We start from the raw sequence: 71,239 nt of genomic DNA, 5'->3' as shown, positions 1-71,239 counted from the left end.
CCTTCTCTTCTCCAGGCCCCAGCTCCCTCAGCCTGTCTTCATAGGAGAGCTGCTCCAGTACCTTGATCATCCTCATGGCCCAACTCTGGACTCATTCTAACAGGTCCATGTCCTTCTTGTGCTGGGGGCCCCAGAGCTGAACGCAGCGCTCCAGTTGGGGTCTCAGGAGAGCAGAGCAGAGGGGGACAATCACCTCCTCAACCCTGCTGGCCACGCTGCTTTTGGTGCAGTCAGGATACGGTTGGCTTTCTGGGCTGCAAGCACACAGTGCTGGCTCTTGCAGAGCTTCTTGTCAACCAACACCCCCAGGTCCTTCTTCCCAGGGCTGCTCTCAGTCCGTTCTCAGCCCAGTGTCTATTTGTGCTTGGCATTGCACCAGCCCAGATGCAGGACCTTACACCTTACATTGACTCAGTCTACTGGGACTAAAAACGGTTGTTGGGTGAGCATCAGAATGTTTGTGGCAGCACAACCTTTTCCTTTTTGTTAGATAAGTACACTAGTGCTGTCAGGTGAACCCCCTCAATTGGCTGCAGTGCATCTTAGATAAGCAAATATTCAATAATGGAAAAAAAAAAAAAAAAAGTAAAGATTAGTTGGAAATAATTCTGGGTCAGAATGGAAATTCACATGTTCCTCACTAAGACCTCAAATGTCAGGAGACATGCCAAAACATTTGAGGGAGAGTTTTGAGGACTAAATTTCCTGGAACTGAGGTATAAATGCTTGCCTAGCTCTTTCCATGTAGTAGCACAAAAGCTTTCCAAAATGCAGAGACAGATGTACCAAAACAACACAGCCATAAAGTAGAAATGATTCAAGTGGGACCTGTGAAGAAGTTATCACATCTTGTTCTAGAAGGCATAAGCTGAGTAGCTGCAAACACCAGAAACAGGAACAAAATCTTACCTTTAAGAAGAGGTATTTTTTCACTGTCCCTGGAACAGAAGACAATAGCCTTTGCCAGAAGCCAAAGGTTGAACATTGTGAGCAAATCATTCAGAATAAGAATTTCAGTGTTTTGGGGAACAAAAACTATTTCTTTACAGAATCTGATGTGGACTGTAACTGAGGAACACAGGATCGGGAGGGAAGCATGAAGAAGTGAAATATAGAGGAAACTAGAGGGATGAGTAGGCAAGCTCAAAGGCAAGCTGAGGAAGTGTGCGTTAGATGAGTGGACAGTGAGGTGGATTGGGAACTGGCTGGGTGGCAGAGCTCAGGGGGTTGTGAGCAGTGGTGGAGTCTGGTTGGTGACCTGTAGCTAGCGGTGTCCCCCAGAGGGGTACTGGGGTCCAGAGTTGTTCAGCTGTCAGTGACCTGGTTGATGGAATAGAGTGCGCCCTCGGCAAGTTTGCTGATGACACAAAGCTGGGAGGAGTGGCTGATACACCAGAGGTTCATGAGGTTCATGAGGTTCAACAAGGGCAAGTGCAGGGTCCTGCACCTAGGAAGGAATAACCCCAAGCACCGGTACAGGCTGGGGGCTGTCCTGCTGGAGAGCAGCTCTGCCGGCAGGGACCTGGGAGTCCTCGTGACCTGGGAGTCCAGGCTGACCATGAGCCAGCAATGGGCCCTTATGGCCAAGAAGGCCAGTGGGATCCTGGGGTGCATTAGCGAAAGTGTAGCCAACAGGGAGGTGATCCTGCCCCTCTGCTCAGCCCTGGTGAGGCCACACCTGGAGGATTGTGTCCAGTTCTGGGCTCCCCAGTACAAGAGGGACATGGAGCTACTGGAGAGAGTCCATCAGGGGGCTACAGAGATGATGAGGGGGCTGGAGCACCTGTTCTACAAGAGGCTGAGAGAGCTGAGCCTGATAGCCTGGAGAAGAAGAGTGAGAGGGGATCTGCTCAATGTATAAACACCTGAATGGAGGCTGTCAAGAAGATGGGGCCAGACTCTTTTCAGTGGTGCCCAGCAACAGGGTAAGAGGCAATGGGCACAAACTGGAACACAGAAAGTTCTGGATGAATCTGAGAAAACACTTCTTTACTGGACCAGGTTGCCCAGAGAGGCTGTGGAGTCTCCTTCCCTGGAGATATTTAAAACCTGCCTGGATGTGATCCTGTGCACCATGCTTAAGGGGACCCTACTTGGCAGGGGGGTGGACAAAATGGTCTCCAGAGGTCCCTTCCAACCTCGGTCACTCTGTGATTCTGTGATACGCCTGCATGTTTGCTGAAGTGGTCCCTAGTGGTAAAGGACAGCTTTGTAATCAGATTGTTTCTTATTCTTTGTAATCCTGCACCTGGACCCTGAGAGAATCATAACAATGGTAGAAAGGTTCAAGTTGTAGGGCAGCTCTAGAGATCACCCTGTCCAACCTTTTGTGGAAAGCAGTGCCTTAGATCAAGTTATCCAAGCTCAGCCACACTGAGTCTTGAATATTTTCAACAAGTGAAAGTCCACCACTTCTCTGGGACTCCATGTCTAATTGTTGTCATAGCGAATTTTATTTTCATTTTGGTTCCTAATTCAACCTTTCTCCTCTATTGGTAGTTCATTTTTTAATTTTATTTTTATTTTTTTTCATTTTTTCTCAACAAGAGACTTGGGGGCTGGTCTCACCCAGGAGAACTGAGGCAAGGAAGGGACTGAGTACTTCTGTCTTTCCTGCAGGCATCTGGGGAATGGTTTTAAACTAAGACGGGAGATTTAGGTTGGAAATTAGGAGAAAGTTTTTCTCTCAGAGGGTGGTGAGGCACTGGCACAGGTTGCCCAGAGAGGTTGTGGATGTCCCATCCCTGGAGGCATTCAAGGCCAGGCTGGATGCAGCTCTGGGCAGCCTGCTCTAGTGGTTGGCAACCCTGCCTGGAGCAGGGGAGTTGAAATTAGATGATCCTTAAGGTCATTCTGTGATTCTATGGTATGATTCTATGATACTTCTACTTGCTAATGTACCTGAAAGAGCCTTTCTTGCTATGTTTGACATCATTTGCTAGTTTGAGCTCTTTCTGAGCTTTCACTTTCCTGACCACATCTCCATGTGCCAGAGCAGTATCTCTGCATTTCTTTGCAGGAGTCTTGCCTTTTCGATCTCTCTCATACTTCTCTTCCACACTGAAGCTCTCCAAGTAGCTCACTGTGTAGGAGTCTGTTCTCTTGTTATGGCTGTTCTTTTTTTTCTGATGAAGGGTGTGGACCCCTCTTAGGCTTTCAGGAGACCATCTCTGACAATCTTCCAGCACTCCTGAACTCTTTTGCCCTCCAAGAAAATCTGTCTCCCATTGCATCTCCCTTAACCCTTCTGTGAGGAAGCTAAAATCTCCCTTTCTTGATCTCAGGGTCTTTATTCTGCTACTTGTCTTCCTCAAGCCCCTTAGGACATTACACTTCACAATCATATCATTGCTGTAGACCAAGCTGCCAGAAAGTATTCACTATTTGTGAACAGTAGGTCCAGAAGACCAACACTCCCAGATAGCGTATGCAGTATATTGCCTTAAGACGCACTATGTCCTGTACACGGAGGTGTAAATCATTTGTGCAACACTACGTTGCTTTCCCAGCAAATGTCAGGGCAGATGAAGGATTTGTATCTGCTTGCATGTGCCACATGTGTGAACTGCTGATAATGAGATGAAGGATCTTCTGACAAAAGGATGTTTTCCACACAAAGAAACACGGGAACAGAGCCTGCCCTGGATGACTGTGCAGGATTTGCTGCAAGCCTGCATGCAATTTCTTGAGTAAGATGAAATAAAAGGGCGAAGAATTCACCAAGTGTTTTTGAAAGCCTATCATTTGTAGAAAGAGGGACCCAGTCCAAAACTGTAGCTGCAGGTAAGCTCTCAGGACATGGAAACGTGCAGGAAAAAATACTGTTTTCACTTACAATTAAGTTAGGAGAGTACGACTCTGAATGAAAGCTACCAGCTGAAGGAACAGAGAAGGTCTTTTAATTGCCATTTACTTTGTATAGCTGACACTGAAAGAGACAATAAAAGCTGACTGAACCTTGCCTTCTAAGCTTAGTCATAGACAGGCTGCACTGCCTCCATGACAAAGAAAGAAGCTGGGGACATCAGTACAATTTGGCTGCAAGCAAGCCTCACCTCTGTTTGACCCTCCCTACCATTTTGCTGACTTTGATGATGGCAAAGAAAGAGCCTGCAGCTGAAATGTGCTAGCAAACTCATCTTGTTCTGCAGCAGAATTGGCAATCTGGGTATTACAACCCTCCAGCTCGCAGAAACGCGAGCTGTAGGAGATTCATCTGAGTAGGAATTTTGCCAGAACAAAAGGACGCACATTGTTATGTGCACTGCAGCAACAGAGAGCTCAGGTGGAGATGTCTGCCCGTTCTGAGGTGGTTAAACTCCCTGTCCCAAAGAGCTGGCCACCCAGAGCAAGCCAGCAGACTGGAGGAGTGGAGCTGGGAAGGAGCTGCACTTCATGGGGGCCCTGAGAAGGTTTTGGATGGGCTTCTAGCTTCCAGAAGCAAACTACCGAGTCAGTCACACAATTGTTTAGATTGGCAATTTTCAGCACACATTGAATGCTTATCAGGTGGTATTTCCCACTTTTTTTTTTTTTTCCTCTCCACAATTGTTAATTTTATTTACCTCGGTGGTGGACTACCAATAAAATAAATATATTGGTGAAATAAGTAATTAAGAAATTTAAAATCTTTTAGAAGTGTCCTTCAAGAATGAGTATCATTTGTCTTCTTGGAGCGTTACACAAGTATGCAACAATGAAGATATGCATTAAAGGAATATTATTAGCAACTGACATTTTTATTTGTTTACTAAGTATGTGATAAGTTATGCATTCTGCATTTCTGAAAAACCTATGCCATTTTATGGGCATAGGTAAAAAAAAATAATCCATATTTTGAAACAGAATTGTGTTGACACAAGCAAAAATAAAAAAAAGATACTGAATGTTACAGTCAGTATATTCATCCAAAGCATGTTTCCATCTAGGGACAAATTGTTTTCAGGGTTGTCATTTACAGACAAATTCCCTAGAGACTTCCCTAATTAGAAAAGCTCTGAAAGAGTTAGAGTGTGAGAAGAGTATAAAATATAACCTTAAAAAAAAAAAAAGTACTATAGCATGGTACCACTCAGACTGTCATCCTTTGAGGTGAAGTCTTACAGAATCATTCTGTCCAAGGTTGTTTGATCAACATCTTTGGGAACTTTTATCCCTCAGAGAAGCGTCACAAAAAGTCTTTGAAAGAAGAACATTTGAATTTGTGATGCAAATGGAACTGCTTGATCAGCATCCTGTAGGACACATTGCCTAATGTGTCCTGTTCCATTTTTCTTAGTGAAGTTCTTCACTAGTAAAGGTCTGTGGCGGATCACTTGATAACTGGCAGACATAAAAAGGTCTCGCTGGAACAACAAATTAAGTTGAAACTAGCATGTCTCTGCTCATCTGCAAAGCCAGTTGCCTACTTAACAGCAACGTTTGAAAAAAGAGAATTAATTAGCAATTGATCCGATCCGGTAAGAAAATAAAAGGGCAGTGTCCTGAACTATAAGTGGAAAGAAAGTACAGTACAGCCTTCTGTAATTGTGGGAATCATTACATCTCTCTGCATATTTCATAATAACACATGCATCTTACATAATTAAACATAAAGATTATTGAATTCACATAGAGGGATAAGTCGTTCTTCCAGGTAGTATTAAGTTAGCTAAGCACTTACTCTCTAGTTTCACTGGGTAACCATTGAGTCACTTAAATCACTTCTGAAATGACTCCACACTTTTTTAGTCAAAGTTAATCCTTAAGGTGAGATGTTTCCTCAGAAGCAAAAGAACCTTTTTATATTTTGCATGATTATTTTTGAAGTGTAATTTCATTCTCCTTTCCCAGGTGACAGCTGCTTTCCTGCCTTCACTTTGCAGAAGATAAAGCCTGTCCTGAACTTGTAGCAGATGAATCTCTAGGAACAGCTACCCCACCATCCTTGGGATTTATTTTGATTCTCACTGTCCAAGTGGGTGAAATCATTAGTGGAGTTTGCTACTTCATCTCCCTTGCCTCGTGAGCAGGACTCTAACAAGAAAGTTCTGCTGGCTTTAGGAACAAGGTCTAAAAAATTCTGCCAGTCTGTTTGTGTGCCCGAATCACTAATTCCCCAATTGCTGAAGAAAATTTACTATAGCAATCTGACTAATATCTTAGTCACTTGGAAACTATTTGCAATCCATATAAACAGAGAACAAGTAAAAATGACTTATCCACTAGATAGTCATTTCTAGTCAGTCTAGGTCCAGTTTAAGAAATTGGGTAAGAAAGTTAGGCAGACTCCCACTGCCAGAAAATAAAGCTTGCTGCCTGATTTATGGGGACAGTGGATTTTCACCTCTGCTATCTTCTTAATATCGACCCCTGTTAATGTCGAGATGACACAAAAAGATATCTGAGTACCACAAACAGACTTGTTTAAATAGCACAGAAGACTGAAAGTTAAGTTTGACTCAAACCAAAACTGAAGATAAATAAACTGAAGATAACACCTTTCAGTGTTTGGTTGAAACCAAAGAATGAGCCCATTGATGATTTAATTGGTACATAAGGAAACATACTTCAATATCTTTCTACTATAGGACTATTACACATGCATATTGCTGTGTTCAGAAGTAAAATCCTCTATTGAAAATAAGTTCCATGGAACTGAATAAAATTTGACCCCCCCTCACATGTAACTTAATATTCCTTTGGTTAGATGTATTAAAGTAACTCTATTAAAAAGGAGAAAGAAGAAGAAAGACGGAGAAGGAGAAGGAGAAGGAGAAGGAGAAGGAGAAGGAGAAGGAGAAGGAGAAGGAGAAGGAGAAGGAGAAGGAGAAGGAGAAGGAGAAGGAGAAGGAGAAGGAGAAGGAGAAGGAGAAGGAGGAGAAGGAGAAGGAGAAGGAGAAGGAGAAGGAGAAGGAGAAGGAGAAGGAGAAGGAGAAGGAGAAGGAGAAGGAGAAGGAGAAGGAGAAGGAGAAGGAGAAGGAGGAGAAGGAGAAGGAGAAGGAGAAGGAGAAGGAGAAGGAGAAGGAGAAGGAGAAGGAGAAGGAGAAGGAGAAGGAGAAGGAGAAGGAGAAGGAGAAGGAGAAGGAGAAGGAGAAGGAGAAGGAGAAGGAGAAGGAGAAGGAGAAGGAGAAGGAGAAGGAGGAATACTAATTTAGTACTCCTTGTTATCTTGACACCTATTAGAAATGTTTACTTGTCAAGAAACTGCCATAAGAGTCTTTCTGTGAAGATTAGTATCTGCAATACTAGACACAGACAGTCAGCTGTCTTTTAACATCCTGGAAATGAAAGAGCATTAGAATTCAAGTGAAAATTACAATTCCTTTCTCATAACAAAGTATAGGAATTAGAATCAGATAAAATAAACATGTAATGGTGTAAATTCATTTTTTTTTTAAAGCCTACATGATCAAAATAGGCTTTCGTATCACCATTTTTATTATTATTGATGAGTATAAGCAGTAGTTTTGATCTGGGTATTTATAAGTTACTGTATTCTATATATAAACTGGGCCACCACTGGGAAATCTAGTATCAGGAAGCAATATGAGTTAGAAGTTTCAAAACATGTGATGAACAGCTGCTATGTCACCTTGTCAGTATTCATAATAGCTAGAATACTGAATATATTTGGAGTATGGACATTCATTTGACAATGAACTTGAGAAACAAGACTCGAATTGAGGAATAAAACATAACTGCATAAGAAAGCAATATAAGACAAATTCTTCTTAAATTTATTATAAATAGACTGAAGAAGAAATTTAAAATTCCCATTTTGATAGGTTTCAGGAAAAGATCACCAACTTATAAAATCATACAAATACATTACCATCATACGTTTCTAAATTAACAGCAGACTAAAGTCTTCTAAAATAATTCCTTTAGCATCTTTTTTATTGAATATATCAAACAAAAAAAGAATCTGTACAGGATCTGAGAGTATGAAGAAAGATGACCTTTTCTAAAGCTTAGATGCCATCTGCTGGATGGGTAAAAAGAATGCAATGAGCCTGACACTTCTAAGTGATAATTCTGTCACATGGGAATCTGAAGATGGACTGTCCCCAGAACTGCTGGTTCCTAACAAGATAACATCAGAATTAGGAAAAAAAAAATCCTTCTTGGGACTGGGCAGCTTACTAGGGAATGGAAGAAAAATGAATACAAGAAGATGTAAAACTGCAAAGCGACATCTTGCTTCCATTCAGAGAGGGAGCATCCATTTCAGGAAAGAAGAAAATGGGCACCAAATTCAATTCTTTTGAAAAAGAATTTATTCAGCAAGACTCCTTTCAAGACAGTGAATTTTGGGCCCTAAACCTAGCACTTAAGCTTTGCTTTGTGCAAGACAGCTTACTACTTGAAGGTGAGAGACATAAAGAAGAACCTAGAGGAAAACTACAAGGACAGATGATCTAAGATTTGTGTTTTAAAGTATGGGATGATTGACAATTCAATCTTCAGAGATAAAAGATTTTTGAAGGAGTTTATGTCCTTTGAAGACAAAAAAAGTGCATATTTTTTAGTTTATTTAACTGGACTACAGATTTCCACTCTCTGCAAATTTGGACTTTTGCACTGATGAGCTTTTAATACTTCAATCTATGCAAAAGCAATAACCCTTTCATGATTCTCCCTCTTAAAAAAGAAAATGCAGCATCATTTGGGGAAGAAAAATGAAACAGTGCAATAGATGAGCAGTAAAATTTGGGAATTCTCCTCCTAAAGCAACAATCAGATACTTGAGGAAGGTATGTTATGGCATGACCTAGCTATTTTTTCAAACCCAATAAATATTTGCATATTAAAATGGACAAAATCATCACTTACCATATTAAAATTACATTCTTACTGTAGAGGTGACCATCATTGACTTTTACCCTTGTTTTCTGCAGGGAATGCAGACATCATTCTTCCAGCTGATCAAATTCATCTTTATCACAGAATCACAGAATCACGGAATTTCTAGGTTGGAAGAGACCTCAAGGTCATCGAGTCCAACCTCCAACCTAACGCTAACAGCCCTCCACTAAACCATATCCCTAAGCTCTACATCTAAGCGTCTTTTGAAGACTTCCAGGGATGGTGACTCCACCACTTCCCTGGGCAGCCTGTTCCAGTGCCTCACAACCCTTTCAGTGAAGAAGTTCTTCCTAACATCTAACCTAAAACTCCCCTGGCTCAACTTAAACCCATTCCCCCTCGTCCTGTCACCAGGCACGTGGGAGAACAGGCCAACCCCCACCTTGCTACAGCCTCCCTTGAGGTACCTAAAAAGAGCGATAAGGTCACCCCTGAGCCTCCTCTTCTCCAGGCTGAACAAGCCCAGCTCCCTCAGCCGCTCCTCGTAGGACTTGTTCTCCAGGCCCCTCACCAGCTTTGTCGCCCTTCTCTGCACCCGCTCAAGCACCTCCATGTCCTTCTTGTAGCGAGGGGCCCAAAACTGAACACAGTACTCGAGGTGCGGCCTCACCAGAGCTGAGTACAGGGGGACGATCACCTCCCTAGCCCTGCTGGTCACGCTGTTCCTGATACAAGCCAGGATGCCGTTGGCCTTCTTGGCCACCTGAGCACACTGCTGGCTCATATTCAGCCGACTGTCCACCATCACTCCCAGGTCCTTCTCTGCCTGGCAGCTTTCCAACCATTCCTCTCCCAGCCTGTAGCTCTGCTTGGGGTTATTGCGCCCCAGGTGCAGGACCCGGCACTTGGCCTTGTTGAACTTCATGCAGTTGACCTCAGCCCATCGCTGCAGCCTATCCAGATCCTCCTGCAGAGCTTTCCTACCCTCAAGCAGATCGACACACGCACCTAACTTGGTGTCATCTGCGAACTTACTGAGGGTGCACTTGATGCCCTCGTCCAGATCATCGATGAAGATATTAAAGAGGACCGGCCCCAGCACCGAGCCCTGGGGAACGCCACTAGTGACTGGCCTCCAACTGGACTTGGCTCCATTCACCACGACTCTTTGGGCCCGGCTATCCAGCCAGTTTCTAACCCAACGAAGCGTGCGCCAGTCCAAGCCAAGAGCAGCCAGTTTCTTGAGGAGAATGCTGTGGGAGACGGTGTCAAAAGCCTTGCTGAAGTCAAGGTAGACCACATCCACAGCCTTTCCCTCATCCACCCAGCGCGTCACTCTGTCATAGAAGGAGATCAGGTTCGTCAGGCATGACCTGCCTTTCATAAAGCCATGCTGACTGGGCCTGATCGCCTCCTTCCCCTGCAAGTGTTGCGTGATGACTCTCAGGAGGATCTGCTCCATGAGCTTCCCTGGCACTGAGGTCAAACTGACAGGCCTGTAGTTTCCCGGGTCTGCCCTCCGGCCCTTCTTGTAGATGGGCGTCACATTTGCTAGCCGCCAGTCGATTGGGACCTCCCCTGATAGCCAGGACTGTTGATAAATGATGGATAGTGGCTTGGCCAGCTCCTCTGCCAGTTCCCTCAGTACCCTTGGGTGGATCCCATCCGGCCCCATCGACTTGTGCACATCTAAGTGCCGTAGCAGGTCACCAACCAGTTCTTCATGGATAATGAGGGCCACATCCTGCTCCCCATCCCCTTCCACCAGCTCAGGGTACTGGGTATCCAGAGAACATCCGGTATTGCCGCTAAAGACTGAGGCAAAGAAGGCATTGAGCACCTCCGCCTTTTCCTCATCTCTTGTAACTAAGTTTCCCCCCGCATCCAGTAAAGGATGGAGATTCTCCTTAGTCCTCCTTTTTGTGTTGATGTATTTATAGAAACGTTTTTTGTTATCTTTAACGGCAGTAGCCAGATTGAGCTCCAGATGAGCTTTGGCCTTCCTAATTTTGTCCCTGCACAGCCTCGCTACTTCTTTAAAGTCCTCCTTAGTGGCCTGCCCACTTTTCCAAAGCTTATAAACCCTCTTTTTCCTCCTAAGATCAAGCCACAATTCTCTGTTGAGCCAGGCCGGTCTTCTTCCCCGCCAGCTTGTCTTTGGGCACGTGGGGACAGACCGTTCCTGCGCCATTAAGACTTCCCTCTTGAAGAGCGCCCAGCCTTCCTGGACCCCTCTGCCCTTCAGAACCACCTCCCAAGGGACTCCACCAACTAGTGTCCTGAGCAGCTCAAGCTCATCTTTATTTCAGTCCTGGTTGTGGAGATCAGTGGCTCTTTTGGATTATCCTTTGCTCTTTTTTTTTTTTTTTTTTTTTTCCCTAGCTGGAAATGAAGAGTGGCATCTGCCCTGCTGGAAGTCTCTGATGAGACCACAGCATTGCTTGAGCCATGGCAACCAACTGCAGGTATTCTCTGTGGCTGCTGTGCTGAACAGCTACCCCTAAAAATTGTTGTGTCCACGCAGAGGGCACATAGTCTGTCCTGTCTCCTCAGCAGGTCTAGGTAGTTTGCTGCACATGGAGTGCATCAGATAGCCTGTGCACATGCAGAAGAGTGCAATTCACATGTACCGTCCGTGATGCCTCAGGTGGAAACACGTAAGCCCTGTCTCTTGTAAGAAGCACACTGACGAGGGTTATTGCCAGTTTTGTTCTTTTGCTTCTCCATGTAAAGTGCTAATGATCATGCACTGGTATTGCTACACTACCAGCTTCACTCCATTTACCCTTATCCACCCACCATTGCTCCTTTGTATATGTGTGAGTATCTGCGAATCCTCTTCCTCTCTCCTCTCACAGCAGCCATGCAGCAGCAGTGAGCAGACGAAAGAATAATTTGTAACTGCTGCTACCTTCAAAAGTTTCAACTTCTCTCCCTCGTGCAGGCTCACTTGGACAACATGACCTCTCTGCTGCTTCTCACTGAAGCTGGGTTCAGCTCTGCTTGCTCTGCCTGTTTTCAAGTTTGCCTCTTATGCCTAACTTCTAAGAGTTTCTGGTCAGCTTTGTAGCTCTGAAGTCCTTCTCATCATCTTCTCTTTCACTCAGACCAAACCAATTATCCCTTTCGGTCATTTTGCTCCCCCAATTATCTTATTTGTGTGTGACTATTGTAGCAGAAAGCAAGCATTACTGTAACCACCAATATTTGTAACCAGACATGCAAGAAGTGAATACCGCCCTAAGTCCTGGAATGGAATTGCCCCGGTTGTTCTGTCTTCTCCTTGATCTTAGAAAACACCATTTAGCCAAGAAAGTAGAGAGACAAACCCAGCAATACCTATCTGATTTTCCCCTTCATTGAACTTGTCTTCCGACAAACAATTAGTGGATGATTGTTATTTCTTGTTCTCAATGTTGGTGATTTAATTTGCTTCTTCAATTTAATTATTATTATTTTTTTTAAAGTTAATTTTGAAGTCTGCACTTTGAAAATCTATTGAGTTCTCCCCACATAGAGAACAGAACCACACAGAGCTCAAATCAAAATTGGTACATGAGCAGTTATGTTGGGCAGGATGAACAGGCAAGCTCCCTGATTTCCACTCAGATGCCCTACCCACTGGTCTAAACCACCTCTTTTTGCAGTGGAAAGTTTGGGGACACAGTGGTGGAAGAGAAACCGATTGTCTGAGAGTAAACAAGGAAAAACATGCTGTGAAATCCCAATAAACTCTTTTTTAAAAAAAAAAAAACTTTTTTTTTTTCCTTCCGTATTTCATTGTAGCAGCAGTCGTGAAATAGAGCCAAACCTGGCATCCTTGCATGTTCTGTAATCACTCTCTGCAGTACAGACAGAGCTAAAAAGCTGTAATGGGAAGGGGCATATGAATTAAATGTGACATATCCCTACTTTGGTTAGCACTAGAAAAGGCTTTACATGAGGAGTTCAGAAGTGACACAACCCTGAGCATCAGCTGAGCAGGCAATCCACTGGGCGCATTGCTGAACTCAGGTTTGTAGCAGCACCCTAGGGCAGGAACCGATACCTGATGTTGGCACTGGCCCCAGTGAGGCCAGGAATCCTGATGATAAGCTGAATATCAGAAACACAGTACACTAACTAAACGTTTGACACTAAAGTGTTCAATGCTGTCTTCTGTGCAGGACTGCTGTTCATGGCTTCAGGAGGGAGGAAAGGTCCTTTTGAGCTAAGAGAGCTTGCTTTTAACTAGAGGCTGATTTTTCTTTTTTCTTTTCTTTTTTTTTTCTTCCTCTCCAAGGTTGGCAGGGGGAAGGAACAATCTGTCCATCTGTTTCACATTTCAGCCTTTCACAATTCTGTAATTACTCCTTCAGCCCCAGCAGAATTGCTTGCTGAACCTTGAAATTTGGCTGGTAAGTAGTGCTCAACTGGAATGTGTACTACAGCTGGCTAAGAAGCCATACAGATCTCTTCTAAAAAATCAGAGCTGAGCATGCTTCTCAGTCACCTAATGAAGCAAGGCACACTCCCAGTGAGCCTGCTGCCCCATTAGCATTTAGACACTTGCTGTGACAGTTTACATGTGGATCTCTGTGACTGCTTTACTAAAAATGACAATTTACTAGGGACAGTAGAGGAGGGACATGTGTGTGTGCACCCATCTATAGGTGAGGGGTGTGCCTGGACACAACAGTATCATTCAGCCCAAGTCATATGAAGGAATCTAAAATCTGTGCTTCCAATCACAGCCTAGGATATACCACCTTCCATTATACTCGCATAAAAATAGTCCTGTACCAGGAGCTACCACAAGCTAATGGATGTTATGTTGACCCTCTTAGCACTGCAGAAACAGTATTCAAGTGACTTGGTGTCACCTTAGAAATAACTAGTGATTCTGGAGAAAATGGGGAGAAGAGCTGCAGAGAGCTCTGTAATGACAGAGCATCAATTAGCTCAGAAGTAAGTTATGAGAGAAATACTTCAGGGTCTGTTGTTCAGACCTATTTTACTGAAAATTTCCTTTAAGGACTGTGTTGCAAAAACTGGCAACACCATGCAGAAACTTTGTGGCTAGCTCAAAGTTTACAGGCAGTGTCCACATGGGAAAAAAAAACTGACTTCAAGAACTGGAATGAAGTAAATAAATAAGAAATTGTACTGGATTTTTGTGGGAAGAGCTTAGTAGAAGGGGGCTGCAGTGGTGGTCTCTGTGAGCAGAGCCCAGCAGCTGCTCCACGTCAGACCAGAGCCAGCTCCAGCTACTCCAAAAGGGACCTGCTGCTGGCCAGAGATGGGTCAATAAGTGAGGTTAGTTGAGCCTCTGTGAGAGCAGATTTAAGAAAGGGAGAAACTGCTGTGCAACAGCAGCTGGGAGAGAGGAGTGAGAAATGAGAGAGCTATATCCCTGCAGCCGCCAGGTGAGTGCCGCAGGAGGTGCTGCAGGCAGGCAGCAGCAGTTCCCCTGCGGGCTGTGCAGGGAGAGGCCCCTGGTGGAGCAGGCTGTCCCCCTGCAGCCCATGGGTCCCACATGGAGCAGATCTCCACGCTGCAGCCCCCCCATGGGTGGAGGAGCCCCCGGTGGAGCAGGTGGATGTGGCCTGGAGGAGGCTGCGGCCCATGGAGAGCCCCCGCAGGAGCAGGCCCCGGGCCGGAGCTGCAGCCCGTGGAGAGGAGCCCACGCAGGAGCAGGGGGTCTGGGGGGAGCTGCCCCCACCCGTGGGGGACCCGTGCTGGAGCAGTTTGCTCCTGGGGGATGGATGGATGGACCCCGTGGGACGGAGCTGTGTGGGAGCAGTGCTTGAAGAGCTGCTGCCTGTGGGCAGCCCCCGCGGGCTCAGTTGGGGAAGGACGGCATCCATGGGAGGGACCCCACAGGGAGCAGGGGCAGGGAGGGACCCTGAAGGGGCAGAGGAGGCAAAGAGTCAGGGACTGACCACAGCCCCCATTCACCTGCACTGCTTAGAGGGGAGGAGGAAGAAGAGGGTGGGTGGTAGGCAGGTGTTTTTAGTTTGTTTCTAACTTCTCTCGATTGTTAGTAATACATAATGAATTTCTTCCATCTCCCTGTGCTGAGTCTGTTTTGCCCATGACAATAACTGTTGAGTGATCTCTATGTGTCAGAGATCTCTTAGATCTCTGAGTTATCTCAACCCCTGAGTCCTTTTCATTATATTTTCTCCCCTGTTCCCTTTGAGGAGGGGGAGTGAGAGACCAGTTGTGGTGGAGCTCAGCTGCCCGGTGGAAACCACCACAAAAGGCACGAATTGTGAATGAGGTTTTATGTGAGGTACAGTTCAAATCCAAGGAAGATTAAATCAATTTTGAGTAGGTGTGGGAAAGGACAACTAATCAGAGGAGTGAAGGCAAAACTACAAAAGTTCAGCATATTTAGAATCACAAAATGAAAGGCAAGAGAAATGGTACACTTACTTCTCTTTAAGTACTTAGTGTACTTACTGTTCATGTAAGTACATGTACTTACATGACAGTACTGTTCATGTATGAATGCCGAAATGCTGGAAGGCTATGCTAGCCCAACAGCCAGTGGGTTTAAACTGATCAGAATACCTTCATGTGTAAGACAGGAAGAGAGTTTCTGACTGAACGTATTTTATTGCTTGAACAATAATGACAAACAGTACAAACCAAAAACCGACCAATGAACCAAACTTCAGAACACACCACCTTACTTTGTTTTCTGATGTTTTAAGGGAGTATGTTTGACCCCTGTTGACCCCTGAGAAAGGTTCTCCGGGTACTGCCTTATTACATTCCCCGATGCTAAGTTTAAGCTAGAACACCTGTGCTGGACACAGAAGTACAATATTGCTGGCATGACTTGCTCTCCAGTCACTGACATTACTTCTCCTGGCAATCTTCAACCTGCCTGGCATCTGCTGCAACAGAAAGTCTATCAGGGTGATTTCTGGAGAGAGTAGGGGTGACAGATGCTGGATCCACCAACCTGGGGTGATGCCGTCTTGGATCTGTAACTCATGAGCATGGAGGAACTGGTCAGACTTGTGATTGTCAATAGCAGCTTTGACTGTAGTAACCCTGATACAGAGGAATTCAAGATCCTGTAGAGAGTGAGGAAGGTGAGTTGCAAGAGTAGCAAAACACTCCCTGGGCCTCAGGAAGGACAGCTTTGGCTTTTTCAGGTAAGAGGTAGCTCTGGAACAGCTCTAGGGGAGCCAACTCTGAAGGGTAAAGAAGATCAAAAGGACCATCATGATGTATGATCTTCTCCAACAACAAGAACAGCGCATCCTGATGCTCAGGAAAACAAACAAACAAACAGATGTATCAGAGGACTGGCACGGCTAAACTGGGAACTCAAGGTAGAGCGTTTTTTGCTCCAACAGCAAAACTTAAGCCATACAAATCCCTTGGCACTGATGGAATGTGTCTGATGGTGCCGAGTGGGCTGCCTGGTATCACTGTGAGGCCATTCATCTTTGGAAGGTTGTGAAGCGTGGGGCAGGCACCAAAGACTAGAGATGGCCAAGTGTCGCACCCATCTTTAAAGGCTAGTGGATGATCTGTGGAACTATAGGACACTCATCTTCACTTTTGTCCTTGGCAGCCATATACTGATACGGTAATTTTAATGTCTTTGTTTTATTATGTGTCCATCACTTCTAGATTACTAAGGAAAGCCTCCTGGTCCCCTTGGACCAGCTGGTTTCACTAGCTTCTGGAGGACCTTTCTAGTGTAGATGACGTGGCCTCTTGCTGGGTGGTAATGAGGCTCTGATGCTGGTCCTCCTCTTCTGCCTGCGACAGGGCCTCACAGGGGCAGGTTCACTTCACTGGCTGGAAGTGGAGGGGACATGGCTGGGATCCTCAGGAAGGCATTTGAGAAGCTGGTGAGGAGCTCCCGTGTGCTGGACACAGCAAAGCTGCTGGATGGCTCCACTCCAGGGGCAGGATTCCCTTCCAGGGAAGCAGCAGAGCTGCCCTCCTGTCTCCTAGCAGCATGGCTGTGCAGCACATGGTGTGCCTTCTCATTGCGCTGCTCCACAGCAATGGTAATAAGCCGGCGAACAAAACCTGCTGTGTGCCTTTGCAGGCAAGGCTGCAGCAGCTGCATCTGGTGTTCCTCAGCCAGACCAAAGAGGCTCAAGTTAAACACAAGGCTCTCTACCCCAGATGCTTCCTGGTGATTATCCCCAAACATCTGCCCCAGCTCCTGGTGAGGCCAGGGTAGCAGGGGCTGAAATACAGATCGATGCTCCCTGAAGAGGGATGCAAAGATGTGGGACTGGAGGCCACCCACAAGAGCACTGGGCAGCAGGCTTGCAGCCTCTGCTTGTAGTGCTGTAGCTTGATAGTGGATGAAAACACTCTGTCTAAGGTGGGCGCTGACCGGTGCCTCCGCAGGTGGTGGGATGACGAGCTCCTTGAAGCTGTTGTCCGCCCGCACCGAGTGCACGATGGAGCTCACCCTGCACTTGCAGAGGGGGCACTCGGGCTTGCTCTCAGCCCACCGCTGGATGCAGGCGAAGCAGAAGCGGTGGAGGCATGGCAGCACGTAGCTGGGGTTCACCCAGCTGTCCAGACAGATGGGACAGCGGGTGTCCAGCTCCGTGGCCATGCTCTCCACCTGCTGAGGTGAGCTGGGGAGAAGTGGCGATGACGAGCCGCTCCCTCTCACCGGCGCTGCAGCAGCAGGAGTCACGCTGCAAAAGGCAGACAAGAGGCCATGGTCATGGGCTGAGCCGGGGGCGGCTGCAAGAGTTGTGCAGCTCCCTCAAGGACGAAACCCTTCCAGCTGCCCAGGGCCCAGGGCAAGGTGTCCCCACCGCTGCTGCTCTGAGCTCACCTCTGCTGCTCTGAGCGCTCGTCCTGGGTCTCCCGACGGCCCGAACGAGGCAGGGCCGCGGAAGAAGCTCCGATGGCTCTGGGAAGGGCACTGAGAGCTACTGCAGCAACTCCCAGGGCACGACACCAGCACCAAGGCCAACCTCGCTCCTCACTCCAGACCTCACGGAACCGCTCAGCCGGAGTGCGGGCACTAGCCGGCGCGGTGGGACTCTGCGCCCGCATATGAGCAGCGAGGGCCACGCAGTCACAATGCGTCGCTCACGGCTCTCACAGGGCATCGCTCGGAGCCATCACAATGGGCCGTCCTGCCCCGCAGCGCTCGCTCTGGCAGGGCTCTGGCCCCAGTGTTGGGCCCCTGACCACTCCGTCCCCGGCATCATTAATCTTGTGCTCAGCATTGGTTTCCCAGCAGTCACTGCAATCTTGGCTGTATTTTCCCAGAGCACCATCAGATCACCCCAACCATGACACATCTCTAAATCCATTCAGCAAGAGTTCAATAAAACCTCACGCCTGCCTGTGAGGCAGCGTGACAGTCCCACAAGCTCTCCACACACTCTAGCACTGCTGGCCAGCCCTCTGGGCTCCCATGTTTTTTCCCATGCCAGTTCAAAAGCAGCCCTAGGCTTGCTCTCAAGGATTTTCCCCTGTATTTCTCCCTGGGGGCGGCAGGAATGATCTGTCTTTTGCTCAGCACCCATGAGGCCTTAACCCGGCTCTGCAAACCCTATGAGATCCAGCCCTTCTGCAGCAGAGAAGGCTTCGGGGCACCAAACAACATCCCCTTGCCTACGGATGATCGAGGATCAAGTAGATGGGGATGGGCTCTTCCCTGCAGTGCCTGTTAGGAGGGCAAGAGACAGTGACATTGCCTGCAACTAGAGAGGTTCAGCATAGACAGAAAGAAGAAAAAATGACTGTGGGAATAATTAAGCACAGTAGCAGGAGTCAGAGAGGCTGTGGGGTCTCTGTCCTTGGAGGTTTTCAAATCCTGGCTGAACAAAGCTCAGTGCATTAGGGTCTGAATTTGTTCTTGACCGCACTCTGATCAGAAGTTCAGAAGAGAAACCACACATGCCCCTGCAAACAGCAGTGACGGTGTGGTCCCTGTGACCTAGGAGTTAGCATTATTTTACAAATGGCTTGAAATGTACTGAGTAGGTGCACATAAAAGCCATTTCCTGATGAATCCAGAGGGCTCACACCCTCCAGCTGTTAGGTTATGCATATGCCAGGAAAGCAACGTGCTGCAGCAGTTACGTTACACCACAGCAGGTGGCCTGTACGAGCTATGCACACTGTCACGGAAGCCACAGAGCATGGCATACTGTTCTCTTTTATCCTAAAGTAAGGATAGAAGCAAACTGCTGTAAAGTGCATGCTCAAAACCAACAAATGCATAAATCCATAGTCAGATATGTACAAAAAAAGACTATGTTGGTGTCTAATTCTTCACACCATGCTAGAAAAGATTAATCTGTGTGTGAGGCAGGACAATTAAAGCCAAATTTGTTTAAATGAGTTTTAACTGTATTTTGATTAAATTAAAATACTTTCAGATAACCACAGTGATGACTGTAATATGATTAATGACTCATACAAAAATAAACTGTCTAATTTATTCATAGTAGGCCCATTTAGACCTGCATGATTTGATTCACTATTTTTCAGATAAATATTATTCTTGGAATCAACACTCTAGATTAATTGGTGCCAATTTCTGATGTCATTTCCCTAGGAGCTACTACAAAGTGCAAGCCATTCCACAACTGCTTAGTCCAGCCCTGAAGCGGGGAAGACCCTTACTGTGATATTGTCCGACTACAGGAATAGCAATGGGCTGCATGATTTGTGTACACATTATTTGTGTATACACATTATTTGGCATTCTAATGTCTCATGCAATAATTGGTCTTGTTTTGGAAGCATTCAGATGTCTAGCCTTTTCACAGCAGCTCTGCTGAACTACGGAAGGCCAACACGCAGCCTCTGGCTTCCATTTGTGCTTGTTATTACAGCACAGACAGGGACAAAGACAGGACAGAAGTTGAAAGTAAGCCTAAATACTAAAATAGCTGGCAAAGAGTCTGTACTCTGAATCGTTGTAAAATCTCCCTACAGCGAGAATACCCCTTCCTCCTAACAGCCTCAGCCATCAGCTAACTGTCCTCAGAGACACACACTGGCATTTGTCATGTCCAAATCATTCTTATTTCCTTCCCTTTCAATTGCCTAGTGCTCCAAAAGAAAATACTGATTAAATAAATTATTAATGGTTAAAAGGTTTCATTTACTTCCACATAAACTTTCTTGAAGAATGTAGAATTCAAAGCCTCCCTCTCTTTATCGACACGTAGTCTTTCTGCATACAAAGATGCACAGAGTTTAATTTTGATGTTCAGTCAATAGTCTCTTCTGTGCACTGATACTGGTGGTATAAACTTCCACAGCCACTAGCTGTGGTTGTTACAAGCCAGAAAGACGATACTTGCTTTAAAATGCTTTGGGCATCAAGTGGTATGCAGCCTGGAATTCAACTGCAAGCTCCCACACAGCCTTTCTTGGCAAACCTCATATCCAGGAGTAGCAAAGTGACACTGATATGACCACAGGAGAGCCTATAAACAAAAACAAATACTATATATGAAGAGATTACATTCTAACTGCAGGCACAGTGCTGGCGTGAAGCTGGACTGTTGGAAGCAATGCCCTAGGAATAGCTTTCAGAGGCAGCATGCCTTGCAGCCACTCCCTGAAGTGACTTCTCCCCTCACCCCTTGCATCCTGAATAAATGGGGTAAGATGAATTAACAATGATTTCAAATTTGGAACTTAATACACTTGCTGCATTTACTGCAGCTGAAACTCAATAAAGAAAAAAAAAAAATCACAGGTTTTCGTACCGAGTGAGAAAAATTATGTTATGTTTACGGCAAATTTGTGGATTTCAATCAGCTGAGAAGTCTTTTGTCAGCTTCCACGTGCTAGGTAGTGATTTTATAGATGGAAAATACCATTGAGATATTTCTAATGCAATTATTACACCCACATAATTAGTGTAATAAATATATAAGCCTGTCACGGAGATAGACTAATGCACTTGCCATGCTGTTATGTTACAGTGAATTCCCAATATTCTTGTCAGCTATTTGAGCACCCATCAATCTAAAAGGTTAACAACAAAAAACAAATTGCTTTCAAATTAAAAGACCCCCAAGTATGAATCACTGCTTACATGAAATTTAAATCCCCATGTAATACTAAAGGCTAGGCTTTCTTTTGATCTCATACTACACACATGTTAGCATGTATGAACTACAGCTGCTTCTGTGCACGCTCCAGTGCTAACATCTGTGGTATCCCAGCGCTGATGGAAACTCTAATGGGAATTTCCATGGTTGTGAGTGTGGTGCTGAAAACACAAACGAATCATATCTTTCATTCAAGCAGTACCACTGCTTTGGAGTGGGATTTCTCAGTCTGAAGGCTACGGTCCCTTTTGATAGCTTTTTCAGACCTTGAGGCACCCATGTGTGAGAGGGCACTGATAAGGCCAACCAAGTCACATTCAGATCCTCTTCTGGCTGTGGCTGGTAGCAACTGAAGAGGTTGCTGCCACCTTGCTGAGAATTACCAGTGCTCCCATGGCCACTGCCTGTTACCTCATGGTCTAACAACTTGGGTTAACCTGAACAGCTGCGCTTCACTACTGTGACAAACACTGAAGCAGGTTCAGTGCTGTCTTTAGAATAAAGGAGTGGAAATGAGTGACTGTGGAAGGTTAGAAGCAGCTTCATGGATACTAAAGTAGAGGCCTCTCAAGGAAACATCAAAATCATTGCTGCTGCAAAAGAAGTACGCTGCCATCAGGACATAAATAAACCTCCAGAGCACACGTAAAATTAGATTAAATTAATTTATGCTGTACCAATTCCTGCAAACTGGAATCTAAGTAATGGTTCACCTACTCCAGGACTTGTAAAAATTATGGTAATGTAAAAAATGATCGACAGCCTCAATAAAATGCAGTTATCTATGACAATGTGATGACCCAGGCAACAGGGTCTAGGTACTTAATGCAAATCATTGCAGAGACTGAATGCACTGATTTACCAGGCAGTGGAGACTGATAAAAGTATCTGTTCATATGTGTCCAAGAGGAAACACAGCGCCTTTTACCAAGAGTAACCAGCTAGACTGCAGTAATGTGCAATAGGGACTTTTTAGCAGTTAAAAAGGTGAAATACACAGAATTTGAGGTGAAAAAACATGGAGGTACTCACACTGATCTCAATTTGCACAGTGCTGGATAATGCTGTTGTGCCTAAAGATCTGTAACAGTCAGGGTCCTTGAAGCCAGAAGTATGCTGACAGCTTAGGACTGGTGTGTGTAGCACACCCTGTGGTGAGATCTTACCCTAAGACTTTTGACTCTCTAAGCAAGTTCTTAGCCTTAGGCCTCTGCCTGCTGGACCTCATGCTGTGCACTGTTTGAAGGTGCTACTTCCCCAGGTTGTCAGGTATGTTATCCTGTTGCTCAGCCTTTCTCCTGCTAAGCTTCTTCCTTCTTTTTTATTTTTTTCCTCTTTATGATACTTACAGCAGTTTTGCTTAGCTCAGGGCCGTACATCCTGACTGGTAACTGCATTTAAGTGATTTTTTTTAGATCCTTGGACGTACTCTTTCAGACTACATCCATGTTTTCAAGGCCTCTGCTACTGCCTTAAACTCCACACTGTAACATGATACACTCACTACAAAGTTTCTTTTCCCAAAGCAGGTTCTGACAACAAGTTGCTTAACAGGCCCTGCTCCTTAGGCCTGACAAAGCTAGCAGGAGCTAGCTGTGGTCTGTCAACAGCAATGGTGATACTTTTTTATCGGGCCGCCAGTAGCTCGGAGAATCAGGACCTTGCGCACACTCTGTAAGTATGTAGGTTTGTAAGTATGTAGGTTTGTATCAGTCCTGTTTACTGTCTCAGCTGCCAAATTCTTTTTCCACTAAATGTAACATGATGGAGAAAGACCTGGGAAATCACAGATGCCAGCTGCTAGCTAGTTCAGGCTCTGCATCGTGTATATGCAGTCAGACAAATACCAGCAAGACCCTAAGCTTTGTATAGCTGTTCCAGTCAGAAAGGGACAGCAGCGACTAACATCCCTGTCTCTGCAGGGGCTTACATGTACATATCTTTTCAGCTTCCAGATGCGATGGGCTTATGTAAACAAATTTGACTGTAGGTAAAGGTATACTGGAGACACAAATACTTTCCAATTATCTCCCCTAACATATTTTGGTTTCACTTAGTAACTTGTTAGATATGAAAATGATATACCTCCATCTGGGAGACGTGAAAGAATAACATCACAGTAGTTACTAGGGAATCACCGGCAACAGAAGAGAACTGAGAAGGACAAAACCATATGGTGGAGATCAAGTTACTTGGAAAAGAAAATCCAGTTTTGAAAAACAAAAAAATAATCACTGTTTCCATTTGCCACCAAAATCTCTTTCTAACTTTTAGGCTCCATTTTACATCTCTTTCTAATCAATATGAGCTTTGTTATTTGCAAAGAAGAGGCTTGCATGCCAACCAAGTCAGTACAAAAAGTTTGATAAGGGTGATATGCCAGTTTGAACACCGGACAATTACCCACCACAGAATGAGTCGTCCTAAGTTCCTGTATGATTCAGCCGGGGGACAAAAATCACAGCTTTTTTCCTTCATTCTCTTTGCACAAAGCTCAAATAAACAGTCACGAAAAACTTCATCCTTAGCAGTTCACAGCCTTTGGAGCTGCTTCCCAGTAATGTTAAGGCTCTCACAAGCTGTTAGTGCAGAACTGAACAGCCTACATGTAAACGAACCCTTGCCCCACCACAGACTGAGCAGAACTGTTTCACACTACAACCAGTAACCACAAAAATGAAAATACGAGTAGTTTACTTTTGATATATTCTGAGTAGGAAAGAGTAGTGAAACCAATACAACTCTGCAGCACAAAGTAAATTTTCTCACAAAGCTCTGCACAACATAGATTGGGCTGCTGAATGAGAAGTTGAAACTAAAAATCCCTTTTATGTTATTAGATAATTATTAGATTATTATGTAACTAGATCTGGTGTCAAGGCAATAGTGAAAGTGTGCACTCAGTGTATTTTTGGTTGTAAACAGCCATGCAAAAAATAGCAAGTGGTATTTCATCTCATGCCTCTACTTTTGAATGGCTCTCCTTGCAATGCAAGCAAGTTACTCAGTGCTGCCAAGAATACTGGATTCCTACTAGCAACAGTCAGCAGTTTCTTTTTGATTGCGAAAGCCCTAAGAGGCTTTGGCTGGCTAGCAGCTGCGTGTCAGAGCCTGAGGTGGATGACGACAGCAGCAGCACCACCACCTGTGCGTGTAACACATGTACACATTCATACTCCACAGGAGGGAGAGGTGTCTCCCCCTTTTCCTTTGCACTGCAATGCAGCCTGGCTGGCCTCGGCTCTGCTGTGCTTCCAATAAGAAATTACTGTGGAGCCAAGTTTACTGTGGTAAAGAATTAAAGCATGATTTTTGTTGACAAAAATTACACTAACAAAGCAGCCAAGCAGAACTTCTCAAAGCATTATATGGCAACCAGAAATTTGGGGTTTAATTACATTACACTACCATGTTCACCAAGTATTTGCATCCTCTTTGGCCAGAAAAGACAGCCATAGTTACCAAGGAAATGCTTTGTAATGCCCCATACATACTGATGGAAACCGCTCTAAGAAATCATAGAATCATAGAATATCCTGAGTTGGAAGGGACCCATAAGGATCATTGAATCCAACTCTTGGCACCACACAGGTCTACCCAAAATTTTAGACCATGTGACTAAGTCCAAATGCTTCTTAAACTCCAACAGGCTTGGCACAGTGACTACTTCCCTGGGGAGCCTGTTTCAGTGTGTGACCACCCTCTTGGTGAAGAACCTCTTCCTGATGTCTAGCCTAAACCTCCTGTCACACCATTCCTGTCGGTCCTATCACTGGTGATTAAGGAGAATTGGTTGGCACCTGCCCCTCCACTCCCCCTCATGAGGAAGCTGTAGACCGTGATGAGGTCCCCCCTCAGCCTCCTCTTCTCCAGGCTGAACAGGCCCAGTGCCCTCAGCCACTCCTCATACGTCTCCCCCTCTAGGCCCTTCACCATCTTCATTGCCCTCCTCTGGACACTCTCCAACAGTTTCACATCCTTTTTGTTCGGTGGTGCCCAGAACTGCACACAGTACTCGAGGTGAGGCTGCACCAGCACAGAGTAGAGCGGGACAATCACCTCTCTCGACTGACTAGCAGTGCTGTGCTTGATGCACCCCAGGATACGGTTGGCCCTCCTGGCTGCCAGGGCACACTGCTGGCTCATATTCATCCTGCTGTCAGCCACAACCCCAGATCTCTCTCTGCAGGGCTGCTCTCTAGCGTCTCATCGCCCAGTCTGTACGTATAGCCAGGGTTACCCCATCCCAGGTGCAGGACCTGGCACTTGCTCTTGTTAAACTTCATGTGGTTGGTGATTGCCCAGCTCTCCAATCTGTACAGGTCTCTCTGCAAGGGCTTTCCACCCTCATCCAAGTCCACAACTCCTCCAAGTTTGGTGTCATCGGCATTTGCTCAAAACACCTTCCTCTTATAAAATATTGAAGAGGACTGACCCTAAAATGGAGCCTTGAGGGACCCCACTAGTGACCATCTGCCAGCCAGATGTGGGCCCATTTACCTTTTGAGCCCTGCCTGTCAGCCAATTGCTCACCCATCATATGATGTTTTTGTCCAGATATATGCTGGACATTTTGTCCAGTAGGATCCTATGGGAAACCATGTCAAAAGCCTTGCTGAAGTCTAAAAAGATCACATCCCTTGATCGACTAGATGGATGATCTTATCATAAAAGGAAATCAAATCTGTCAAACAGGACCTACCCCTCATGAACCCATGTTGCCTGGGACTGATGACTGCATTGTCGCCCAGGTGCACTTCAGTAACTCCCAGGACGATCTTCTCCATAATTTTACCAGGCACTGACGTGAGATTGACAGGCCATTAGTTGCCAGGGTCCTCTTTCCTGGCCTTCTTGAAAATAGGTACATTTGCCAACTTCCACTCAACTGGGACCTCTCCAGATTCCCAAGACCATTGAAAAATAATTGAGTGATGATGTCAGCCAGCTCTCTAAGCACTCTGGGATGAATTCCATCTGCACCTGTGGACTTGTATGGATCCAGGTGGAGCAGCAAATCCTGCACAAGTTCAGGGTGGGTTGGGAGTTTGTCATTCCCACCATCACAGTCCTCCATCTCAGGGCACTGGGGGTCCCGAAGCCCATCATCGGTGTTAAAGACAGAGGCAAAGAAGGCATTAAACGTCTCTGCTTTGCCCGTGTCCTTGTCTGTGAGGTAACCATCCCCAACAAGTAGCGGACCTATGTTTTTTTTGGTCCTCCTTTTTCGGTTCACATATCTGAAAAAACCCTTTTTATTGTCTCCCACAGACATGGCCAGCTTCAACTCTACTTGGGCTTTGGCCACACAAATTTTCTCCTTGCAAGTGTGAACAGTGTCCCTGTATTCCTTCCACGTTGCCTGACCCTGCTTCCAGCAGCCATACACTTTCTTTTTATGCCTAAGCTCCAGTAGAAGATCCCTGGTCAGCCAAGCTGCTTGCTTGACTTGTGATATTTCGGAATTGCCTGATCCTGTACTTTTAGGAGGCAGGACTTAAAGACTGACCAGCCCTGATGCACCTTGCTAACTAGTTCCCTGAGCACCTTGCAGTCTGCTCTCCCCGTACGCAGGGATGAAGTTTGGGTGGCAGTTTTCCTCCTGTCACCAAAAATTTTAAACTCAGCCACTCCATGGTCACTATGACCAAGACAGCCACCAATTGCCGCATCTCCCACAAGACCCTCTCTGTTCTCCAGCAACAGCTCTAGGAGGGCACCTTTCCTACTTGCCTCCCTTAGCACCTGCACCAAGAAGGTATCAGAGAGGTGCTTTAGGAACCTCCTGGACACGCTTGGGCTGACCATGTGGTAATCCCAGTTGATGTCTGGCAACCTGAAGTCCCCCGTAAGGACAAGGGCAGTTGATCTCGAGGTATTTCGTAGTTCCTCGAAGACTAATTCATCAGTGTCGTCATGCTGGCCAGGTGGTCTGTAACAGACTGCCACGACGACATCCCCTTTATTTGTTTGTCCCTTAATCCTTACCCGGAGGCTCTCAACTTTGCCATCACCAACAGCAAGCTGCACACAGTCCAGCCCCTCCTTTACGTACAACGCCGCCCCACCGCCTCGCCTGCCCTGCCTGTCCCTCCTGAGGAGCCTGTAACCGTCCCTTGCAACACACCAGTCACAGGACTCATCCCATCACGTTCCGCGTATGCCAGTGATGTCGTAGCTGTGGGACTGGGCCAAGACTTCTTGCTCAACCACTTTATTCCTCATCCTGCATGCGTTTGCACAGGAGCACTTCAAATGTGCTTCACTGGACCCAGCACCTCACGGAGCAGACCGAAGGACCTCCCTAGCCCACAGTACCGCTGATTCTAGCATGTATCCCTTAGCTCAACACAAGCAGGCCTGGTTTCATGCCTTTCCCCCTTTGACTCTAGTTTAAAGCCCTATCTATCAGCCCTGCTAACTGCTGGGCAAAAATCATTTTCCCCCTCTGAGAGAGGTGCATCCCATCTGGTGCCAGCAGTCCCGGTATCGCATAGACCCTCCCATGATCAACAAACCCAAAGTTTTGCTGATGGCACCAGTCTCCAAGTCACATTTTGATGCGCCAAGTGTGCCTCTCAACACTGGTCCCCCCTATCGGAAGGACAGAGGCAAACACAACCTGTACCCCTGAACCTTTAAGTAGTTGCCCTAAAGCCCTGAAGTCTGTTTTGATCACTCTTGGACTTCTCCTTGCTACCTCATCATTACCAGCCTGAAAAACCAGTAACGGCTAGTAGTCAGTGGGCTGTACCAGGCGAGTGACTTTCTTAGCAATGTCTCTCACCCGAGCCCCAGGGAGGCAACAGACTTCCGCATGGGTTGGGTCTGGTGGGCGTATTGGGCCCTCTGACCCTTTCAGAAGGGAGTCTCTCATGATGATAACCCTTCTTTCTTTATTGACAGATGTAGAAATGCAGGAGGTAGGTTGCCTTGCCTTAGGCACCCTCTCCAACTGGGACAGGCTTTCATCTACAATGTTGTTTTGACTGTCAAGTTCTAGAGCCTCATACCTGTTATATAAGGGTAGAGGGGCAGGTGAGGTGGGCAGGGAGAGGGCTCACCTACCATGCTGAACAGAAACCTGCTTCCATTCCCCTTCTTGGCCTAGGTCCCCTTCTACTGCCTGGTGGGATGAGGAAACTTTTCTCTGTGTAGCAGGAGACATTTCTGCTGTGGCAGGTTTGAGGGTTTGTCTTAGAGAAGGTAAAGTATGCTTCTACCAGCCAGTTGCCCTCTCTGACTCCCTGATGCTCCTCAGCATCACCTCCTCGCAAAGCTCTGCCACCAGGCTGAGCAATTCTTCAGCCTGGGCACACCTCCCACAGGCATACCCAGCGCTGCTGCTGTCAGACACTGACAGAAGACTCGGGCACAGCCTGCAGCCCAAGAGCGGGACGGCCGCGTGTTTCCCCGACACCTCCGTCTGGGTCGCCACGTCGCTAGCTGTGGCTGGAGAGGCCGCGAGAGCTGCGGAGGCCATGGCTTTCTGCGGGGTGGATACCATGGCTGGGCTCTTTGTGAGCAGGTTACAAGCCCCATTGGGAAAAACCGCTACAAAAGAGCGGTGAGGGGCCCTCCCTGCTCGTCCTGCCCAGAATGTGCCTGCCTCGGAGCCAATTGCCTCGGAGAGATCAGGGCCATTACCTCTGTTCCCCTGTGTAGCTGCCTCAACTTTAAGCGTTCCTTGTGGCTGGGTTCTCTTCACTGCCTGAGGAATATTAGGGAAACAGAGGTTAACAACCCGTGGCACGGGAGCAGTAACCATTAAAAGCGGCGCTGTCAGAGTTCAGGCGCTGCACCGTCCCTTTCTTGCCACCACTGTGAGGGATCCGCTCACCTGGGCTGGGGGTCTGCGCGCGCGGGGATGACGTTAACGTGGGGGGCTAACGCTGACGAGACGATGGAAACTTCTGGAAAGCCTCACTAACACCTCACAAACAGCGGCAGTAACACCTGCGGTGAGAAGACCCAGCCTGCTCTTCTGAGGAGGGCGCACCCCAGGGCTCGTCAACGAACGTAGGCGCTGCAGTTTAAGCAGGCGGAGAAGGCGCCAGCCTCCAGCGCCCCGTCACGCACACGACGCCGCCCGGCTCCTCACACCAACGGCCGCCGCCACCCGCCGCGCATGCGCCACGCGCGGCGGGCAAACTCCGGCGCCACCCAGCCGGGCCAACTGCGCATGCGCACCGCCCTCCCCGCTCACTCCCCCCTGATCTTCCCAGCAACACACTGCGCAGGCGCACTCCGCCCCGCTCCCTCCCTCCCTCCCTCCCGCCTCGGCCGCGGCGCCCCCCGCCCCCCGGTTACCGTTACCCCCCCCCCGCCCCCAACGGCGTTCAACCGCCGCTCGGAGCCGTTAGCGCCGCCTCACGCCGCTCCTCCGCCAGGGGAGGAGGGGGCCCCGGGGAAAGGCTCGGCTCGGCTCGGCTGGGCTGCCGGGCGGCCCGCCGCCGCCATGCAGATCACGCTGAAGACCCTGCAGCAGCAGACCTTCCGCATCGACATCGACCCCGAGGAGACGGTGAGGCGGCGGGGGGCGGCGTGTGAGGGTGGGGGGGGGGTCGCGGCTCGCTCCCCTCACGGCGAGGCTTTGTGGCGGTGAGGGGCCGCACCGGGCACGGCGAGGAGCGGCGGGGAGCGGGCCCGAGCGCCCGCCGGCGGCCGGGGGGTTGTGGTGGTGGGGGTGAAGCCGCCGGGGGGGGGGATGATGGGGATTGGGGACTGGGGGGGGGTGTGCGGTGTGTGTGTGTGTATTTGGGGGGGTTTGTTATAAGCTGGCCTCTCGAGTTGGCAGGTGGCACGGGCTGCACGGCTCCTCCCTGCCTGCCAGGCTGGGGGAGGGGGCGAGCAGGCGGTGTGGCCGCAGCTGAGGCTTTGCTGGGGAGTCTGCAGGGAAATGCAGGGCCCTGAGAGGGTGAGGAGGGCCCTGGGAGCGCCTTGTCACTTGTCTGGGTGGCTAGTGCCTCACATAGCCAAGTACGGACATCCTCGTGGCCTCCTCTCCAGTGGCGTGGTGAGTTCAGCTTCTGGAGGTGTCTGCAGCAGCCTTGCACGTGGCAGCGAAGCTGTGGAAAGCTCTGGTACAGTGCGCCTGGCTGTGTGAAGCTTAGCCTCTTCCACCTCTGTTTAAAGCAATCAAGGAGGGCAGCTAAAACTGGAGGAAGAGCTCGTTTGGTCGAACAGCATGACAGAGGGAGATGGCAAAGCGTCTCACTGGAGCATGTGTTTAGAAACCTCCAAGGATTTAAAACATCATTTTTTGCTTAAAACCAAGAAAAGTTCTCTTTTAAACCTCTGTCCTCTGTTTTGAGTAAGGTCCTGGAAAATAAAGCAGGGGGAGGACCACAAGAATGTTGCCAGTCAAACACGCTTGCCAGCCTGTGAGACAGCAAAATGCATTAGCTGAAAGTTGGATTGTGGGAAACTGTCGTGCACTCTGGTTGTAGCTGTAGTTGCTACAGTAGTTCAGTATCTGACACAAGAATGCCTCTCGTGAGCATAATAGTTTAGGTCTTGGCTAGGAGTAGAAGAAATGTGGTTAAGATTTGAGGAGAACTTTGTGTTAAAAGTGTATAGTGTGAAGCCTTGACTCTATTAACTCTAGAGGTGTGGGGCTGAAAATGTATTTAAACTTTTTTGGACAAATATTTTGAAAATTAAATTACTATAGAAAGTGTTGTAAATATTAGATCTTAAAGGGAAGAACAATCTTGAACCCTCAGTTATTTGAAAGTTTTCCTCACTTATACTTCATTAACCAAATGTTTGGAAGTTCTCGATCAGGTTTTTAAAAAAAGCTAATTTTTGATAATTGCACCGGTTTCTTAGATTAGTTTTCTATCATCGTGAAGCAAATGTGTGTGTTGTGGGAAGTTCGGAAGACATTGCTTTTAGTGTTCAAACTACACGTACATGTTTCACTGCTAGAGGTAGCCTTGTTTACTTGGAGCTTTGCCCTATACTGTGACAAGGCCAAAAATGATCTAGTTGTAATAGGCCCAGGAAACTTGTTGCTCTAAAATTGGCTTCTGTTTCTCGCACTTTCTCCCTTTAGTCTCAGTCAAAAATGAATCTAAAGAGACATGATGTTACAGTACAAGGTAGTATTATAACAAGAATTTATGCTTGTAACTGAAAGCTCTCATTAATAATAAAGAAAATATTTAAATATACCTTCTGGAGGGAATATGAATAAACACACTTTGTAATTACTAATTGGAATTGTTACAGCTTCTACAGAAGCAGATGATTATTCTCTGCTTTATCAGACTGTTTTTTAGAGTTCAAAGCATATTCTTAATATTGTGACTTTGTTTTCTGTTTGTGTTTGAAAGTGTTAGCCCACCAACTATTTTTAATGAACAAAAAAACAGACTCAAAGAGTGAATTATTCTTGCTGGTGGAAGTGCTAGTGCTAGGCAAAAGACTCTGTTGTGTGTAAAAATAAATGTTGTACTCATCATGCTCTGTACAGAAGATGGATTTACCAGCTGTAATCGTTCTAGTGTTCTGCACCAAACAGTTCAGTACTCGAGCATTCAGACTTACCCAGGGTAAATGAAAGGGTGCATTTATCTACACAAGCTCATTCTCACGTCTGTTAATTGTTTGTGAGAGAGTAAGCATATTAAGCTACGTGTTAGAAGCAAATAGTGATGAAGACCTGTATAGCTGCGTCTCTTGTCTGAGGTCATGCCACTGACGCCGTAGGCTTCTAAATCTAGTGCTTGGTTTGTAGGGATCGCTACATAGGTATGAAATAGGCCGAAAGAAAACTCTACATTTTTAATTTATGCTATAAAGTGAAACAACAATTTTGAGTAAGACTGTCCTATTTCTTTTTCAGTTTCCCTGTGCTGTTAACACTAACATCCTCATTGTCAAATGCAGAGGAGTTGAAGGAACATTCAGGATGTCAGGAGTCCTTTAACATCCTCCGCTTCATGTAATACGGTCTTTCACATTGCACTGTTCTGTCGCAGTGAAATGCCTGCCTGTTTAACACAGTGTCAACAGTATGCTCAGTTATGGAAGTTTGACCTTCTGTGTGTTCTGATATATCCTTAATATACTTATACTTTATTGTCAAACATGCGTGTGGACTTCTGGATGCACACATAATACCTCCTCCCCGTGCTGGAAGGTCCTGTTATTTAAGTTTAGAAATGTAGGGTAGGTACTACTGTAAGCCATGTTAACTGTCTGGGGAGTGTGCTCCAGCAAAAATGAATTACAAATGAATCAGGATCCAAGTAACATGTAGAGAAAATGTGAGGCGTAACATACGTTTCCATTCTATGGATTAAATAGGCACTCTTCGGGGGAAAAACAGATACAGCTTTTACGGAGATTTTTCAAAACAAAATCTTTTAGCAAAGATTTTTCTCGCTTGTGGGGGGCTCAGAAAACATTCTGGTTATGTAACAACAACAAGGTAGTACATAAAAAGGAGGTGCTTTTAAGTACATTTGTGGAGGACATGTATGGTAAAGGACAAGCCACTTTAATTCTCTTCAGAGAGTACACAATAAATTTCTGAACTGCTGCATAAACTGTAATCTGAATAGTTAAAGCATTATTCCTGAACTCATACAAAAGTGAATACTCTTCCTGAACCTGCACAAAAAAAAAGTTTGATTAGTTTCATCTGATTGTATCTATTCAGTATATTGAGAGCTATACTAAAGCATCTTTAAAAAAAAATATATATATATATATATATATATATATATATGTATATATATATCTCAAAACCCTGTGTGATTTTGAAACATACTTTGCATTCATTTTTATTCTCTCTGGGACAAGGAAAGATACTTGGAAACAAAGACAGTGTTGTTGTAAAATGTGTGGGCAAGACATACAAAGAGTGACTGAAGTCCCTCAGTTTGTCCAGCCCCGGGCAGAGCAGGCTGAGGGGAGGCCTCATGGCGGCCTGCAGCTCCCTTATGAGGGGAGCGGAGGGGCAGGCGCTGAGCTCTGCTCTCTGGGGACAGCGACAGGACCCGAGGGAACGGCATGGAGCTGGGACAGGGGAGGGTCAGGCTGGGGGTTAGGGAAAGGTTCTGCACCCAGAGGGTGGTCGGGCACTGGGACAGGCTGCCCAGGGCAGTGGGCACAGCACTGAGCCTGCTGGAGGTCAAGCAGCATTTGGACAGTGCTCTCAGACATACGGGCTGAGTTTTGGGTGGTCCTGTGTGGCACCAGGAGTTGATGATCCTAGTAGGTCTCTTCCAATTCGGGATATTCTCCAGTTCTGGGTATTGATTATGTTTCTTGGAGCTCTCCTGGGTAACCTGCGGGCTTCTGTTAGAAATACGCCTGTTGATGTAGCAGCCTTGAATGAAGAATAAAGGTTAACAGTGATGAGAGTATGAGTCAGTTAATTTTAAGTAGTATTACTTTTTCTCATAAAATTATTTTTCTGTCATACAGAAATAATAGATTTAGTTTTGTTGAATATGCAGTTTCCTGTATTTATTAGCTTTAGAAAGAGCTCTGCAATAGCAAGAGTATTTCAGGAAGAAATGGTAAAATCAGACTGTATGAGGCCTGTAAACCTTGAAGAAATGTGAATTTATTCTGACAACCCCTTTCTACATGTGTTTCAGTGTTGGTTAATCCTGTAGACATCTCTGATGAGAGGATTGTTGTATTTCCCTGACAATTTATAATCTTAGTGGTTGGTTAGAGGAAAAATGCTTTCATGATCTTTTTCAAAATCCAGAAATATCCATCCAGAATAGAGATGTCTTTATACCTCCCCAAGTCCTGATATTTTTTCTTTAATTCCTCTTCGATTTTACAGCAGGTATCCTTCTCTTCTTGTTGTGTTTCTCTTGTCTACTTGTATTTTATATGCAGTTGCAGAAGGTGTGAATTTGAAGGGCTTGTACTTGCTGCTTGAGGTTTGATAGATGACTCTGCAAAAATTGTAGCTTCAGAAATTACCAGAATAAGTGTTAGGGATAATCTGCAATTTTTTTCATTATTTCGATACTTTCTTTACAGACTATAGCATTTCAAAGTTATGTTCTCATAATACATGTTTGTGTTCTTTTTTTTTTTTTTTTTTTTTCCTTCAATTGCTTGTCCTCTGTGGCTAATCTCTTTCATTCCATGTTTAGTTTTATTTTTGGAATATTCTTCTCCAGTTTAACTGCCAGCAAGAAAAAAAGACTTTGGTACTGTAATAACAATTTTGTTAATAGTATGTGCTATGTCTCTTAACAGTCCCAACTTTCTTCAAGTGCTATTTCCAAGATGGCCAGTGAGCGAACTGACAAGTTAAATATATAGGTTGTATAGATATTTCTGTATCTAAGTGCAAAACAGGCTTTAAATATGATTGGTAAGCCAAGGTGTCTGTACTTGATATGGATAACAACAGGCTACGAAGTGTTTCGTTTGTAATCTATGGTCGGTGGAGGGGTGGACATGTATAGGCTCATTAAAGAATAGTATGAGCAAACAATCATGCTACATTCTACAATCTTACTCCTGCCCTCGTGCATACATACTAGCAGGTCTTTTGGAAGTATTTTCATTGTGTTTCTGAAGCATAGCAAAATGCTTTCCTGAAGGGAAATGTATATATCTATTTAAACACAGGACTAAAGGATGTGGCTGCCAATGTCTTCTCCTGCCAAGGGTGACAGGATACTTGGATTAGGCAGACTTATTGAACAAATCTGTTTTTATCTTACAGGACATGGTGAGGTGCAGCATGTCTCATCCGGGCACTGTCAGAACCAGACAGAGGCCTCGCAGGCTCTCCTTTTTGCATGCTGCTCGGCAGGAAGCATCAAGTGAACGCAGAAAGCAGAGGGAAGGGCTGGTGGCTGCTATAGGTGTACTGAGTAAAAGTGTAGTATAAATGCTAACATCTCTCCCTGTCTCTTGTCATTCCCTGTACCAGGGGTAGAGTAGACTCAGGAATGGAAGTGAAGTGAGGCCAAAATACTTCTCTTCCATCCCCCCAGCTTGAATGCCTGGGCTTCATATTTCTAACCGTTTTTTTGGTGTCCAAAATGAAGGCCATTAGAGTGTACCTAAATAAAGCTTGTTTTACTCTTCTAATTGGTTTGTCAGTATGCAGAATTAAGAGTTTTGTTTTTTAAAAAATTCTTGTTACTTAAAATGTGTTACCAGTTTTCCTCATATTAGAAACTGTTCACATAGAGTAAAAGCAATAGAACCAGTCTGAGGGGAATAGACTTGTTCATGCTAATCAGCATAACCATGGAAGTGTCACCGCTTACGGAATGTAAGTTTTCTCCTTAAGGCAAGCCCCTGTGAGTTCATAGGGAGCACTGAGAGCTGTCAAAAGCCACATCTTTCTACTGTTTTTGCAATATATTGACAGCTGAGCATTTTTTCTGTTGCTTAAAGCTCAGCTTTATGTTGAAATCTATTCATGTATCACTACAAAACTTCATGTGTACAGCCATTTCAGTCATCATTTAGCATCAGAATGTTGACCCTAATGTCTTCTTTTTTTAAACAGTGTTCAAGTCAATTTGGAAATGAAGGATGGAAGTGCCTAGAGGCCAACTGTGAGATTAGAAATTCATTTTGTTGATCTCCAGGCAGTGCGTAATAGCAACTACTCTACTGATAAACTTCACTTAGCTGTAAATGAACTCAGTTCTGGAGAGGAAATTAGAAAGGCAGAGATAATTGCTTAGGAAGTAAATGACAAAGTTAAATTTTGGATTTTTACTTTGCCATTTCCAGGCTATTCATCTACTAGGCTGTGCTTTCTTTGTATACAGACTTTAACATCACACATGCGAATGGCAAATACGGTAGTTTTTGAATGCTTTATATTGCCTGTGAGGCTGTTTTAAAATATTGTCATAATTCTTTAAGTGCCTTTTTTCTTGAGTACATACTATTTTTTTCAGCTGCTTAAGAAAAGATGAACAGATTCACAGGACTCTTCCTCTCTTATGGTCCTTCTCAATTACTGCATCTGTTATACCTCTGGAACCCAATGCAGGGCAGTAACCTGTTCTTGCAACTCTCAGGGTGGTTTCCTGACTATTGAATGTCCCATTAAGGAAACACATACGAGAGATTTCTGTAAGTGTAGGTTTGCAACAACAAAATCTGCTTTTATTATTCATAGGAAAAGTTAGGACCAAATGTGGTCTTATCAATGAATCTACTATAAAACCTTTAGTTACTAGATATGAAGCATCTTATGCCCTGGACATTTCAGTAACAGGCAAAATGTTTGCCATTAATGTGTGATCATGGAGTTTAAGGATTTTAAAATTTGTGACACAGATCAGTTTGTTGCTTCTGGATTACTGTTGGATACAACGTTATCCTCAACTGACTGAGCAGTGTCCGTATATACTATCTGTACCATACAGCATGTGGTATATGTGTTTTCCGCAGCAGTGGGAGGGAAAACTTGGGAATGTTAGCCCTAGCTCTAAACAGAAGTGTTCAGAGTAGCCTCCACATGTCTTAGCTCAGGAGATGGGGAGAAGAGCAAAGGCCTTTGGACTGAAAGCTTTTGACCATGTCTAAAAGATGACTGTTTCTCCAGTCTGGGATAAATTTGTTGGTCTGTTGCAGAACAGGTGAAGGTTGGTAGAGGAATTGCAAAGAGATTCAAGACCCCTCTCTGAGTTCCTTCTCGAAACAGTTGAATTGTAGGCAGGTGGGTAGTGCAAGTCTCTAGGAGTTAGTCTTGGGATCCATCTATTTATAGTATTTTTATTAATTTGATAAGAATAACGCACTTGAGTACAAAAGCAATAGAAACATGGTGGAATTAAAGGACTCAAAGCTTGTGCTTGGCTATCTGATTGGAGGGCCTGTTGTTTGGAAATGTCTGTCCAAAAGATGAAGCCCTCAAGCTTATAAATCCTGGAATTTCCATCAAGAGTAGTAGTGCCACTGTTCCACTTGCTTGCTGGCCACCAATTTCCAGGAGGAATGAATTTCCACTGGTACAGCAAAGAGGTGCTGTGATGGTGTGGAAGACTGAGACTATTAAGTGAAAGTAAGCTAAAGGGCCCGGGCTAGCTTAGGTTATGAGCTGGGAGGAGGGCTTGGTAGTGCTAAGCACAGTGGTACACTCCTAGCGAGGTGGAAGGGTTATTCATGCTTAAATTGTAACACTGGCATAGAAACTGAAGAGTATTAATAGTCAGTGGATTAATTTGGGCTGGAAATGAGCAAAAAGGCTTTGAAGAAACTTCGTAGCAACCCTGTAGTGGAAGAGGTAGCAAAAAAACCTTGTTTGTAGATCCACTAATCTGTGAATTGGATTCCTGATGAAGATTGTGGTGTGTCTTGATGTGGGAAGGTGTCCATTTTGGTTCTAATATCCAATTTCTCTATTGATCTCAAGAAATTTAGAGGTTTTATTTTGCCTTTGTAGTTAAAAATGACAAGTATACTGGTGACTTTTTTATTGGAAATTAAGAAATGTGATTTTATCTCACCTAATTTTTCCTTGTCCATTTTGGCATAGTGTATAAGGTAAGAAGTTGAAATTGGTGTGTGAGAGAGAAGGGAGTGAGTTTGTTCAGTATACTTGAGTTATGTGAAATACTTGCCTAGAAGGAACCCAGCGCTTAGGTGGCTAAAATAAATGTAGGGAACAGCTGGACATCTGTTGTGGTTTAACCCAGCCGGCAGCTAAACACCAGACAGCCGTTCGCTCACCCTCTGGGACGGGGGAGAGAAACAGGAAAGTGAGTTGAGATAAAGACAGTTTATTAAGACAGGAAAATAATAATAACAATAATGATGATAATAGTACTACTAACAATAATATGTACGAAACAAGTGATGCACAGTGCAATTGCTCACCACTCGCTGACCGATGCCCAGCCGAACCCTGAGCAGCCTGCTGCCCCCACCCTGGCTAGCCACCCCTATATATTGTTCAGCATGACCCCATACGGTACGGAATACCCCTTTGGCCAGTTTGGGTCAGCTGTCCTGGGTCTGTCCTCTCCCAGCTCCTGCTGCACCCCCAGCCTGCCCGCTGGCAGGACAGAGTGAGAAGCTGAAACGTCCTTGGCTTGGTGTAAGCACTGCTCTGCAACAATTAAAACATCAGCATGTTATCAGCACTCTTCTCATCCTAAGCCAAAACATGGCACCCTATCACCTACTAGGAGGAAAATTAACTCTGTCCTAAGTAAAACCAGGACAGCATCTTAGCACTATCAATTTCACATAACCTATTTTTTAGGATGCCCATCTGGGATGCACTCTGGGACTGGTATTTCTTTGGAATACCTGTTTTGCAGTTAGGAGTTCATCAGCTGTGACTCTTAATTAAACAGATTCATGGCAGCTATTCTTATGGGCATATTGTTCAGTATTCTCTGATTAGTAGGGATAGTCACACATCTGAAATTCATAGGGGGCATAAAAAATCAGTTAATTTGTAAATTCGCTATCGTAGTGTAAGTGTTCTGTTTCCACATCTTTAGGGTACTGTTTCCAGTGCATCAGACATCAAGAGCAACAAGAAAGGCTTCTGCAAGTGCCTCAATGACAAAAGGAACACTAGGGAACATATGGGCCCTCTCCTGAAGGAAACAGGAGACCTGGTTACCTGGGGCAGTGCAAAGGCCAAGGTACTCCATGCCGCTTGCAGTGCAGATGGGCAATGTTATCACAGTACTCAAGGCCAGGGAATACTTGGGCAGACTGACCATTCCTGAGACCATGGGCCCCAGTGGGTTGCACCCGTGAGTGCTGAAGGAGCTGGCAGATGTGATTGTGAGTCTGCTTTCTATAAATGCTTGGTCACAGTAACTGGGAGAAGTGTCTGAAGACTGGAGGAAAGCAAATGTCTTGCCCTGTCTTCAGGAAGTGTGAGAGAGAGGACCCAGGGAACTACCAGTTCAGCCGTACCTTGATCCCTGGCAAGGTGATGGAACAGCTTATTCTGGAAACAATTTCAGACATATGAAGGAGCAGAAAATCAAGATCAGTCAGCATGGTTTCAAAAAGGGGAATTCATGGCCAACTGTCGTGGTTTTGTTTGGGACAGAGTTAATTTTCTTAATAGAGGCTCCAATGATGCTGTGTTTTGGTTTGTGAATGAAAACAGTAGTGATAACACACTGCTGGCTTTAGTTGCAGAGCAGTGCTTACACAGAGCCAAGGACTTTTCTGCTTCTAATGGTTTCCTGCCAGTGAGAAGGCTGGGGGTGCACAAGAAGAAATTGGTAGGTGACACAGCCAGTACAGCTGACCCAAATTGGCAAAGGGATGTCCCATGCATGTGGTGCCGTGCTCAGCAGTAAAAGCTGGGGTAAAGGAGGAAGGAGGGTTGTTTACAGTGATGGTGTTTGTCTTCCCAAGAAACTGCTACGCTTGGTGAGCCCTGCTTTGATTGAAGTGGCCAAACACCTGCCTGCCGATGGGATGCAGCAAGTGAATTATTTGTTTTGCTTTGCTTGCACACATGGCTTTTGCTTTACCTAGTTAATTGTCTTTTTCTCAAGCCATGAGTTATTGTGTTTTCACCTTTCTGATTCTCTCCCTCATCCAACTGAGCAGCTGTGTGTTGCTGAGCTGCCTGCTGAGATTAAACCAGAACATGGACTAACCTGACCAGCTTCTGTAATGAAATCACCAGTTTGGTACATGGGGGGAAGCAATGGATGTTGCCTACCTTATCTTCAGTAAGGCCTTTTACCCCGTCCCTTGTAGAGAAACTATTGGAGGTATGGTCTGGGTGGGCAGATTGAGGTGGATCAAAAACTGGCTGAAGGGCCAGTACCAGCAGGTTGTAGTCAGTGGTGCAAAGCATAGACGTAGGCCAGTAACAGGTAGAGTACCCTAAGGGTCAGTACTGGGTCAGTCTTGTTTGGCATCTTCATTAACAACCTAGATGATGGGGTGGAGTGCACTGTCAGTAAATTCATGGATGACACAAGGACATGAAACTTGGGGAAGTGGCTGACTCACTAGAGGGCCTCACAACCATCCAGAGGGACCTTAACAGGCTGGAGAAATGGCCTGGCTGGCTGATCTCATGCAGTTCAACATGGAGAATTGCAGTCCTGCCCCTGGGTAGAACAGCCCCAGGCACCAGGACATGCTGGGGGTCACCCAGCTGGAAAGCAGCTCTGCATAAACGGACCCGGGGGAACTGCTGGGCACCAAGTTGAGCATGAGTCAGCAATGTACCCTTGCCACTAAGAAAGCTATCATTATTCTTGGCTGCATTAGGCAAAGTACAGACATTAGAACAAGAGAGGAGATCTTTCCCTCAGCAGTGGTGAGGCCACACCTGTAGTACTGTGTCCAGTTGTGGGCCCCCCAGTACAAGAGAGACCTGGACACAATAGAGAGTCCAGTGCAGGGCTACTAATATGATCAAGGGACTGGAATATAGGATCGTGGACTCATAGAATGGTTGGGACTGGAAGGGACCCTAGAGATTATCTAATTCCAACCCTCTGCCATGAGCAGGGACACCTTCCACTAGGCCATGTTTCTCAAAGCCCTGTGCAGCATGGCCTTAAATGCTTCATGTTGAGCTAACACCCCCAGATTCTTCTCCTCAGAGCTGCTTGCAATCCATTCTCCACCCAGCCAGTTCCAGTTTCCCTGGAACCTTCTCTTCTCCTGGCTGAACAACCCTGGCTCCCTCAGCCTGTCTTTGTAGAAGAAGTGCTCCAGCCCCTTGATCATCTTTGTGGTCCTTCTTGTGCTGGGATCCCCAGAGCACCTCTCCTGGGACTATACAGCAGTCACACTGCTGCAGAATAAATAAAATTCTTATTCTGTGAAACCATCTTTAAGAATAAGCGTCAATTCAAAGAATGTGTAAGGTTGGAACATGTCTCTGGAGGTCATGTGGTCCAACCACCCTGCTCAAGCAGGGACACCCAGAGCAGGTTGCCCTGGACCACGTCTAGGCAGCTTTTGAAGATCTCCAAGGAGGGAGACTCCACTACCCACACAGTAAAGAATTCCTTCCTGATGTTTGGAGGGAACCTCCTGTGTTTTGATTTGTGCCCACTGTGTCTTGTCTTGGCACTGAGCATCACTGAAAACAATTCGTGTTTGTTCCCAGAGGAGGGCCATGAAAACATTCACAGTACTGGAGCACCTCTTCTGTGAATAAAGGGTTGGGTTTCTTCATCATGGAGAAGAGAAAGCTCCAGGGAGACCTTATTGCAGCCTTTCAATACTTAAAGGAGGCTTCTAACAAAAACCGAGCAAGACTTGTTACCCAGGCATGTAGCAATAGGACAAAGGATAAGAGTTTTAAACTGAAAGGGGGGGGGGTAGATTTAGACTGGACATAAGGAAGAAACATTTCATTGTGAGGGTGGTGAGACTCTGGAACAGGACAGTGGGCAGTAGCCTGGAGAAGTTGTGGACACCTCGTCACTGGAAGTGTTCAGAGTCAGGTTGGATGGGCCTTTGGGCCTCCTGATCTAATGGAAGATATTCCTGCCTGTGGCAGGAGTTCTGACTAAGTGATCCTTAAAGGTCCCATCCAACACAAATCACTCTACGATTCAAGCTGGTAGTTAGGAGCTGGCTTAAGTTCATTTATTTTTTTCCATTAAAAAGGTATGATCGCTTAAGTCAATTCATCTGAGATACAATAGGGTTTCACATATATAAATTACTCTTCTCTGTAAACAGTTCCCATGTTTGGAAATGTAAGGACATGTTTGGAAATGTATCGTCTGGAAATTACTTGTATTTATGTTACATTTCCAATTTAATAGGAACAACCTGAACCACATTCCAGGATTTCTTAATTTATAGTGTGGAGCTCATGATGTGTCAAGTTAACTGTGAATCAAGATACCACATGATGTACCTTTGCATGGCAAAAGTTTTGCTTTAGACTAGAGTGCGTGTCCTGTTAAATGAGACGCTTAAGTTAATGTTCTTTGCCTTTGCAAATGGCAGTGTCTATGCATATAGTTAGCAAATTACTGTAAATTAGTTGAGCTATGTTAAGCTTAAATTTGTTTTAGGTCTGTGTAAGCTGTTTGTCAGCTGGAGAAATGTCAGAGGTCTGAAGTAATTTGTGTTTGAATTTAATATATTATGTGTTCCCAGAATGATTGACATATCTAGCAAGTACAGAAAATACAGGAGACCTGTATTGGAAATAGTAACAGCCTTCTCTCCTGATTTCTTTTTTTTTTTTTTTTTTTTTTTTAATTCCTGTAAGAAGCCACTCATAGCCACTGTATTGGCAGGTTCCAGCCAGAGTGCCTCTGTATGTGGGGAGCAAACATGTTTTTTTGTCCTACCCAGTGTGCTGCTGTGATTCTGTGAGAGCTGGCTGTGGAGGACTTCTAGGGATGCATGGGGGGAGGGCTAAGCTTGCACAGCTGGAGTTACCACACTCCAAGCTCATGCAGGTGGCATCACCGTACTCAGTGCTCTGCTCCTGCTGACCACTGACAGCCCTGCTCCTGTCACACAGCAAAGGGAAAGCAGTGGTAACTGCTTGCGTGTAACTCTGTAACGTTAGCTGCATTAACAGTCACTATTTCACAAAGGCAATAAATACCCAAACTCCTAAAGACAGTGCAATTATTGTGTGTTAGTGTGTTTAGCTTGTCCTGGCCATAGTCATGACATCAACAATAATAAAAACTTTCAGAAAGTCAGGAGACATCTGAAAACAGTAGCTTGATAGAGTGCAGAGGACTTGAAAAAAGCCATAGTTTTCTCTGTCAAAATAGGTAGTACTTGCTGATCACACTACAATATTTATTCTATATCTGTAGCAGACCTAGTGACTGAGTAAAGTGCTTTGAGGTATCACCTTTGAGTCATTAGTACAAGTACCTAAATACATTAATAGTTAAGCAGTATGTTAAGATGTGGGCATTTAAAACAACATGTTTTCAACATGGTTTTGGAGTTAATGTTCCCTGATGGGAGCAGGAAATTTAACTGGCATTGTCTGAAGAACCTAATACTTAAAAATTTTTAGAAAAGATGCTTGATAGCTTATCCATAGCCTAAGTAGGTTGTTGTGTTGTGAGTGACTGTCAGCTTTAAATAATAATTGGGGATGAATTCACAACTTATATTTTTAGTTTTCAAGGAAACGATCTTCTTAAGCTATTAAATAAATGTAAGTCCAGGAACAGAACTGACTTTTTTACAAGGAAGTGCACAGACTGACGATGCTATCAGCAAAACAGTAGTATTACCATAGTTAATGCTTTGACCTTCTCGAATACTAATGGATAGTAGTGAGCTGCTGTTTTGCTGTGGAAAAGCAAATGTCCAGCTTGCGTTCTGTATCCTTGTGTGGCTAGTGGTTCAGTCACCTGTATCACTTAGGTGCAGGCTTACAGAATGGGTTATATTCTGCGGGTCTCCTTTGATGGGTTAAGTATAGTAAAGCAAGCTCTTACTTGTTTCTGTTGAAAAGATGCAGCTTCTCATCAGTGTTCAAGTTTTGTCAATCCCTGCTGGACCAAACATCCAAAATGTGAAAGAATTAACCCATTAATAAACCTCAGAAGTAAAATATGAGAGGAAGAGGGAGGAGAGGAGGCCAATGAAGGAAAAGAAGAAATAAAACAGGTTATTTACAGCATTTACAAAGGAATAATAGGAAACCAGGAAGTATGGCTGGCATGTCGAGTGGATGACAGGTTTTAATTGTGCTGAAAAGCTGGCTTTTTTGAGTCTCAGTAAATACTTATAATTTAACATCTGAAAATGTTGTTTCAGTATATTTACTATGTAAGCAACCCTAGTAGTGAGCTACTGCTTTAAAAAAAATGAAATTAAGAGCAATGATACTACTGCAGCTACCTGTGGTACAAATAATTTCCAGTCCAGCTCAGCTCTCAGGACAAATGCATTTTCTCATGCTTAGCTGGTTGAATTGCTAGATACATGCTTATTAACAGCAAAGCATTGAATGAATAAAGCTTATGAATATGCAGGAAAAAGAAAGCTCTAGAAGGTGGAGTTAGTTTGGATCAGTAAGTTCATAACAGATTGGCAGCATCTGTCTGTCAGGAAGCAAGAATTAATGTTTTGATATAGGTATACGATTTCAAATGTGTTGCTACAGACACTGTTCTACAAGAACAACCTTTGTCTCTTCATGATGTTGTTACGCAGTCTTTGTGGAGAACACATGCCCCCTGGTTCATGGCAGCTAAAGCTGTGTCATTTGAGCTGTTTGCAGTGCTCTGAAGGCGTAGGCTGTAAGTCAGTGGCCTGCGTAAACAAGTAAATAGGGCAAAATGATTTTGGGGTAGGCTTACATTTGTTAGGCAAAGCTCCGCATATTACCAGGAAGGGGAAATAATTGAGAACTATGTCTGTAAAATGAACAACTGGACAATTTGCACAAGTTGTTGCTTATCAAGGTTTCACGTGATTCCAGCAAATTAAATCAAATGTCACTGTGACCTTACAAAAAAAAAAAAAAAAAGACATTCCATGAAGTCGTGATAAAGAATAATTTTAGCTGTGCATAGTATGTGTACCCCTGCATTCAGAGAAAGAACAGGGAAGAGAAGTGGGTCAGAAGATAGAAGCATTTTTTGAACAGATTTCTCAGCTTCTTACTGTTGTAGTCTTGTGCTTAAGAATTTTTATGGATAAATGAGTTGTCTCTCATCTTCGTATTTGAATTAGAGTATTTGTGGAAGGGTACACATTGCACTGGGAAGGTTTGTGCTGACATCTTTGAAAGACTGATGTACTTCAAGTGCATAATCAATATATGACTGAAAACTACTATTTAGAAATAAAAGCTTAAGAACAAAATGTAGTTAAGGTTTTTGTTGTAAAGCAATTTTTTTCAATGAGACTGTTTCTGTACTTTAGGTGAAGGCGCTGAAAGAGAAGATTGAATCAGAAAGGGGGAAAGATGCTTTTCCAGTAGCTGGACAAAAACTAATTTATGCAGGTAATAGATATTTTCAAGATGTTGTATCTGAACCTAACATATTTTTTCTATTCTTCTTTGATTTGAATGTTAAGTCTTCTAAAGATGTTAAATTCTGAAAGGCAAACAAGTTTAATCAAAAAGAAAACCAGCAACAAACCTCATTGTCAAGGGGACCTCTCAAACTTATATCAGATTTTTGAGGGTTTTAATTCTATGTTTCTGTTGTTTGTGCTCTCATGGCATAATACGCTAACAGCTTTGGTCTTGGGTGCTGTAAAAAAAAAAAAAAAGTATTTAAGCAGATAGCATTTTCTGTTGTGGGTTAACTCTTGTCTTCTATTCAGTTTATTTTGTGTATATACCTGAAGCATTCCTCCCTGTACCTCAGACAATTTAATAGATAATTTCTTTTAGGTTGACAACAGACACCCACTGCCAAACCCTTGTCTTTTTAGTACAAGTACCTTTGTTTCTGCAATTTGTAATACTTCTAAATTGTCATTTAAAACATGTATTATGTAATAGCACAAAGTAGGCTAAAGTCAGATAAAGGCATGAAATTACTAGGTTTGTACTAACATAGTTTGGTGAAATTTTATGGTAATGTTTTTCTATCATCTTCAACCTGACTGCTCTATTCTGTTACTACTAATGCATAGAGACAGATTTTGTGTTCACTTTGTATCAACATTCCATCCCACAACCCACACTTGTACTACTTTTTCCTCTCAAGTCATGGCTAAAAGAAATTTTGGTGGTCTTCTACTTTTCCAGCTTTCTGCTTTGTAAGCAGTACTGGCTTTCCACTTTTAGTAAGATAAAGACACTCATCATAGTAGAAAGATGATAATCCCAAGATGAGTCCAGTCTTCACTTGTTTGTAGGAATTCCCACAACTATGTTTCTTAGCAAATTTTGTTCCCTGGCCTTGAGTGAAGATAATGCACATCAAGAATGTGAGCATGACAGTCCCATATATAATAAAGACGTATGAACAAGGTGGAAGGCCTCATGTGATATGTATATAATTGTATGAAATCGTTAATATTTGGTGATTAAAAAAAAAGCCAGAATTGTTCTGCAGCATTGTATAATCCACAAGAAGTAGAAAATATAAAAAAAATAAGATTTACAATTGAAGTGTACTCTTAGTAATGGTTCACTCATATTTTCATAACCCTATCTTTGCTCCTCAAAGATGAATTTTATTTTTTATCTTGTACAAGGGGTACGACAAGGGTGCAATGGTGACATTTTTTCGTGGATTAAAGTGAACTTTAGAAGTTTCATACATTGGTAAAGTGATATCCCAGCTGAACCTGATAAGAAATACCCCATTTGTAACTAAAATGGTTTCTTATTTAAAAAAAAAAAATCACTGCTAGTCAGCAGTGATTAGTAATCTCTAGTGTTGTCATCTCTATCAGTCTAGGAACCCTGAGAGCAGTATGTCCAGAGAAGATAGGTTGTGTGCATATGTGCGTTGTGCAAGCTCCTTCCCAAAAGTGCTTATACAGCAGAAAAATGGAAATAAGCCTGTGTAGGTTGTGAGTCAGATGCCATACCACCTGCTACATGTATTATTACTACTACAGTATACATAATACGTTCTTGATTATTTGGCCTGAAGGGGCAAGATAAAACCAGTGGGGACTAGGACAGTACCACCTAATTTGTGTTGTAAGTGCCATAGTATTTGTGTACACTTCTCTTGTTTTCCTTGCAATCATCAGTATAAGGATGTCTCCTACTAGTTACAGTTAAATGGTATATTCCACCATGACTGAGGATGGTTTTGAAAGTGTGTATTTTAATATTGAAATGGGAAGTGATCTTTGGCACTTCTTTGGAAAATGAATCAATTTGGAAAATTTGGAATCTTCCTCAGAAAATGAATCAATTAAAGCAATAAAATATTTTCTGAAAACTCTGTAGTAGAATAAGCTGCTCTAAAACTCACTGCAGTACAGACTTCGTTTTATGATTTGTGGGATTTCCTTTGAAGTAACTAATTCTACAAAATGCCTGTGTGGTTTAATATATTCTTAAGTTCTTGTAGAAGTGAGATAAATAGCCACAGTGCCATCTCTGTTTATAAAGTGTAAGAAGTGGTAGTATAAGACGAAAAGATTTCTACTGTTATCTGATCATTGTCTTTCATACTTCTATCAAGGTAGCAGGATGTGGAACAGTCATAGCTTTTTCAAATGTTTTAGCCTTCTTTTAAGAATAGATTTTTAAAGTTGTAAAGTCACGAATTTATCTCAAGTAGATAAACTTAAACTGTGGCAGGGAACCATAAATAGTTCTCTAAATTTAAGTGTTAACAGAAGAGAACAGACAGGAATTTTCTCATTATGTCTAGAGTATATAAGCAGGCATAAGATACTCAGTTCAGCTTATTGTATGCTAAAGTCTTTCCTTTGCATTACTTGTATCTCTGTGTTAAAAGTTAAATCTAGATTTTACACTTCTGTTTTAAATGACTTGAAGCATATTCAACACTTTGAGCAAGTGTCGGGCTTTCTACCAAAGTAGAAAGACTGTCTTCTAGCTAACTAGTACTGGGGACATCATAGGAGGAACATTAATAGGAACTATACTGCCAAAACTTAATGGCTAGAATCTTTGTACAGTTATTAGTGTTCGTAAGCCTGCATAAGACTTGTTTTTCAGTGTTTTTGGAGGTCTGTTTTTATAAGGGAAAAGCAAGCTCGTGTAACAATCTGTTGAATGACCTCTTACAAACTTGCATCTGATTTATTTGCCAGGTAAAATTCTTAATGATGATACTGCTCTTAAAGAATACAAAATAGATGAGAAGAACTTTGTGGTGGTTATGGTGACAAAAGTGAGTAATATTTATTTTTGAAAACAAAATTGCATTCACTTTTTTATTATTATGATGAGTGATTGATTATACATGCCTTGAAACCAATGGATAGTGGTTATCTGAGAATTTTGGTCAACATTAAAATGATTATGTGAATAGATTTGAAATACTACTTCTCAGACCTTGTGCAACCAAGTTGATTGTTGTTGCTGCTCTGTTCTGAATGTTTATACTGGAGAAAATATTTGCCACTGACAGACTTTGATTTTGCTATTCCTTCTTTATTGTCTCTGGGATATCCTTCCTGGGATTTGCTTAAAAGGAAGACTGGATGCTAGATTATTACTAAATTGAATGTACAGAACTTCTTTCAGTCTTGCCCTGTTGCTTTTCAGCAGCTTAAACCTAGTGGCTTAACAGAAAACGTGTCAAAAAATCTTAGAGTTTTGAAAGACTGCAATGGCAAATTGAAGCGAATGATTGTGAGACATATTTGAAGTATTTCTACTCAAGCCACTGATTTTCTAGGCATTCCAGATACTTGGAATTTGAATAAAGCTGTCTTCATCTAAATCTTGAGATACAAGGTTAATTTTGGAGTTAGAGGTCTTCTTCCTGACAAAAAAAACAACTGTGTTCCTCTGAAGTGAAAACACTTTGCTCCTGTCCAGTGTTGGTTCATTATATTCTCAATTTGAATGCAGCTATTGTTGCACTGTTCCTGAATGAACAAATGTTCTAGTCTGTGGTTTGCCTGGAGAATCAGTGGAAGCAAACTGGTATTGATAGGATTTCAGAGTTCATCTGTCATTTATTTATAGCATAAGAAACAAAGATCCCAGGAAAAATTGCTAAATCCAATACCTTGTCATGTCAAAGGACCTGTATTTTGGAGTTGGGCAGTTCTTCAGTATTATGGTCCTTTTTTTTAAGTCCTTAAGTTAATTTTTCCTACTTTTGATTCAGTTCTGTGCAAAAGATATCTGTTGCATACGCACAACTGCAAACCTGTTCAGATGCTCAGTACTATTTACGTTTGAGCTTTTTTTTCCTATGAATACTTGTTAAAATCATGTTTACCATGTCTGCCGTGTTGGAATCTATTCATTCTCAAACTCTCAGACATAAGGAGGAAATACATTTTTCCTAGTTTAAGAAAACATTATCTGCAAGTGATTTGTCTTGAATAAGTAGTTGTGTTATGCTAAATTCAATGGTTCCTCTTGGTCAGGCAGGAACATGGCTCTGCTGTGTCAGTCCATCTGTAGGTAAGGGACTATAGTGATACAGTTTTCAAAAACTTAATTCCATAACTTAGCCAGGGGCTGCAATCATTTATATCTAATATGATTAATACATGTTTCCAGTAGTGAGGCATGAAGATCACAGTCATGTGAGTTTTTGCAAATCTAAATTTTATTGCTGTAGATCTGGTAACCATTGATTCTGCTGGATTTTTGGAGGTCACTACTGAACTCAAGCACGTGAAATGTTTTTTATGTAATGCTTTAAATGTAAAGACAACATAATTAAAACTTGTTTCAGGTTAAGTTTAAATCTGTTAGCCTTAATTCTTACCGTCTCATGTTACAGAAAATAGCATTTATAATGAAATGTGATTTCTGCCTTTATCACTTCTTTCCAAATGTGAGTGGTGAGAAAACCTTACGCTTGTTACACTTGTCAGAGTTTCTTGACAATCTGAAAATGCACTTTTATGAAACACAATATTGTTTTCATATTTGGAGTATTGCAGTCTATAAATAATTTAGATCTTATCTCTGCATTTCACGTCATATGCAAACAGTGTGGATGCTTAGATGTCTGAATAAGCATGGGTGACACTACCAGTTGCCTGTTTAAACACAATAAGGGGCACTATAGTTGATATTTTGGAATATTTTAACATTATACTTGTTGAGGCAGCAATGTCAAGCACAAGTGGTCTTAACAGAACTTAATCAACATATTGACTTTAGAAAGCATTGGTTTAGGAGTTTTGTGCTGTGTCTGAATTCTGCTGTCCTCCAATAGCCCAAAGCAGCAGCTGCAGCAACTCAGCAGTCAAATTCTACTGCTACTGTCAGCTTGACAAGTGCAGCTCCCACACCAGCCTCTGCACCAACCCCTGCAGCTGCTCCTGTGCCAGCTCCTGTCCCTACCACTCCAGCACCAGCTGCAGTTGCTTGTGAATCTGCACCTGTGAGTACTCCTAAAGATGAGAAGCCAGCAGAAAAACCACCTGAGGCACCAGCTGCTGTCAGACCATCATCAAATGACAGGTATGAATGAGCTTTCAGTTTGGCTTCTCTGTCCATTTCTGTTGCTTCTAGTTTTGGCTTTAAGTTGAATTTTCCATTGCAGTGTTAGTCCAGTCATTTTTTCTGTTCTGCATATTTTTTCTCTTTAACTCCAGTCTCTGACTAAAGTACAACATTACTGACTGTAGTGTGTACCCCTTTCCCCTTTTACCTTTTTGTGTGGTAATGTGGACTTTTGACTAAATCTATGGAGTGGGAAGTTTAATGACACAGGGCTTATACTCCCTTTAGGCATTTCAGAGTTACTGTGGCCCAGATTTTCTTTCAGACTGATACTCCCCAGTGTGGGGAGCTACTGTTAGCAAACCTCTTGAAAGAGGTGTGTCCTGTCTTGTTCATGGACCTCTGGCTGTGTTTTCAATCATACTGGTTAGCTTTGAACCATGCTACTAAGTTCTGTGTTGCTATAGGACTCTTAATTTTTGGAAAGAGCTTTTTCTTCTAAAATGTAGGCTATGGTATTACTCTTAATCATGTAATATATTAAATCCACAAACTCATTCATTCTGAACAATACTTGGCCCATCTGCAGATAGCTGTGGGAGTTGGAATAGTTTTCAACCTCAATTCTCAACATTCAAGAAAATCTAGTGTGAGTTAGAGATTACATACGTTCCTGTCCTATACTTCTTGCTTTGCTCACCTAAAATTGCTTAAGCACTGCATGGGATAAAAATGTTAACTATAACCTAATGGCCCTCAAAGTACTGCATAACATCAGGTCTTCATTTTTCATACTCTGGCTTGCAATTATTTGTATATTATTTATGTGAGTGCTATTGCACAAGACATTAATTTTTAAAATTGTGGTATTTAAATACCATCAAATATTTATTTGATTTGGTGATGAAGAAACAAAATTTGCAATTGGCAAGTATCCTGAAAATCTCAGCACAGATATCTTGCACTAAATATATTAACTGTTGGTTTAATTTTGTAATTCTGAGAAATGGACATATTTTTAATGTGGGGTACAAATGAAACTTCAGTTGTCAATAGAATAAGTTAAGTTTTAATGTTAACAAGCAGGATTTTTGCTGCTCACTTTGTTCAGTGGGTTCAAATATTAAATTAAATCTTTAGAACTGGAACACCTTTCCAGATTTTTCATGTAGAAACTGCAGTGTTTTAAAACCTGCATACGGTAAGGGAGTCTTAGTTTAAAGACATAACGCAACAGAGTAATCTGAAAAATACACTGTAGTTATCACCTCCCTTGATTTTTTTTGACTACTTCTTGGTTTTGATTTGCTTTAGAAGTTAAATCACCTGCACTGGTGAAGTTTTTTTTGACCCTTGGCTGGTCAAGCTGGTGCCCTGTTTTGTCTTTGATTTTTTTTTCAGTTGTTGTTAAGTCTTACTGGTGATAGATACTAGTGAAGTATTCTTGCTAGAACTTTTTTTTTTCTCACCAGAAAAATGCATCTATGTGCCTTGCCAGATTTTTAATGGCATCTTCTGCACACTTACTCAGGTTAATCTGATGATCTTTCACTAGCTGTTGTTATGAGTTGCCAGCTCTGGTAGCCTGATAGACGTGAAGCTGCTGCAGCTTCATGTTCCCAGGTCCCTGAAGTATTGAGATCAAGCATGTAGTCCCAATAGAGGTATACATACACACAGTACATATATACCTACATATATGGCTGGCTGCACAGGTCATCACAGACCAAAACAGTACTCAAGCAAGTGTACAGCACCAGCAGTCTTGTCCTGTTCCCACCTGGCTGCTCAAGGGTGAAGCTTACTAGTGGAAAATACACGCATGCATACATTTGTATAATATGAATCCATCCAGTAGCTGGCCTTAGTCTATTCCAGTAGCTGGACCCTAGATCTCCCAATCTCTCCAATTAACATTTGTGCATGCAGCCACCTGAGCTCTGCAACCCAACTCCAGCTGCTGATATTCATGCTGTCTTTGTACACATGCACACATGTGCATGGTGAGTCCATGCAGGAACTGTCTGTAGACATGCGTTATACCATGTAGTTGGTCCCTAGGTCCCCTGGTTGCCCAGTTGCCTCATGCATAAAGATGTGAACAAATAGATCTCTTCACTGCCTGGTTGAGGTCTGTGACTGTACCTGTAGCTGACTCCCAGACATTACAGGCCGTTCCGCAGGTGACTCTGACTCGCAGCCCTTTCATACCTAGCTCTCAAGCCTCTTAGCCTGCTCACCAGCTGATCGGGCTTGACGTTCACTGGTGAATGCACACAGATATGTGTAGGCATCCACACAGTACGCATGCACTTCAGTCTCTTCAGTTGCCAACATCCCAGGCATGTGGGCCCCTGTGGCTCCTTCTTCAGTGGCTGGCATTTGGACCTCCATACACACACATGCACAAAGGACAGACACTCCTAATCATGAAAAAATGTTAAAAATCAAATTTAATTAGAAGGTAGAACAGACTGGTGATCAGGTGCAGGGCATGGCCAGTCAAGTGCTGTTTACATGTGACTGACCATTTTTAATCCTTTCTTCCCTCTTTTTTCCCCCCTCATACTTCTCATCCACAGAGTGCCTTGATACGTCCCTTCCCCTGCCTTTTGCTCTTCTCCTATTCTCCTAGATAATCCATAATAAGTCTTGCACAATTTCCAAACCCTTTTCCTGGCAATCCATGTGTTCTATCACCCTGTAAGTAGCAATGCCCTGGGTCTGTAAGGAGACCTGGAGAGCCTCTCCACTCCTTTTGACCCACTGAGGGTGTCACCCTCAGTCCATGGGGCTGATCAGCGTCAGCTTGTAGCCCTGTCAGGAGCCAAGACGGGCTCCCTTGGCTCTGACTGGGCTATTGGGGTTCCTCAGCCTTCTGTTGTGCCTCTGTGCTCCTTGGTGAGTCATTTATCCTGTAACATAACAACTTTGATAACCTGAAAAAGAATGATTGCAAATATTGGCAGTTTATTTTACTGGACGAGTGGGATACTGAGATTTTTAATAAATGCTTCCCACTGACCTCCTTGGATACTCATTAAGGTCAGACTGAATTACACCAGTGACTAAGGAGAAGCAGTTAACGAAACTGCTGTGTACTTGTGAAAAATCCACAGTGTTCTTCCACCCTTTGAAGTATTCAAGCAAACAGATGGCTAATCCCTGAACAGATGGGTAAGAGCCAAAATATTGGGGAATAGAGGGGGGAGGTTGGTCTTTAAGTATTAAAAATGGTAGCATTGTAAGTTTGCAAAATCTTGTCTCACTATAAGTCCAAGAGAGAGATCTTTGGAAAGCCTATTTTTTTTGGTTTTTTTGTTTTTTTTTTTTTTTTTAAAGAAAAAACAAAAGGGGCCACTTAGAGTTACAGCTGCTGCTGCTATTTTTGAAAAATAGGAAGTTTTCCAAAGTTTTGTAATTACCATTGCACTTGTCTTCATCTTACAGTACAACAGGTGATACATCTCGATCAAATCTTTTTGAGGATGCTATAAGTGCACTTGGTAAGTGGAGTGTTTTTTTAATGTAGACATTATTTTGGTGCAGCAGAAACAAATGACGGATTAGCAGATATTGACATTCTCTTCTGTATCTGTCATTGTTAAAGTTATAATTGAAGTACGCTTCTTTAAGAATTAAAGTTGATATCTTAGAACCAGCATCAAGAATTCCTTACTGAAGAATATTTCACTTCATATATTTTTATTGTATAAGAGGAAGATCCTTACCATTCCTTTTTTTTTCATTTTCCTTAATTTCTCTTCTAACTATTCAGTTTGAAGTGGCATGGGTAAAACAGTGGACATAAATATGTATATGCTTTTCTTTTTACCTTTGCTTCCCATTGAGCAGGTCTGATTAAAACAGCTGATAAAATGGCTGCCTTTATAATTTCATTGTTTTAGCTTTGACAGCATTTTCAAAGTCTATACTTTGATAAATTTATATTAGACAAATTTACCTGCCTCTGTCTGGGTTGAGGAGTGGATGTTTCTGTGTACTTATACTTAGTTTACTTTTCTTTGACAGTTTAAATGTCTTCATTTCTTAGTGGAATAAGCAGCATAAAAACAAAAGAAACTTCTGCAGCTCAGTTATGCTTACTTTGGTAGATAGGAAATTTCTAGACAAACCCACGCACTCCTTATTACTTAGGCAAATTTTTAGAGGTTTTTCTTTTAGAATGTATTAAGTTAAGACACAGAAATAAAGAGGAAGGTAGACTTTTTTTTTCATTTTGTCTTTCATTGTGAACATTAAGCGGCATCCTGGTGCAAAAAGTAAGTGAAACTTTCTTTGATTAGTTTAACATTTTTGTGTAGCAGTGTGGGTGCAGTGTAGGCAGATGTTGTAAGAAAGAGTTGATTTAGGAGCAAGTATTGTTTAACCTGTACTGATGGTAGCCACCAGATTTAGTCTGTCTAACTGCAGCTTAGAGTCTTGTGTTATGGCTGTTTCAGACTGAAGAGCTGTATAAGCTGAAATAGGTGATAGAATGTAACAAAACTCAACTGGTTGTTTTCTACAGTAACTAAGAGTTACTACTGGTACCAAAGGTCATGCAGGCTTCCTTAAACATTCATTATACCTTAATGGCAGAGATGTGGTTATCATAATTGTTCATATAAACAATAATGACCAACAAGTTAAATTAAACTGATGGTCTTGATTCATTTATCTTCAGAGTTGACCCTTTTTTTTTTTTTTTTTTTTTTTTTAGTGTAGCAGAAGGAGAACACCTCACTTACCTAATTTATATGCAAGTTCTTTGCTTAGTTTCTAGTGTAATAAACCCATGTCCTTAACATTTTGGAAATACCGGGCATTGCGTGTAGTTTTCTGGCTGAGTGTACTGGAAGGGTTATATGCCAAAACATTTTCAAAGGTAATAGGCATGAGCTCTGTGCTTCCTTTTCTTTAGGAACTGTTTTAAAAGGAACTTTCTTGCACAAATTCCTGTAGTATGTTTTTTCATCCTATGTGGGATCCTACAAGTGTTCTTAGTGTTACTTCTAAGTTACGTTGTCTGAACATAATTGACTTCACTTCAGAAACAGGGATTGTTTTCTACTGAATTGCTTTTGTTTTCAGACATTAAGTCTGACTGGAAATCAGTGTGGCTTTGTGTATTACAGAAAGATCTGCGTGTCTTGCAGTTCTGTGCAGACACCTCTTTTTCAGGAGCAGCTTGAGTTTTCTTTAGGGCATTGAACAAGAATTATTTTGGGGAGCATAATGAATTGGATTTCAAAGCTCATCCAGCTTTAACATGTTATTTGAAAAACAGAAGCAAAGAGCAGAATCAGTTCAGCACTGACCTCACAGACATTCTTAGTTAACTATATGTAGAAAGAGATGTGACTGTATCATGATACGGCTGATGTGCAATTCCTGAATTATTCTTGATGTTACTTCAGCACTTGTGTAAGCAGACTGTGTATGGAGTACATGTGTATAGATACACAGTACTTCTGTTTCCTTTTTGCTTCTTTTTTTTTTTTCCTGTACAAAATCTATCATACTGTTCTGGTCTCTACATAGCCTGTATTGAAAAAACACTACGCAAACAGAAATGTTTAAGAAGTAACTGATTAGATCAAAAGGTTTTCTGTGTGCTGTTGACCTTTGTTAGTTCATTATCAACAGTAAGGATAAACTGGTAGTATGCTAGAAAACATGAGCAGAAAGCAACTCAGATTGATACTATTATTTTGAAGTCTGAACAGTAAGAGCTCAGATTACCCAAGGGATGTCAATTTATCTTAATGGGTAATGCACAAGTATCTTTAAGCTAGAGCTGTTTTATTATTTGTTCTTGAGTATATTGCCCTCAGTCATGCATCTGATGATTATTCAGAAGTATTCTTAAACAAATGAAAATGAGCAATGTGCCTGTGCTACTCTTGGGTTGAGTTGAACAACTTCTCCCTAGTGGTATAAAACATGAGATATTCTTTGGTTCTTCTAATTGCGACTTAGTGGTCTTAGTAGAGTACCATTTGTTTCCTCTACATTTTTATAATCTGTTGTTTTTTATGGTTACTGTTGATTGTACCCTTTTCCTCCAAGTAACTCAGTAAGTTTAAAAAGTCAATAGTAGTGTTCCACTAAAATCAGTAATATTTTTAGCTGGGGAAGGAACTGGTATTTTAGTTCCTGGATTTCTTTTTTTCTTCTTTTCATTTTTTTTTTTTGGTTTTGTGTGGGAAGTAGCCTTTAAAAGGTTGCTCAGCTGCAATTCAGAATATGGTAATTTTTTCATTGGTGTTTTTGATTTTTTTTAAAGCCTGCTGTCTGCTTTTAACAAAAGAAAATAATGTATTTTATTTAAAAATCATCTTACCTATGATACCATTAGTACAGTAATCAGCTCTCCTCTAGTTATATATAATACATGTTATACTGTAATACTTTTTTTCTTGATGTCTGCAGGTATGGTCCAGTTTTAGTCTGTTTATACCCTAAAAGGTGGAGAATTTGGTGTAATGGATATCTAGTCAAATATGTATTAGCTTAGATAGTTTGTTCTCCTTAAACCTCACTGAGGTTGAGAGATTCTTCTGGACATAACTTCCAGTCTTCTGCCTGACTTGATTTGGTTCATGTTAAGTTGATTAAATTACTTTGCTTGTTGTCACCAGCACATAGACAATAGGCTGTTATAACTTTGGTATAAGTCTTTGTCATCTATCTAAGCATAGCTTAGTGCAAAGACTTTATCTGGGAACCTCTCAATGGCTAGAGTTTGACAAGCAGGTTTCTGCGTAGAAAGCTTCATTTCCAAACATACGCTGCAGGAGACGTTTCTTAATTACAGCAGGAATGGAGTGGTAGCTGTAAGGGTTGAACAGCATAGAGAGGGAATATTACCTCAGCTATGAAGACAGAAGTGTAACAAGTTCTGCTTTTTTTTAATAGAATTTCACAGTGTGGTCATTACCTTGGAACTCTACTATTCCAATCAAATGCATAATGAAACCACCAGAATATATTTTGAGTTAAAGCAGCAAAGCCATGGCAAGGTTAATACGAGCTCTTCTGTACTCTTCATTGAATGACTCAGATTTGGATAGAAGTGACATTTCTCCATTGAAACTTTTTTGTGCTTTTCTTTTGCCTTATTCCCTTAAAATGGTAATCATGTTACTTCTAGTGACAGGTCAGTCCTATGAGAATATGGTGACTGAAATCATGTCAATGGGCTATGAACGAGAGCAAGTAATTGCAGCATTGAGAGCCAGCTTCAACAATCCTGACAGAGCGGTGGAGTACCTTTTAATGGTGAGTAGTTTATTTCATGTGTACTTTGCTCTTTCATTGTTTAGTTTGTCCTCATTAAATGAGAATTTTAATTTGATGTACTTGTTATTTTGAATATTGTTTTTCAGGATCATAATGTGCTATTATAGGAAATAATGAAGTTGTCTTTAGCTACATTTATCCCTTCTTGTTTTTATTCTGTGTTGATTGTTGTGGTTATATCCATAAAGGATGCCCAATTTCAGTGATAGTTGTAGCTGCTAATGACTGGCTCAAGAAGTGATTGTTATATTAGTGACAACACTAGCTGTATTTTTGTATTAGTATATGTAACTGCACATGGGCATCTTAAAAATTCCTGTTTATTATTCTTAGGAATCATGCACCATGTTTATATTAATATATTCTGCAAATAGAAAGATTCATGATTTTTTTTAAAGTGTGCTCAATTTGTAACTGGTATTTTAATTTAAGCAGGGTTCTGGACAAGAAACAATTTCTTGTTTTATAGACATAGTTTCAAGGGTGAAATGAACCCTTCAAATACCTTGAACAGAATGTGAGATAGACTGATAGGAAAGCTGGTATCCTGACCTCTTGTGAAGCTTCTATTTTGTAAATGAATTTTTTTCTTCAGTAGTTATAACCAGACAACACCAGCATGGCTGCTACTCACAGTAACAATGCCAAGACTTTGTAACCCACAGTTTTTAAATGGGCAACAAATGTTTTGAGTATATGGTTGTAGACAGTCAAGTTCTCGTGTGGTATTGGGCCAAACAAAGGTGATGAATATTGTGTTGCCCTAAGGGCAAATACCAGTCCAGCTGCTGTTTGTCTGAATGTCTCAAATATTTGTTCTTCATGCTTTACAAGTGTTGGTTTTACTGTAGGTTTATTGTGTATTTGGTCTGTGCGTAAATCCAGTGCCTCTTAGAAGTGTTGCCATTTGCTGTGCATGCATCAGTTGTGCATGCTGTAGTGCCTTTGCAGTCAGAATGGTATTTCCCTGCTCTAGCTTATTCCTGCTCAGAAAGCAGGAAACAGAAACAGAGCATCCTTCCAATGAAGTTCAATGCATGGCATGTCTACCAAACTGATTAGGTCTGTTTGTACTCAGCAGTTCATCTCTTTCTCAGTCGGTCCTCACGTTTAAATGAGTCTTCCAGTTAACACAAGTTGATCCCTTCCTGTTTCACGTTATCCCTTACTGAAAATATGTTCTCCTCATTCTTCTTCTAGCAGTTGGAAAAAGGAGTAGGGAGAAGGAGTTTTGCTCTTAGAGAACATATTAGTGGACATACTTCTATTTTCCTCCTAGAAAAATGCAGTTGCTGCAAAAAGTCTTTTGGATTGTTCTAAGTCTGATCTAAATATATTCCTTACCATCCTCCTGCATCAAGAAAGCTTTTCTTTAGTTGGTACTGATCCATTGATTACACAGTTCTTTGATCTCCTATTTTATCAGACTCCAAACAATCATCAGCGTTATCTTTTAGATACTTTGCAGAGTAGTGTTAGGAATTTGAGCTCTTAAGTGTAGTCCACTATCCTGCTTTAAAGAGTCGGTACGAGAAATGTGCCTGTAAACTGTTGGAAAGAAAAGGTCAAGAGAGTATCAGTGCTTAAACTGTAGCTGTTCCCTAGATTAGCACTGAAGATTCCACTTGCTGTCAGTAATTCAGATGACAAGCTGTTCAGTTTTCATGGCTGGGGATCTAGATTCTCTGTAATCCTATATGCCTCAGCTGTGTTTATAGGAGGTTCCTGTTCCAAAACACACTGTTTCTTATGCTTCAGACGCGTCTTTGGGAGGCGTTTAGATTCAAATCTGGTTTTGACCCAAGGATTTCTTAATCATTAATTAGGAAGGAGTTCTGTCTTTCATCCAACCATCAGACCATTGGTTGCAAACTCTTTGTTTGGAAATGTGTGTATTCCTTGGGCTGGGCCTGTTGTGGTTATTATGTGTCCCTGTGGTGAAAAATGTCAGCTAAAAACTGCTTCAGTGCTTAGTTAAAGTGTAAACAGATTTAATCCACCATAAGGCAGAGATGCCCTTCTCACAGTCCAAGCACTGTTTACATTACCAATTAATTTTATGTGAATTGATATCATGATTTATTATGTTTCATATAGCTGAATAAACCAGGTGCATACATCTCACTAGTCTCATCTGAGTACCATCATATAGAGTCTTGTTTTTTTTTTTTTTTTTTCGGATAGTGAGACTTCAAGATTGTATTAAAGGATTGAGACAATGTTCAAAATGATAAATTATCTCCTAAGTAAATTTGGTTAGACTAGTTTCCATAGTGCTTCTATTTGGGAGCAGCCTTAAAGTTTAAACAAACATCTGCTATTTGGTATGGATACAGATCGCAATGACTACATAAGCCTGTGAATACATGAAGTCAACCTGCGATTTCAGGAGATTGATCCCAAATTCATAGAATCATGGAGCCATAGAATGGTTTGGGTTGGAAGACACCTCAAAGATTGACTGGTTCCACACCCTCTGCCATGGGCTGGGACATCGCCCACTAGACCAGGTTGCCCAAAGCCCCATCCAACTTGGATTTCAACACTTGTACTTCCAGAGATGGAGCATCCACCACTTCCCAGGGCAATCTGTTCCACTGCCTTACCACCCTCATAGCAAAGAATTTCTTCCTAATGTCTAATCTAAATCTACTCTCTTTTAGTTTAAAAACATTACCCCTTGTCCTATCACTACATACTCCATCATACAATAGTTCATATATTATGTTTGGATTCCCAGAAATAACTGATTTGATGTGAAAAGGTATTTAAGTACTGCTTTGTAAAGCAGTGCTGAAAGAGAGAGTTACAAATCATGTCATGAATGTAATTTTCTCCCCCCTCTGTGGAAGGATGAAAGTGTAGCAAGCTGATCAAGACAGATAAAGGTAATAAAATGTGTGACTGGAAAAAATGCATTTATTACACTGAGTGGCTTAAATATGGACTCAGTGTGTTAGTTGGCTTATATCTTGATGTACTTCTTTAGGTAAGGCAAGGTTTTTCATGGAACACCGTGCAGTTCCACCCTTTCAGACGTGGCCGTTATATTATCTGCATATTTGTCCCTTCTGTTCAGCTACATTCACCACTTCCCATTGACAGGCAGATGTTTATCTGTTGCCAGGAAAGCATCATTACTTATAAAGGTTATTTGGGAAGACATATGCTGTAACTCTGAACATCCTCTCTTTCTTACTCTTGTCCCAAATCTTTTGAGTATGGCACCATGTGGTATGGAATATCCTTTTGGGCAGGCAGGGTCAGATGTCCTGGCTGTGTCCCCTCGCAGATCCTGCTGCACCCCTAGTCTCCTCGCCAGCAGGGTGGTGTGAGAAGCTGAAAAGTCCTTGGCTCTGTGCAAACACTGCTCTGCATCAACTAAAAACATCAGTGTGTTATCAACAGTATTTACAGATCCAAAACAGACTCATACACGTACAGTGAATAACTCCATCCTAGTCAAAAACAGTACAACTGATATTCTGTGTTTTTTTTTCCACTCTCCCTGTTCCTTAAGTGTAGTTGTTCCCAAAGGGAAGGGTGCTTTTTTTCCTCTGAGTTAGGTGAAATTTATTCTGTTACACCAGTGTTGTTGCCTTCCCAGACTGTTCTTAATTTATTGCGCCCTGGAAATTCAGTGCTTTGAGGTAGAGGATCTTGTATAGTCTTGTCCCTTTGGGGTTGGGTTCAGCATAGCTTCACCAGTTGATTCTGTCTGTGTGTAAGGAGCTTTACTGCTCTTTGGAGTGTGCCTCTTTTGGGTTCCTCTCTGGCAATTCTCCTTACCTGTACCACAAGGCTGTAGTCATATAGGAATCTTTCTTGGTGTCTATCCCATGCTAAGATGCAAAAGGTTGCTCTGAAAAAGGGCACAAAGGTAGTTCGTAGGCTGCAGGTAGGAGGGTGGAAAGGGCAAATTTAGTGCAGGAATTCAGTGACAAGGAGCATGGTTAGGGTGGTAAGTGTTTTCTTGTAGGACAAAGGTAGTAGGGTAAGGTCTGTCTGGGCTGCATAACCTGCCTTTTAATGTAGTATAATTTGTAATTTCTAGATTTGTTAGGTTAATTACCTTGAGCAATTCATAAATAGGTAACGCTATTTGCATGCAGCAAACTAAACAAAGTACAAATTAACTTTACTGCTAACTTAACTTTACTGCTGAAAGTTTGATAACCTTTCCACACATAAGATAGAGTAAATGACAACTGTCAAGCTGTTCAGTTGAAAAAAGAGGTCCAGAGAGCTATGATCTGATCTCTCCTTAATATCTTGCCAGAAAAATGGATCAACTATATAGCTATAATCTCAGCTAGCATTGTGTACTATGATTCTGTTGCTGTAATGTAACTTTAACTAAATGCAGTGTTATAATATGCTATGGCGTTATGAAAATAAACTTTTCTACTCATGTCAAATATTTCGGAACACAATTCAAAGCAAGTATTGTTTACAGACTTAAATGTGCTTTTAAACCAATGCATTACATGGTTTACTAGCTAGCTATACAAGCCACATATTTTCATTGTCAAAAATAAATCATTCTTGTCACAGTATCCTCTTCCACCTGTAAATGCACCTGTCACAGCATCTTGCGTTGTATTTGCAGTAAAAACATTAACATTTTCGCTTTGTTCTAAAGAGTAAATAATACATGCAGTAAACCAAATATTTTTTAGCGTTCTGTAGGTAATAATGTCAACTGTGGCTTTAGGGTATACCTGGAGATAATCAGGCTGTGGCTGAACCCCCTCAAGCAGCGAGCACTGGTTCCTCTCAGTCTCCAGCTGTGGCAGCGGCCGTAGCAACTATACCTACAACTGCTAGTTCATTAGGAGGTAAGAAAGATTATATGTGGGAGGATGTGATAAACATATGCTTTTAAGCACTTTGTGCTTCAGTGAATTTAAGTTCCATGGACTGATCAAAGTGAATTGGATAAAAACTGTAACATGAAAATTTCATAAGTGTGGTACTTCCTTAGAACAGATGGCTTTTTATATGTGCTTAAGCTATAGCTTCCTACTTTTGTGTTTCCCTGTGCACTGTTGAGTGTGACTGTTCAAATACATTTACCGCTTGGAAGTTGGAATATCAAGGAGGAAACATACCAGGAGGCAGTCAAATGCAGCACCTGTGAGACCTACCATGAGCTGGGACTCCTTGCGCTGCAGTGTGCCACGTGGACAGAGGGTTTAGGGCCTGCTGCAAAGAACTCTGTCTGAAGGGGAAATAAATACATGAAAGGAGTATAGTCAGTGACTAGGAAAGGTCTGTCTTGGTCTATGGCAGAGACAGTGTCCAAAGTGTAAGCCTTGTTAGAGGACAGAGTATTAAACACGCAGGTAGGACTGACAGGTAGTCATGGCATCAGCTGTAAAGAGAGAGTGGGGGAATGGGATGTTTCAGAACACTTCTGACTGTTATAAATTGAAGACAATACCTAATAGCACTAGGTATGTGGGATGCTAAGACTCACTTGAGAAGGAAAGAAGTGACTGATTGCAAGAGGTGGAACTCAGTTTTAGATGTAGAGACCAGACATTAGCTGGCTACGTGTCTCAGAATGAGGTTACTCAGAGGTAAGAACTAAAGAGAAATCTGATGGAGATCAGGGACAGAAGCCTGTTGGATCTTCAGAGAGAGCTGGGTGAGAAGAAAAGACTTGGTTTAACCTTAGTAGAAAGAATTCCTGGTTAAAGCTATAGAGTTAGTGTGAGGAAATAAATTCGTGTATTTTTTAATGAGGGGTATGTTGTCCACTTCTGTGCTCTGTTTCTCTCTACAAATAAAATGTCAGTATGCATTTTATAACAGTCTTGCTAACTTTTTAAAAGCATTTTAATTTGGTGTTTGTCAGGACATCCACTTGAGTTCTTGCGAAATCAGCCTCAATTCCAGCAGATGAGACAAATCATTCAGCAAAATCCTTCTTTGTTACCAGCATTGCTACAACAGATTGGACGGGAAAACCCTCAGCTGCTACAGGTGAATCTTTAAATAACAAAATGTTACTACTAATTTTGATTTAGACTTAGAAAAAAGGGAGATGTTGACATTACCTAAGATAACATGTTAGTAGCAGTTCCATCATGCTGTTGTTGGCTTTTCATCAATTGTTGCAGTAAGGAAAATAGAATCACAGAAAGGTTGGGGTTGGAAGGGACCTTAAAGATCACCTACCTCCAATCCCCCTGTTGTGGGCAAGGACACCTCCCACCAGACCAGGTTGCTCAAAGCCCCATCCAGCCTGGCCTTGAACACCTCCAGGGACGGAGCATCAACAGCTTCTCTGGGCAACCTCTGCTAGTGCCTTGCCACTCTCTGAAGAATTTACTTCTTATATCTAATCTAAATCTCTTTTAGTCTCAAGCCATTGCCCCTCATCCTATCAGTACGCCCCCTGACAGAGTCCCTCCCCAGCTTTCCCGTAGGCCCCCTTTAGGCACTTGAAGGCCACTGTAAGGTCTGCCCAGAGCCTTCTCTTCTCCAGGCTGAACAACCCCAACTCCCTCAGCCTGTCTTCATAGGAAAGCTGCTCCAGTACCTTGATCATTCTCATTGCCCTCCTCTGGACTCATTCTAACAGGTCCACGCCCATCTTGTGCTGGGGGCCCCAGAGCTGACAGCGCTCCAGTTGGGGTCTCATGAGAGCAGAGCAGAGGGGGGCAATCACCTCCCCAGCCTTGCTGGCCACGCTGCTTTTAGTGCAGCCAGGATATGGCTGGCTTTCTGGGCTGCCAACCCAAGAGGGGAGGGTCACTGCAACAGAACTTAAACATGAAATTGAATTTCCTTTAGTTTGATTTAATCATATTTTACTACACATTTTTACCCTTGCTTTTGACTGCATAATTTACTGAAAATAGTAAATATTTTTACTTGCTTGTTGGCAGAACTAAACATGCTTTATTTCAATATATTTCTTCCTTTTATTCTCCTTTGCATCACAGCAAATAAGCCAACACCAGGAGCATTTTATTCATATGCTGAATGAGCCAGTTACAGAATCCCGCCAGGGCTTAAGTGGCAGTGATGATGGTGCCAGCACTGGAGGAGTAGCAGAAGCTGGAAATGGTCATATGAACTACATTCAAGTAACGCCTCAGGAAAAAGAAGCTATAGAAAGGGTAAGCCTTTCTGCTTTTAAGTGTTATTTGGCTATTTTTTTAGGGTGTTCACTATTTTTTTTTTTTGCATGCTTAGAATATACTTTAACTAATGCTATGTTTATTATTCTATGTTCAGTAGCTTTGAATGATTTTTGATATCTCATAGTTGGTGTAGCCTAGTTTGTCAAATCACATCTTCTTGCTCTATAGCCAGTGAGTATAAGATCTCTTGAGTCCTTACTTGAAAGATGCAGAACGTTGTAAGTGATCAGAGGCTATCTAATAATTGATGACTGAATGAATTTCCCAGAGGAAAGGGAAAAAAGACTCTTGCAAAAGTCTCAGACAATACTGTTTAAGGTAGTGCTAACTATGATGGATTTCCAGGTACAAAGGAGTGCCTGCATGGTCATTCTCGGCAAACTACTGGGATGGTTAAAGCTCTCATAGTTAAGTAGATTAGTTAAAGTCACTTCTTAACCCACTTATTTGTCTGTCCATTAGAATTAGTTAATTACAGCTTTTTACACAGGTAAATATGTCTATAAAAATACGCTTTTGAGGGTGTACCACATTCATAAATACCATGTGTAACACTCACTAAATATGGATTTACATAGATAGCAATGCCTCTGAGATGTTTTGATTTTTTTTTAAAGAACAAACTGTGAAGAATTGTGTCATAGTGTAGTAACACTTCTGTTGTTTATCAAAGAGATTTTTTTAACAGACCAAGTGAAAGGTTTTGTAAGGATTATCAGAAAAACCCTTTAATATAGGTGTCAACCTTCTAAATATCAAGAAAATGGTCATTAGACAAAATTAGCCTAATAAAACTGCCCACTTCTTGACAGATCATCTCTAGTCTGCTGCATTTCCTTTTAAAGCCATTTTATGCAGTAGATTATTACCTCTACAACCTGTTGCAAAATCCTACGAAGTGGGATGTGTGCTTCTTCCTTTTTATATGAAAAACACACCTCAAAACTTAAGTATCATAGTGCTACAGCTGAAATCTTGATGCTGTTTGTATGCACAAAAATCTAAGAATGGTTTATAAGTGATAAAAGAAAGTAGTTTCTTGCAGAGATTTGATCTTTCCCATATGTAAAAATGTCTTTCAGGTGCTGTGCGGATTTTAAGAAAATCCCTAAATGACAGTACTTACTTGCCTATGGCTAAAACAAATATTGTTTTGCTGAGTTTCTTTAAGTGCAAGCTAAACCTGTTTCCACTATAACAATCTCTCCTCTAGTATTCTGATGCCTGTTTGTCACTGTGTCCCAGACATTAGTCCACTGACTTCTGAAGAACAGATTACGCTCAGCTGGCTTGTATAGCTGAAATGTTTAGTCATTTTTAAAAACAATGAAAGCCAGTTAAAACAACTGAAAGTATGGCATAACATGGTATGTTGTGTTCTCTGCAAGTGATGCATAAATCAGAGGCTGGGAGATACTGCTCCAGGCAAGTTTTGTTAAAATTACTGAGCTTTGTATAATTAATAGCTTAAAATAAGCATTGTTTCAATGTTTTTTCAATAGCAATGCAAAGTGCAGTTACTTCCTGACATTACTGTGACCCAAGTCTATTTTAGTGACTTACTGTGTTAGTGAAAGAAAAGCGATATAATTTATGGTGCTTCCTTGGACTCATGTAAATTACATTTTTCAAATAAGAACTTAGTTTTGGTTAGTAAGGACAGAGGCAACACCTTCTAACTCTGCTCACTAGAGGTTATATTGAGCTAGACAGCAGTGTTGTTTCAAAAAAAAGCATTACATTGCTTAAGTGGCATCTGAAGATACTAGACATACAAAGAAGTTTATTATACAAACTTTGCTTTCTAAACATGTTTCTTTTCTTCAGTTAAAGGCATTAGGATTTCCTGAAGGACTTGTGATACAAGCGTATTTTGCTTGTGAGAAGAATGAAAACTTGGCTGCCAATTTTCTTCTACAACAGAACTTTGATGAAGATTGAGAGACGTGTTTTTTTTTTTTTTTATCTCACACCTCACACCAGTGCATTACACTAACTTTGTTCACTGGATTGTCTGGGATATTTGGGCTTATATTCATAATGCTTGGTGTATGGTATAAGGGTGGAGGAGAAGAAAATGTTGGAAACAAAGTAAAGAGAAAAGTATGTAAGTCTGCTTTAAATTAGCAGATGCAGCAAATTACACCATGTAAAATAATATACAACCAAAAATCAGCTTCTGCAGGTATTTAGTTCCTTCTATAAACTGTAGTTTAATTTTTTTTCCTAGGGTTTCATTCTTACTGTACTAGTTCCAGAAATGTAGTATAATGCCCTACTTCGTGCTCCTTTCTACTTAATATTGGTATTGGAAATAGACTATACTACCTAGATTCTACAATCTGTATTTCATGGCAACACTGGATAGCAGCTTTGCGAAATCTAAACAATCTGGGCAAATGTAAACATGAATGCCAAAATATGGGTAGTTATTTTCCTGTTTCAGATTAGCTCAATTAGTGCAAAAAAAAAAAAAGTTAAAAAAAAAATTAATTTTGTTTAATGCTGGATTAAAAAGGGTTTTCTTCAAATGAAAACCTATTTCAGCTAATCATCTTGATCATTAATTGAAAAATCCCTCCACCCCCCCCGTAATCTGAGAAGCTATATACAGACAGGTAAAATTATTCTTCTGTTTACATCGTTTCTTTTGGGGAAAATTGATAGATAACTAATTACTGTTCACTTTAATGTTATGTTGCTGTAAAGGTTTTAAAAGCAATAGATTGCATGTTTGGTTTTGTTATATGCGCTCCTGTGAATTGAATATTCTTTTTCTGCCAACAAACAAAATGCAAGCTTCAGTTTTGTCCGTAGCAGTGGGACTTCATTTACCATCAAATCAAATTTCACTTTCATACTTTTGTTGGACCAACTTTTACAAAAGAAAAGAAAAATACAGTTGTAAGCATCTGAAGATACTGGCATTCTGATCTTGAGTAGATTGTAATGATCAAGCTATTTCTGACCAGTAAGGACTTTTTTTGGATGAAGAAAAGAGTTTAGAACTTGCATTGTCAAGCAAACAATCAAGTTATTGCAGTCCAGAAAGAGTCTGCAGACATAGCTTCCTTTATAATGAAAATAAGCTCTGATTATATAGTTTGAATTTTACTTCTTGTACCTACTTATCATTTACTTCATTTAGTCATCACAAAATGTGATGTCTTCTTTTAACATACATTGACTTTCAGAGACAATTTTGCCCATCAGTGCAGTACTAGTGGTGAAAACAAATACCATTTTTTACTAAAGTTATTTTGTTCATTCTTTGTGTGAACACAACTTGGGGATCTTTGACTTTTTACTGTTGTACTCCAATTAGCTGGATTACAAATTTATCTCTATAGTAACCAAGAAGATACTAGTATCACTAGTGGTACAGCAGTGAACTGTTGTACCACTAATGGTATTAATGATTTAGTGGTATAACCAAAGAAGGATTTTCTGCTTAGATTGTGTAGCAGTGGGTTTAACAACTACTTAAGCTAAAAATACAAGTCAAGTGTCTGAGGAAAAAGGTGCAAGAAACACTGAAGCATTTGTATTTTGTTTCCTCGTTGCTTGGCCATAGTCTGTAAATAATTATCTGAATCAAATAATTAAATGTATTAAAACCTTTTTCTTTTTATCCTTAAACATCTGTGATATTTTTCCAGATAGTGTGTATGGTAGTTATTCAGATTTTATTCTTTTAAGACTTCATAGGTGCATATTGTTTATCAGTGATGCAACCAAAATTGTATCGGTAGAAGTGATACTGCTAAACAGAAAATAAATCTTTCATAATGCTTCATTTTGCAGAAGTTAACATTAAGACCTGAATCATCCAGTAGGTTTTAACTAGGCAGAAATATCAGTATATTTATGGATTTCAAGAGATTGATTTTAATGATGTAACACTCTGCCGTTAAAAAGGGGATAATTGTTATCTGTAAAAGGAGCAGCTGCCAGATGCTTGAAAAATGCCAGATAGATTCAAGTATTTCCTGAATGTACTTTACTACATAGCTGATACATAAATAAAACAAAAGCTTTTAGTTTGTGGGAGTCTTCTGTACTGATGAAATTGTTTGCTATCAGAAATAACCATTCCTTCTCTGGAAGATGGAGAGGAAATGAAGAATGTCTGTGGGTGTTTCAGTCTGCTCCCTTCAGTTACGATTCTGAAATGCTTACTCATAAATGCATTTGAATTAAAGACTGTTCAGCTTTGTCTTTGTAAAAGGGCTGGTCATCTGTAGCTCTGTATGCAGACTGACCGATGGGTTTGTAGTTGCTATGACTGAAGCCTTACTAGTAGTTATGTTCCCATTTTTCAGAAGTGGAATGGTGTTCATACAACTTCTCATGACCCGTTGTCTGATTTTTATATGCTAGCAAAAACTGTACCTGTACTCTGGGGCCCCAAGCACAAGAAGGATGTTTTTCTGTTGGAAAGGATCCGGGGGAGGGTTACAGAGTTGGTAAGAGGGTTGGAGCACCTCTCCTATGAAGAAGGGCTGAGGGAGCTGGGGACGTTCAGCCAGAAGTGGCTCAAGGGTGACCTTATTGCAGCTTTTCAATACTTAAAGGGGGGTTACAAAAAGACAGAGTGACTTTTTGCCTGGGCAGACAGTGACAGGACAAGGGGGAATGGTTTTAAGCTAAAAGAGGGGAGATTTAGATTAGAGGTTAGGAGGAAATTCTTCACTGAGGGTGGTGAGGCACTGGTACAGATTGCTTAGAGAAGCTGTGGATGCCCCATCCCTGGAAGTGTTCAAGGCCAGGTTGAGTGGGATTTTGGGCAACCTGGTCTGGTGGGAGGCGTCCCTGCCCATGGGATGGGGTTGGGGGGTGGAACTAGGTGAGCTTCGAGGTCCCTTCCAACCCAAGCTGATACGGTGCTACGAATACTGGAATACTTGCCAAGGAGAACCAGTATCTGTAGCTGCAGCTGAAAAGGAAGAATATATGAAACTTACAGCACTGAAGGTAAGTGTGACCTGAACAAGTTGCGTGGGCACACTTCTTCCTGCTTCTTACCAAGTACTGCCAGGAACTGTCTGCACAGAATGCTTTTCAGCTTGTTTGCTGAAGATCTCTTAGGCCTTTGGGGATGGTTATACTGTTGTATATACTTCTGCAGCTGTGTCTACAGACTTAGAATGAAAAGTTTCTTTTGCTTGCAAAATAGGTACCTTTCTATTTTGATAAGGATTGGAGCATTAATGCAAATACTTTGTATGACACAAAGGGCAAGGAGCAACATCTTTGAGATTCTTGTTGCTTGAGATAGGGATTTGAGATGTGATAGACCAAGAATAAACATGTATTACAGCAGGCAGCTGTTTGATATCCCAGGGGAAGGTTTCACAGTTACCCTTGTAATGTGAAGCATTTAACTCTTAAAATGTGCAGCAGCCGAAGTTGAAAAAATAGGGCAGCATCTCCAAAGTCTTTGCGTGCCTGTTTCTGTAGAATTGGCAACAATATTTTAAAATCAGTTATATATTTTTAGTGATATCTTTGAATTAAGCTTGTATCCCCCTTCCATACATGCACCCATGTCTTTACCCCAAATCTCTCTCTCTCTTTTAAAAGTTAGTTTTCTCTATTGGAGAAAACATGAGCTGCAAAGGACATGCTGTCAGCTCGTGGTAGAGAATGGAAGAAGAATTCAGAAGCAGAAGTGAAGGAGTTGGATAAGGCAATGGTCAGTCTGTGTTCTGAGTTGCATATTAAACAAAACAGTGGGTGCTGAATCGCTTGGACAGTAGAGGTTTTCTCTGTAGAGAGGCTTGGCTGAAGAGTAGAGACTTCATCTGGATGAAGAGCAGTAGTTATGAAAGGGCACTCCTGGAAGAGTTAAAAAGTATTGAAGGTTGAGAGGAGTGGTGTGGTGCAACAGTACTGAGTGGAGAGTCAGCTCATGAGTGATCTTTTGATGGGTCTCTGCATGTAGATATGAATAAGGAATATTCAGATTGATAGAGAAAGCAGGAAGGGAATTAACATATTCGAGAAGACATCAGAGGCAAAGAAATGAAGGGCGCCTTTTCGGCTGCTAGCTCTTTATCCAACAGTTTGCTTCTTAAGCTGGTTCTGAGAGGTGATAAAGAGGTTACAAAGGAAAGAGTGCGACAAAAGGAAGCAAATCAGTTTACATGTTTGTGAGAACTCTGCCAACAAACAGTCTTGGACAGTCCAACCCCATTGAGGTGCTCTAGGTTAAAGCTGCAGAAAAAAGTAGTAATTTGATTTTTATTTCTAGCTACATATTACATTATTATTACCTGATGTGCTTTTTGGGTCTCTCCAGAAGCATTTGTTGTGCAAGATGAGAGAAATGGGTGATCCACATAAACTACATTTCACTGTAAGATTACTGTTTGGTTTATTTTTACCTCTGTAGTGGGTGTACGTGGCAAGGTTTTGGTAGTGAGGGTCAGAAGGGGTGGCCTCTGTGAGCACAGCCCAGCAGCTGCCCTGTGTCAGATAAGGGACCTGCTGCTGGCCAGAGCAGAGCCAGTAAGTGGTGGTATTTGCACCGCTGTGAGAGCAGATTTAAGAAAGGGAGAAACTGCTGTGCAACAGCAGCTGGGAGAGAGGAGTGAGAAAATGTGAGAGAAGTAGCCCTGCGTGCAGCAGGAGGGCAGGAGGTGCTGCAGGCAGGCAGCAGCAGTTCCCCTGCGGGCTGTGCAGGGAGAGGCCCCTGGTGGAGCAGGCTGTCCCCCTGCAGCCCATGGGTCCCACATGGAGCAGATCTCCACGCTGCAGCCCCCCCATGGGTGGAGGAGCCCCCGGTGGAGCAGGTGGATGTGGCCTGGAGGAGGCTGCGGCCCATGGAGAGCCCCCGCAGGAGCAGGCCCCAGGCTGGAGCTGCAGCCCATGGAGAGGAGCCCACGCAGGAGCAGGGGGTCTGGGGGGAGCTGCCACCCACCCGTGGGGGACCC

At 42.6% G+C, this 71,239-nt stretch overlaps 2 protein-coding genes across 5 annotated transcripts; one reads left to right on the top strand and one right to left on the bottom strand.

The window, feature by feature from the left end:
* Positions 1-15,367: 15,367 nt before the first annotated feature.
* LOC311426853 (uncharacterized protein) lies at positions 15,368-29,041 on the bottom strand. 3 transcript variants are annotated; one of them, XM_084503569.1, is made up of 3 exons: positions 28,693-29,041; positions 28,500-28,563; positions 15,368-17,456 (listed from the first exon to the last, which is right to left on the bottom strand). In XM_084503569.1, exon 3 carries the CDS (start codon positions 17,369-17,371, stop codon positions 16,565-16,567), a length of 807 nt encoding a protein of 268 aa, XP_084359695.1. In that variant the 5' UTR covers positions 17,372-17,456; positions 28,500-28,563; positions 28,693-29,041; the 3' UTR covers positions 15,368-16,564. The 3 variants fall into 3 exon arrangements, 2 of the variants coding, with proteins under 2 accessions (XP_084359695.1, XP_084359696.1); XR_014687083.1 differs by lacking the exon at positions 15,368-17,456 and adding an exon at positions 18,453-20,219 and having other exon boundaries at positions 28,693-28,949; XM_084503570.1 differs by lacking the exon at positions 28,500-28,563 and having other exon boundaries at positions 28,693-28,949.
* A 111-nt stretch (positions 29,042-29,152) lies between these two features.
* On the top strand, positions 29,153-68,354 carry RAD23B (RAD23 homolog B, nucleotide excision repair protein). Of its 2 annotated transcripts, none has more exons than XM_084503467.1 (10): positions 29,153-29,376; positions 44,685-44,766; positions 47,520-47,599; positions 49,616-49,863; positions 53,296-53,351; positions 57,002-57,129; positions 61,865-61,988; positions 63,011-63,138; positions 64,104-64,280; positions 66,132-68,354. In XM_084503467.1, exons 1-10 carry the CDS (start codon positions 29,311-29,313, stop codon positions 66,243-66,245), a joined length of 1,203 nt encoding a protein of 400 aa, XP_084359593.1. In that variant the 5' UTR covers positions 29,153-29,310; the 3' UTR covers positions 66,246-68,354. The 2 variants fall into 2 exon arrangements, with proteins under 2 accessions (XP_084359593.1, XP_084359594.1); XM_084503468.1 differs by lacking the exon at positions 29,153-29,376 and adding an exon at positions 31,730-31,800.
* The last annotated feature ends 2,885 nt before the right edge of the window (positions 68,355-71,239 follow it).

This window comes from Aythya ferina, assembly GCF_964211825.1.
Source record: "Aythya ferina genome assembly, chromosome: Z".
Taxonomy (NCBI): domain Eukaryota; kingdom Metazoa; phylum Chordata; class Aves; order Anseriformes; family Anatidae; genus Aythya; species Aythya ferina.
This window is presented reverse-complemented; position numbering and strand designations above follow the sequence as displayed.

What these genes read in the sequence shown, in the direction of transcription:
- LOC311426853 (XM_084503569.1), bottom strand. Translation starts at nt 17,371, where the DNA reads ATGGCCACGGAGCTGGACACCCGCTGTCCCATCTGTCTGGACAGCTGG.
- RAD23B (XM_084503467.1), top strand. Translation starts at nt 29,311, where the DNA reads ATGCAGATCACGCTGAAGACCCTGCAGCAGCAGACCTTCCGCATCGAC. An exon ending in ACAAAAACTAATTTATGCAG is followed by an intron (nt 44,767 to 47,519) that starts GTAATAGATATT and finishes TTTATTTGCCAG; the next exon opens with GTAAAATTCTTAATGATGAT. An exon ending in CGGTGGAGTACCTTTTAATG is followed by an intron (nt 57,130 to 61,864) that starts GTGAGTAGTTTA and finishes CTGTGGCTTTAG; the next exon opens with GGTATACCTGGAGATAATCA.